Source organism: Ursus arctos, unplaced genomic scaffold (genome assembly GCF_023065955.2).
Source record: "Ursus arctos isolate Adak ecotype North America unplaced genomic scaffold, UrsArc2.0 scaffold_12, whole genome shotgun sequence".
Lineage (NCBI taxonomy): Eukaryota > Metazoa > Chordata > Mammalia > Carnivora > Ursidae > Ursus > Ursus arctos.
Window position 1 is genome coordinate 23,787,156 of NW_026622786.1, and position 72,089 is coordinate 23,859,244.

The 72,089-nt window shown below is 38.9% G+C and overlaps 1 long non-coding RNA gene and 1 other non-coding gene across 3 annotated transcripts; one reads left to right on the plus strand and one right to left on the minus strand.

The window, feature by feature from the left end:
- Positions 1-494: 494 nt before the first annotated feature.
- LOC123000974 (uncharacterized) lies at positions 495-46,048 on the plus strand. 2 transcript variants are annotated; one of them, XR_006409386.3, is made up of 3 exons: positions 495-1,109; positions 20,879-20,981; positions 40,827-46,048. It is a non-coding gene; the product is annotated as an uncharacterized LOC123000974 (long non-coding RNA). The 2 variants fall into 2 exon arrangements; XR_008958767.1 differs by lacking the exons at positions 495-1,109; positions 20,879-20,981 and adding an exon at positions 35,062-35,120.
- On the minus strand, positions 36,852-36,957 carry LOC113254853 (U6 spliceosomal RNA). The gene has a single exon (XR_003315976.1). It is a non-coding gene; the product is annotated as a U6 spliceosomal RNA (small nuclear RNA).
- Positions 46,049-72,089: the final 26,041 nt, after the last annotated feature.

Here is a 72,089-nt window from a genome sequence, read left to right on the forward strand (position 1 = left end):
TCTTTTCTTTCTTGGCATTACTAACATCCATATTACTAAGGACTATACGATGCTATTTAATTCATTACTACTTGTTTTTCTTTCACGGCTCTGGCTGTGGTCTTTTCTTCTTAAGGATCATGCCTTACAGCACATTTGTGCCATCTTAAGTATTCCAGGTGGTGCTGGGCAAAGAGCCTGTGCTCAGTAAACAACCATTAATTTCACTTTTTATTGGAAGGTGATTAAAATAATGTTCTTCCGCTGGAATGTATCAAAAGGACAGCTCATGAGATGTCAGTGATAGCTCTGGACTGGGTCTGGAGAGATGATCCCTGAGCTTAATGAGGACCAAAAGGGATTCTGGCTACACATCACATGTGCACAGGATATGTAAGGAGACCGGTGAACGTTCAGTAAAAGAATCTGGTTTAAACAAACCAAATGATCACACACCCTCTGCTCGGCCCCTGCGTATTGCTGGTCTAAAGCCAGAGGTGTGTGGCTGGAGAGGTGGGGAAGGCTCAGATGTCTGACTGTACGGTAGGCACCATTAACAGGCTCTCTCTTTTCCAACAGCTGCCAGGTTTCTAGCAGGCCAAGGGCAGGGCCTGGTCTAGAATAGAAAGCTGACAGACAACAGAACACCGTGCCTCAGCAGGACTGAGAGAATGGAAAAACTGATCCACAGGAGGTCCACCCTGCCAGTTCAGCGGCCGTGGGAGGAAGTGCTCTCAAAAATATGGTGTGTGGAGGCTGGCAGACCAGCGCGGGAAGACATGCCCAAGCTTGCAAGCTGCCTATCGGAGACAGGGTGGATTCCGCGTGGCTAAATCATAGCTTTTCAGAAGGTATGGTACGTCCTAACTACCTTCTGAGTCACCGCCAATCTTTCAGTATGCTGGACTGACACTGTTTAGGCAGAGACCGAAGACATGGCGCACACGTGGTCATGGACTGGCTTACAGCTTCCACTTCCACAAATACATCACGAGATATCCTGCTGTACGCTAACTTTTCTATCCTCAGTGGACCCTAGTGCAAATGGTGAACTCCATGAATGCAAATGGATTGTCAAAGTTAAGCACTTAAAGTTTCACAGACTTCTACTCACTTCCATCACTGAACAGGTGAGTGGATTGTGGCAACATTTCTAGTGCTTCTGCTTTAGTTTCATAGGTGACAAACTCAGTGACAGATCTGTAAATGACCATAGCTCACGGTGGCTATCCTATGGAAAGGGCTGGTCTGTTTCTTCTTGATTGGGAAGAAATCAACCTGTTTAACCAGATGACTTCATCCTTCTTCCAGTGACAGGGAGCAAATACAACAGAAGACTAACAAATGCAAGAATGATGCCAGTTTCCCCTGAAGGAAGTTCTGGGGAAGAGAGGGGGATAATATTGTGGGAGGGACAGGTTATGACTTGCTTGGAAGACATGAAATAAAATTGTGATTAACACTCAGAGTAATTTTTTAACCTGAGGCCTCAAGTAGTTGGTTCAAAAGAAAACAAATTCACTGATGCAAAACAGAGATTATTGCCTTTTAGATGAGAGAGAAAATGGAGCCATTGTGATTTGGAAATAGCCAACACAGTGTTTTTTCTGCCTGATTCATGAAAATCTCTCTCTCATAGTATCTCACTGACCATTTTATGGGGAAAAAAAGAGGAAAGGACCTTCAATTTTATTCTGTAGGAACAGAAATATGCCTTCTCTCACCTCAGTTCTGTCAAACATACGCAGAGGCTGTAGACACAGAGCTGCCACTGAGTGATTAGGAAACCTTTATGGATAAACCTGACTGAGAAAGGGAGACCAATTTTCGATAATACAGTGGGGCAGATTCTTTTTCTTCACCATTGGCTTTAAGTTCCCCTGTCTTTCTAATGTCAGATCTGTGATCAGAGCACACCCGAAAAGTCTTTGTAAGGAAAATGCTACACTCTGACTTGTCACATGTATAGATCAAGTGAAATGGCAGCGGCGCGGAAGAAAATTCAGTCCCTTTCTGTGAACAGGAGACTTTGATAAACTCTGAGACGGCTAGAAGTGTTACCTTTTACTTAAGTGACTTCTTAAATGAGCTGAGACACTTAGACCAGTTCCTGCCAGTGGGGTGGCAGGAAAGCTGACACTTTAGGGAGACTTGGATGGTTTTGAAATGATTGTTCAGAACTTGAGAAATTTGTATGAATGTCCTGAAATATCATGGCGTGAATATCTGTGTCAGGAGTACTTCTTGAATTCAAATGGCCATTTTGGCAAGTAGTTCAGGAGTAGAGAGTAAAGTCAGTTTAGGAGTAGAGAGTAGATAGAATTAGGACGCAGAAGTAATAATCTTGAAGTATCGGCGAATGACATTTGGGTGAGACATGGAACCCTGAAGGAAGAAGACTTATTCTCTGCATCTGGAGAAAACCAGAACAAAACAAAACATTCAGCTACTTACGTCAAATTTAATTTCAGAGAGATTACAATTTGAATGTAAAAAAACCCCATAATGATAGTTGAAGATTTAAGCAAGAATTTCATAATCTAGGAATAGGGAAGGCTTTCTAAAAATGACATCTGGGGCCAACATCTAAAGAAAAAAATTGCAGGTTGGGTGCGTGAAAATAGTTCCACGATAGAAAGCTCTGTACACGGGCACCTGGGTGGCCCAGTCGGTTAAGTGTCTGACTCTTGGTTTTGGCTCAGTCATGATCTCAGTGCCCTGACATTGAGCCCCAGGTCAGGCTCCGTGCTCAGCACAGAGTCTGCTTGAGATTCTCCAACTTTCCCTCTCCATCTGCCTCTCCCCACCTCAAATAAATAAATAAATAAAAATTAAAAAAAAAAAAGAAAGTACTATAAACAAATCTGAACAACAGATAAAAAGGACTAAGTTTTCTTATATAAGAGGTATAATAAAAGAGGTATAAAATCAATAAGGAAATACTGGACACTTCTGGAGAAAAACAGAAGAAACAATACACATGGCCATCACACATATGAAATAAAGTTTAAACTCATCAATGATGAAATAAATGTAAATTAAAAGAATGATTACCATTTTATAATGGAAAATATTTTAGAATTGGTAATAATCAATGTTTACCAAAACTGAGGCTAGGGGCTCTCTCAATACTCTGTAGGAGGGAATATACAGTGGTACAAATTGTATGAAGAACAATCTTGCCACCATTGTTTCAAAATGTAAAATACATGTACTTTGTGGCCTTGTATTTCTACTTTAAGAAATTATTTAAGGACATAATCACAAAGAAGCAAAGGCATGTATGTAAGACGCTCATTGCTACTTTATTTAACATAACAACAAATGGAAACTACCTAATATTTCACAGACCAATGCTGACTAGTTTAAAAAAGTTAAAGCAGGGGCGCCTGGGTGGCTCAGTCATTGAGCGTCTGTCTTCAGTTCCGGTCCTGATCCCAGGGTCCTGGGTTCGAGCTTCGTGTTGGGCTCCCTGCTGGGTGAGCCTGCTTCTCCCTCTCCCTCTGCCCGCTCCCCCTGCTTGTGCTCTCTCTCTGTCAAATAAATAAAAATAAAATCCTTAAAAATAAAATAAAATAGAGCAAAACAATGAACTACTCTAAAGTATAATGTAAACATAAATTTATTCATATGAAGACGTATCTACGATATATTTGGTGAAAAAAGAACACAGAACAACACCTATAGTATAATGTAATAATTTGACTAGGAATACTCAGTTATGCACACAAGTTTAAATAGGATTTTTCCCAGCGTTTTATTATGAAAATTTCAAACATACAGAAGAGTGAAAGCGTGAGAAGCACGCATATATTTTCCACCTGGATTCAATAATTGCTAACATTTTGCCATACTTATTTCTCTGTTTCTCTGAACACACACACACACACACACACACACACACACACACACACACACACATCCTGGATTCGTGAATGTTCTCTAATAATTTATTAGGCCCCAGATTCTGCCTGAAGACTTCCATCCCTCTAAAGGCAAACCATTCTATTTTTGATTGTGTTCTCTAAGGAAGTTTTCCCCTCATTTGCATTAAAATCTGCATTTCAGAGGGGGATATTACCACTATAGTTCGGCTATCACTTTGTCTCAGGTAGGAGAGTGGTGAAATACAGAAATTTAATCATTTAAGTTAAATCAGGACTATCTCATTTCTAGCTTTTATATTAGAAAAAGTAGCGATAATAACATCTTTGGCAGATTTGCCTAAAAGGAAAGTCTGAGTCAGATTTTAGAAAGAGAAATTCCTCTTAATCTGTCTTTCTTGCTCTGGACCTGAGCGGGGAAGGGAAAGAGCACCCCTTCAAGCAGATGTCTTCACCTGTGGAACAGCTTTCCCTCAGACGGTCTTGGCCAGCTCCCACTGAGCAAAACCACTGTGCTCTGGGACTGTTCCAATCTGTCAGGGAGGCAGATGCTAGATAAGAAGATGCTGACAGGCCTTCTGGTGTCCTTCCAAGCTCCCCTTCAGAGTTCAACTCCTTCGTCCTGATCTCTTCATCTCCACTAACCCTCCCCTCCCAACAGGGCTGGGCAGGGATTGTGCTTTTACCTCTCTCCCCTGCTTAGTAAAGCGCCTCAGTGTGGATTACTGCAACTAATGTAACCTAACCTTCATAGAGTGTGTAAGTGTGTGAGAGTTGGGGAGGGAGGGGGCTTTCAGAAAGTGGGGAGACTGGATGACCGCCTCCTACAAACTCCTCAGGTTTGGTCTTGGTCTCCTCCCTTGTCCCTTTCCCTAGTTCCTTAGCCCCCCTTTCCACTTTCTTCCTGCTTCTGTGTCCATGCTATGTTCCTCTCCTCACTGGGACTTTCTCTTGGGATTTCTCCTTTGTTACAGATGTCATATGTTTCAATTCCTCGGGGGGCTGATAATTCAATTGTGAAATCAGATTTCCTTCTTCAGAGTTGTCTGTTAGGTTCTCTCACAATCAGTTCTTCTTAGGTCTGGCTTACCTCAAAATGTTCCAGTGGGGCAGAAGGGTCATAAATCTCTCTCAGCAGTGGTGCTTGGACTCATGCTTAATGCATATTAAAGGTCTGGACAGAGGTTCAGGCACCAGGTTGAATGCCAGACTTCCTGCTCATTATTACGGATCTTCCATGTTAGCTTTAGGATCGGCCTCCAGAGATTAGGTTTTGAGTTAACTTAAGGGTCAAGTCCCATGGACTGGCTATAGTTTGAGTTTAAAATGGACATAAGTAGGGGAAGGCATTCGGCTTTTATTCAAAGTTCATTATAATCTTAGGTTGTTAAAGGTTGATATATTTAAGAAACTGGAAAATTGTCATTTCATTTGCCATGATTTCCTTGTACTGTTATGATACATCTACTCTCCCCTGTCTTCCAAAGTATGTCAGAATTTGTGGAAGCTCCAGAGATTCTTGTCAGTGTCATCATGTATTTACTTTATGGGTTATTCAAGGTTAGAATTAGTACACGCTAAATTCAGTTGAATTTCTCTACAAAAATATCAAAATGAAAAAAATATAAAGGTATTGGATCACTGAAAAGGAAATGAAATAATAAAATTAGAGAATGTTTGTTACATCTGCCAAAGTAGCAAATGAACAAATTCCTGGAAGATTCAAAGCTTTAAAAAGATTTATACTGCAATATTATCTGGCACCTAAATATGTACCAAAACATTTCAGCTGGAGCAATGTACTAGAGTGATTAATGAATTACATATAAACTACATCAAAGCTAGGATAAAAAGTAATTTTAGACATTATAGCATTTATACTATGTTTTTAAATGAGTGGTTAAAAGATCACTTAATGCTGAGGCAGAATGAACATTTGACAACCTCTCAAGGCCTAGTCTGGTATTTTATTTCTAGAATTCTTACATATTATATTTAGATTTTTTGTAGATTTTATTGGTGACTGTCTCAGCACCAGACATTATATCCATATCAGATGCAATGAAGATATCTATATATGAACTAAAAAAATAATCTGTTCTGATTAGCAGAATATTTTAGCAAAAATATTTCACATTTATCAAAGAAGATAACCCTGGTTAAATTTCCAAAAAATCAGTGCTAGGTAAATCAGCTTCGTGTTGAGCACCCAGTACATACACAACAGCACGTTACACATTAGGGAGACTATAAAGATGCATAATTACCTCTACATAGTCTATTATTGGTGTACAGATCGCATATGTATGAGATACAAATAATCAGTTGTGAAAGATAAACAACAATACAGGACAATATATAATGAGTAGCAAGTGGAAGATGTCACTCATAAGTATAGTACTAGGAGCAGAGGATGGTTTCTTGAGCTGTGAAGATGATAGAACATTTTCCAGAGGAGGGAAACCTTGGGAAAATTAAGGAGTGTTTTTACTGAGAATGGGTATGCCGATATACCACAGATCTCCCAATTTAAGGAAAAGAGAGAAAACATTTTAAAAATTAAAAAAAAAATTTTATTTGCTTACAGAACTTGTTTAAATGAGGATCCACCCAGAGCAAGGTGACATGAATTTTGTCCCAATTGGCCACTTCGCCCTTCATAATGCAAGATGCTGTTGTAGGCTACTGTAACTGCATCATGTGTTGTAAATTACTCTGGGATTTCGAAATTGTCTGGTTGCATTTCTACATAGCTGCTGTGTTTTCCCTAGGTGGTGTTGACTCAGTGATTTATATTCTTATATACACATTTCTTTTTTCTTTTTTTTTTTTCTGATACTTAACTAAGGCTGACCTCACTGGTTGAGTATTTCTTTGTAGAATTCTTGAACAGTGTTGCCCACACAAATCAAAATTCAGAAGAGTTTACAGAGGAAAATTAAATACTGAGAATTTTAGGCATGTTCTATACAAATATTTGACTCTACGTAATCTTCACCTAATATGTCTGATTGGTGTTTACAAAATTATATTAACATTTATTTTCTACCTCATTGCAGTTTATCAAACCATTGTAGACTTCAAGGTTTATGTTTACCCAATCAATTTTGCCCAAACCATCTTATATCAGGACCTTTTCCAGGTAACAATTAACCCTACCATCCAGAAGCAAGGTCTTTTGAGATTGCAGGTGTAAATCTTTCAGTTTTATTTCATACTTCAATAATAGCTATAATTTGGCCAAATAGTCCCAAGTAATTTCATCCAAACGAGTGGTCTCCAGGAGAGAGAAAGTACATTTACCAGCTGAGACTTTGTAAGAAACTATGGAATAATTCTACAACTGCCCTTCGGAGATGCAAAAAAATACACGAATGAGACAAAATAGTAGCGATATCTAGTTGGAGACAAATACAAGGCAGAAATACTCTTCTAACGTGGTGACTACAGGAACATTCCTTAAAAGGTAGGTTGGGAAATAAATTGCTAGACTTAAATGCAAGGCCTGCCTGGTGTGGAGAGCCTTATTTACGGAATTCTCTTTGTGACTGATGGAAGGCTTTGTATATATGGAAAGGGAATGGGATCTGGAATTCGACCGACCAAGGCTCAAATCCAGTCTCCGTGCTTTAGGAACTCTATGACCTGAGCGTCTTCGTCTCTTGGTGCCTCTGTTTCTCCATCTGTAAAATGAAGGCATCACAACTCATCCTTGAAGGAAGTCGTGGGGCTTTCACATCTGTGTGAAGAGCCCAGAAAAATGCTCTGTAAATGTCAGTGCCCCACTTGCCCTTCCCCACATGGGGCAAATGCTCCATCTAACAACAGCATGATCAACCACTGTCTACACACTTTGAAAATCCTTAGATAGATTCAAAAATAAAAGAAAGCTAGAGGAAAGATTTTTACAAATCTGCACAGAGAGAAGGCAAAAGAAGTCAGGTGAGATATGACTTTTATTTCAAAAAGAAAGCTTGGATGGAAATGAAGGAAACTCAAGGTGGTACTGAAAGAACAGAGGGCTGATTGTTAGAGTAATTAGTGGCAAAACTTAAATGTCAAGTTGTTTTTGGATCCCCAAATTACCACAATAAACCCGGGTGTGGTTTCTCCCTGTGGGTGGCAGCTGGCCAGCTCCCGAGTGCAGATATGTACGTGTCCTAGAGATAGGATATGACACCACCCGTGCTACTTAGGACCCAGGGCTTGAGGCGGGCTGATGGACCCATAATGCCCATCAAAAGTGGTCCTATATGTGAATTAAGAAAGCCCTGGATGTTTTGAGGAGACTGCCAATATAATCCTGGTTACAGTGGGATTCTCTAAAAAATATTTCCTCACCTGCTGTCCCCTTCTTGGAAGTTTTGCTGTCAGGCATTTGTTTCTTCGGGTGAAGGTGTTATCATTTTCAGATGTTCTCTTTTGAAATGAAAGAATCTGCAAGAGGTTTTAATGCAACGAATTTTTGTCGTATTCCTTCACTTAGTCTTACTTAGTAGGTGGTAGGAAACCAACCTGAACCTGAGCTTTGCTCCTTCCAGGACTCAGGCATGCTGGGTATGTCTGGGGAGATGTCCAGGCAGCTCACAGAACTGTTTATACAAGCCGAGCATGTCTGGGTGGAAACTTCGTTCTAAAAGCAAAAAGAGCCAGACCCCATGCTTGGCTGAGTCATAAGGTCTTAGACATTGAAGGGGAAAAATGATTTCGAACATGAAAGTGTAATGTTGGTCTTTTGACAGGGAGAGAGAATAAGTAAAAAATAGAAAAATTCCTTTCACTAAAAATAGAAATGGTGAAGTTTGAGAAACCCCTGTGAGGATCCCCACCTTTAGAGAGTAACCCAAGTCGGAGAGAGGCATTACCCTCATCGTTCTGTAGATCACCTTGGAGGCCCTGGTTCCCTGTGGATCCGTGGCCTTGGCTGGGTGGGACGTGCACAGACTTTGGGGGCTAGATGTTCTATGTTAAGAGGTGGGGGAAACTGTGAGATCGTCTCAGGTTGCAGATGGAAAATGTATGTATATGATCAGATCTGATAGCATATAAATAAGGAAAGAGAAAACAAACGCCTACGTTTTTAAGTTCGATTATGTTTCTATGCCCCGAGTGGTGGGGAGATGAAGACTTCGGGGAAACAGTGATTCAGAGTGAAAACAGCTGGGGAAAGAGGGCCCTCATTCCGTGTGGATCAATTTTGGTCAGGGAGTGATGCATTAATGGGGAAAAAAACCTAGCTTATCAAAGATATAGAAAAAATTCTAATGGAAAAATCTATTTAGAAACATCTGTCAAAATCTTGTCAGAAATTTTACCAAAAAGAAAATTAAATAAATAAAAGCATTTAGTAGATTCATGTACCTTGAGAGTGATCTCTTTGCTCTAAGAATTACTTGATTCAATTATATAATGAATGTAAATTTATGCTTTTTTAATTAGGCGTTTTTAATTTTTGAAAATGAAGTCAGGTTTTTACAAAGTTGGGCTCAGTGTTCTGTAAAGGTTATATTCTCATCATTGGCACTGTCTATCTGGTGGCAGTAATTTGAAGGATGAGGTAAAATTCCTGGCTGGGATTTATGAAGTCAAAACAGGAATTGTTTCAAATTACTCAAGCGCTCAACTGATGTGACGGGGGTAGAAGAAAAACTGTAAGTCGTGTTAGCCATTAAGGTATCAGTGTTTTTTAAAATAGCTTTGAATAGGATCCTAGGGGTTGGATTTGATGGGAAAGAGAAAGAAGTTTGCTAGAAGAAGTAGAAAGGACATGGTGGGAATGTGGACAAGACGTGTGTGTTTGGGAACTTTGGGGAGAGTGAGATGATGTGGCTGGGAGGAATGTTCCTGCGGGCAGGGAACCAGGGAAGGGGGGGTGACAGTGGTGGCATCTCCTTTAATACCCAGCGTGGACACACCCCTTAGAGACACACACGGGGTTTCCTAGGAGATTCATGTGGCAACTTTTAAAATAATGTCTTGACAGTTAGTGTCCTACTTCTTAGAAACTCAAGCACTTTACCAAACATTGCACGTAGCACTCAATTATAACGATTACATTTCCAAGAAACCAGTGCAGGTTTCAAGAGTTTTGAAACTGGTGACTTTAGTGATTCTCTCTCTCTCCCTCCATTCAATGCAACAAACATTAGTGAGCATTATTATGTGCCAGGCACTGTGCTGGCCCCTGGCATAAGAAGATTAAATAATAAATGAATGCTCGAAGAATGATTTAGGTGGATGGGTGTGTGGGTAAGGGCTTGGGTAGAGACACATGACGGTACGGGGCTTTGTTGAAGAGAAAATAAATGTCAGATAAGAAAGAGAGGAAGAATAGTTCAGATAGAGTCATCGCTTCTTCAGGAAATAGTGGGTAATTTGGTAGGATTTGAATATAGGACGCGGGAAGGCATCTAGTGGGAAAGTAAATATAATTTTGGCTATTACTGAACAGTTTCTTATATGTAAAACTAGGTTAATATCAGATTGCCATGCCTTCAGTGTTATACTAAGAGATTTATACTTTGTGATTGGAGTAAGAGTGATTCCCTGTGCTAGAACTGTGAAGGAGTTTGCAAGGCTGTAGCCGTGTAATCACGGCTATAATCATTGAGTATTTTGTGTCACGCATTGGGCTAACTATGTTAAACATTATCTCATTTATTAGGTCAGAGTTTATTATACTAGTATGATGGGATGTGATAAGGGACTTGATTAGATTTTTAGCAATGGGTATAGAAAGGGGCAACAATTTATAGAGTGTGGGGAAAGTATTTTGGAACCTTAATCATTCATTCATTTTCTCACTTATTCATTCATTCAACAAACATTTATTTATTTATTTATTTATTTATTTATTTATTTATTTATTTATTTTTAAAGATTTTATTTATTTATTCGACAGAAATAGAGACAGCAGTGAGAGAGGGAACACAAGCAGGGGGAGTGGGAGAGGAAGAAGCAGGCTCATAGCGGAAGAGCCTGATGTGGGGCTCGATCCCAGATCGCCGGGATCACGCCCTGAGCCAAAGGCAGACGCTTAACCGCTGTGCCACCCAGGCGCCCCTCAACAAACATTTATTAAAGCACTTACTCTTTGCCAGGCTCTGGGCTAGAAGCGAGGTGTACATGGTATGAGCTTACTATGTCCCAGGAGCTATTCCAAGTGCTGTGCGGGAAGGTGTCTTATTATTATCATTATTACAGATGAGAAAATAAAAACACAGAGAAATCCAATAACTTGTCCAAGGCCGGAGAGCTACCATGTGGGGTCTGATCCACCACCTGGTTCCAGAGTTTCATCCTTTAACCCTCCACATGATGTCCCACAGGTAGATAGACTTCTGACCTCAAACATGTCATTTTTTAGTTGGGTGAAGGCCAATGGGAGCAAATAACTGAAATGCTCCAAGAGTATAATTCTAGTCCATAAAGTGCCATGGCTTATTTCTAGTTTTAGGCTACTATGAATAAAACTGCTATAAACATTCTTGTACAGGTTTCTATGTGCACCTAAATCTGCCTCCCTGGGTTAAATGCCTGAGTGCAACTGCTGGCAGATAGCGTGGTAGCTGTGCTTCGTTTTGAAGAAACTGGTAGAGTGTTTTCTAGAGCAGTTGTATCATTCTACAGCCCAAGTAGCAAAGTGTGAATGATCCAGCTTCTCTGTACCTTGCTGCCTTTTGGGATTGTCACATTTTTTTGTTTTAGTCGATCTGATAGGTGTGTGATGATACGTCCCTGTGGTTTCAATTTGTACTTCTCGAGTGGCGAATGGCGTCCACCATCCTTGCATGTGCCTATTTGTCTTCTGTAGATCCTCTCCCGTGAAATGTCTCTTCATCTTTTGCTCACTTACTAATTGGATTTTTTTCCTGTTGAGTTTTGAGAATTCTTTATATATTCTAGTTACTACTACCAGTCCTCTGTTGGCTACGTGGTTTGCAAATATTTTCTTCTAGTCTATAGCTTGCAGTAACAAGGTCTTTAGAAACAAGTCCATAGTAACAAGGACTTTCATAGAGCAAAAGGTTTAATTTTGATAAAGTCTAACCTATCCGTTTTTTGTTTGGTACCAAGCCTGACACTGCGTCTCGTCCTTGGTTCTGAGGATTTTCTCATACATGCCCTTCTAAAAGTTTTATAGTTCTATGTTTTTTATTTAAGTCTTTTTATGAAGTCCTATTTAAGTCTATTTATGTTAATTTTCATATAAGGTAAGGCTTAGGATCAAGTTTTGGGTTTTTTTTTTCCTGTTCTTTCTTTTCTTCTTTTTTCTTTTGTTTTACCTAGGGATATCCAATTGCTTCAGCACAATTTATTGAAAAGATGATCTTTCCTCCACTGAATTGTTTTTCTAGCTTTGTCAAAAATCAGTTGGGCATATTTGTGTGTGTCTGTTTTTTGGTTCTCTATTATGTTGCTTTGTGCTTATCCCTTTGTGTGTCTGTGTGCTTATCCCTCCAACGTTACCACATAGTCTTGATTACTACAGTTATAAGTCTTGAATTCAGGTAGACTGCTTCCTCTTTATTATTTATTTATTTAAAGATTTATTTATTTATTTGAGAGGGGGAGAGAGAGCACATGTGAGTGGGTAGAGGGGCAAAGGGAGGAGGAAAGAAGCAGACTCCCTGCTGAGTGTGGAGCCAGATGGACCTGGGGCTCCAACCCATGGCCCGGAGATCATGACCTGAGCCAAAACAAGAGTCGGATGCTCAACTGACTGAGCCACCCAGGCGCCCCCTCCCTCTTTATTTTTTAAAAGTTGTTTTAACCATTCCAGTTCCTTTGTCTTTCCATATAAATTTTAGAACAACCTTGTCTATATCTATAAGAAATCTTACTGAATTTTGATAGGAATTATGTTAAATCTTGTATATCAATTTGGGGCGAAGTAACACTGTTTATGCCTAGTGTTCCAATCTGTGAATATGTTGTGTCTCTTCATTTAATGGATTTTCTTTGATTTCTTTCATAAGTGTTTTATACTTCTCAACATGTAAGTCCTGTCCTTGTTTTGCTAGATTTACATCTAGTATTTTATTTTTTTGAGCAATTGTAAATGGTATTGCATTTTCAATTTCAGCATTTATTTGTTCATGGATAGCATATAGAAATATAATTGATTTTTCTATGTTTATGTGCTATGACCTTGCTGAACTCATTTATTTGCACTAGGACGTACTAGGGGTTCTTTCGTAAATTCCTTAGGACTTTCTACATAGACAATCATGTCATCTGCAAATAGAAGCTGTTTTATTTTTTCATTTCCAATCTCTTTGCCTTTCCCCTTCCCTTTCTTTCCTTATTGTACTAGCTAGAACTTCCAGAACTATAGTGGTGAGAGAGGTATCCTTGCCTTGTTCTTGACCTAGGTGGTGGGGATGGGTATGTGTAAATTCAGTCTTTCACATTATCTGTAGTTGTTCGTAGATTTTAAAAATCAAACTGAGGAAGTTCCGCTCTATTCCTAGTTTTCTGAGAGTTTTTAAAAATCATGAATGAATAGTGATTTTTTTCAAATGCGTTTTCTGCATCAATTGATATGATCAAATGTGTTCTCTTCTTTAGCCTGTTAACATGATGGGTTATAGTGATTGGTTTTTAAATATTGAACCAGCCTTTCATCCCCAGAATGAACCTCACTTGGTCACGGTGTATGATTCTTTTTGTATTTTATTGAATTCTATTGGGTAATAGTTTATTAAGGATTTGTGTATCTATGCTCATGAAGAATGTTGGTCTGTAGTTTTCTTTTTTCTAATGTCTTTGTTATATAATATTAACTTCACCAAAATATTAACTATCCCCTATTCTAGTTTTTGGACGGGATTGTGCAGAATTAGTGTTTGTTTTGTAAAGTTTGGTAGAATTCTCCAGTGAAAACACCTCTACCTTGAGATTTCTTGTTTGGTAGGTTTAAGTTGGTGAATTAAATTTCCTTAATAGTTATAGGTATATTCAAATTATCTATTTCATATGAGTTAAATTGTGGTAGCTTGAGGAATTGGCTCATTTCACCTACTTTGTCAAATTTATGTATGTAGGATTATTCGCAGTTTCCCCCCATTTTCCTTTGGTGTCTGCAGGCTCTGTAGTAAGATACTCCACATCATTACTGCTATTGTGCTGGTATGGCTTTTTTCTTGCACTTTGTCAGTGAGGCTTACCAGCGGCTTGTCGATTTTATTGATCTTTGGAAAAATAGCTCTTTGCTTCATTGATTTTTCCTGTTTTCCTGCCTTTAATTTCAATGATTTCTGCTCTTATCTTTATTATTTCTTTCCTTCTGCTTACTTTGGGTTTGGTTTGCTCTTCTTTTTCTAGGTTCTTGAAGTAGAGATTAGCTTATTGATGTGAAACTTTTCTTCTTTTCTAACATACGCATTTCATACTATAAAGTTCCCACTCAGCCCTCTATCAGCTATGGCCCACAAATTCTGATTTGTTGCATTTTTGTTTTCATTTAGTTCAACGAAATTTTCTTTTAGTTGAAGACTTCCTTTTTCACCTATGAATTATTATGTTGTTTACTTTCCAAGTTTGTATATTTTTCTGTTATGTTTCTCTTACTGATTTTGAATTTGTTGTGGTTGGAGAATACACACTGGATGATTTCAATTTTTTACAATTTGTTGAGATTTTTTTGACACTTCTGATACCAAATAGGTAATTCCCTGTACCTCCCCCTTCCTCCCAACACCCACCAATTTTCCAAATTTCTAGACACTAACTGCATATCTTATAATTTAATTTAGTTCTGCCACTAACTAATCACAGGCTTAAGGACTCAGTCCCACAAGACTGTCCTTGCTTCAGACACTGTTGCAAGTAATGGGTCTCCAGGGCACCCATAGTTTGGTCCAACCTGGCTACAAAGTTGAAGTTTGCCACAAACCTCCCTCAGATTTGATAATTTGCCAAAACAGCTAAAAAACTCAGGGAAACATTTGCTTATGCTTACTAGTTTATTATACACAAATCAATAGCCAGATGAAGAAACATAAAGAGCAAGGTCCAGAAGGATCCTGAGTACAGAATCTTCTGTCTCCATGAAGTTGAGGCATACCACCCTTTTGGCATGTAGATGTTTTCACCAACCTGGAAACTCTCTGTACCCTGCAGTTTAGGAATTTTTGTGGAAACTGCATCGTGTAGGCATGATTAATTACTAACTCAATCTCCAGAACTTCTTCTTTCTCTAAAGAACGGGTGTGGGGCTGAAAGTTCCAAGCTCTTTTTTTCCCCCAAAAGATTTATTTTTTGTTTGGGAGAGAGAGAGAGAGAGCATGTGAGCAAACAGGGGGAGGGGCAGAGGGAGAGGGAGAGGGGACAGAATCTCAAGAAGACTCTCCACTGAGCGAGGAGCCTGATGCAGGGCCCAAAGTGGGCCCATCATACAACACTGAGATCATGACCTAAGCAGAAATCGAGAGCTGGGCGTTCAGCTGACTGAGTCACCCAGGCATCCTGGAAATTTCCAAGCTCTTAATCATGCCTTGGTCTTTCTGATAACCAGCCCGCATCCTAAAACTATTCAGGAGCCCACTAAGAGTTGCCTCACTTGAACAGAAGAAATGAAGGGGAAATCAAGACATTCTCAGATGAAAGAACACTAAGAGAATTGTCATTAATAGGCCTACTCTAAAAGAATGGCATTACCATTTTTTTTTAATCACCCAGGAAATTCCAAAGAATTTAAGAACTCTGTGTCAGGAACTGAAGTAAAAACTCAAATATTAAGGAAAAAAAATGCTCCTAACATTCATATCACTTAGGAAATTGCAAGGGTTTTAGGAGCCCTGTATCAGGGACCAGGAGCAGAGATAAATATACATTTCCTCTAATGTCACACTTGCCTATATGGTGTAATTTGAAGTTAATATGCTGATAATGAGGGTTATAGACATGAGGTAAGGAGGAAAAAAGAAAATGACAATGGCTTGGATTAATCACCATAGAATATATTAAAACAGGACAAAATAAAAAGAAAAGTGGGGACCCACTTATGGTTCAGCATCAGAAATTTTTGGTCACAAAAATCTATAAAGCTTTTTTTCCATTCTGTGCTCCCTCACACTCACCCCACCCCACCCCCAATTTTTTACTTTCAGAGAGGCAAGGACGGAATCCGGGTTCACATAGCTCATGAATGGTGAAAACTGACTCAAATCAAGGTCTGTCTGTCTCCAAAGTTTATGCTAAAGCCTATGTAGGTTAAAGAACTGAGCGGTTGGTATTGGATACATGGCTCCCTTAGAGGTGAACATGGCAGCATTTAAGAGGAAAAAGATGATATGGGTGTAGATGTGAGCATTAGGGGAGATGGAAAAGGAGAAAAGAAGTCAGAGGTTAGTTTTGTTAATCTGTATTGCCAGTCGCTAATTTTTCTGTGTGAAAGGTTTATTTCCTTTATAATGACAATAATACCTACATTATAGGATTTTTATAAGGATAATGTAGAAAAATAACTGTAAAGCATTTAAGGTAGTGTACAAACACTCATATATGTTCAAATTTAATACTATTTAATGTCTTTGAACATGATTGCTATAAGTTTCCTATTCAATAAAAGTGAGGCAAATTAGAATCCTAGCAAATGAGTATTTTCTAATAAGTGAAGTTCCTTAAGGTAGAACTAGAAAAAAAATGTCGCATTCACTTTTGTATGCATTAAACCTTTGGAAGAATAAACAGGATATTTACAATGGTGGTTCTCTGTTGCAGGGTGGGGTGCAGTGGGCTGCTTTGGTCTGGTTGTAGAACTAGGCAGATGAGTTGGAGGGAGACCTTTTGCTAGTATTATTTTATAATTTAAAAAATCCGATCCTTGCGAATATATTAATTATCCAATTTTATGAAAGGAAAAAAAGTAGAATTGGCAATCTTAAGAATTTACCCATTCTTTTCTCCAGAAGTGTTTGGGCTGTTGGTGCCTGTCCATTAACCAGGGAAGCTGTAGAGAGCTATTCCTTCCATGAGTGAGTGGCAGAATTTGATGGCCTCTGTCGTCCCTGTTGTGTGATTCCTGAAATGTGAGTGGATTCTCTACTCTCCCAGCCTTTATTCAGGAAATATACACTAAGTATACGCTGTAGTGAGTCTGTTTATCTAGTGAAATCCAACAAATACTGTTTCTAATTGCATGCTTTGTCTACTTTGTATGTTGACTAGATCATCTTTGTCAACTAAGAAGGCTTTGCATTAGAGGAGGGATTCTGCTACAACTAAAATCACAGAACTAACATTGAGAACATTGTCCTGCCAATGTCTAAGGGCCGATATAGTCCCTTGATTGATGGGAGCAGAGTGACCTATTGACCCACATTGGCATTATCCAAGGGCCAAGGCTATCAGTCAGTTCTCCTTTCATAAAGGAGACAGGGTGCCCAATATCCTTGTTCATCTAATAGTTTCATGTTTATGTGTGGAAAGAATCTGAACCGGGCTGCTTATCTTTCTTAGCTTGACTTTTGTTCTGACTTGTGAACCCTGTTTAGATTCTAGTTCTAGTGTTGTTGACCTCTTGTCTGCTGGCCCTGACATGAACCATGTTCTGTGGCTAGATTTAATATTTGCTTTGTCTCTGTTCAGAATTATATTTTCTTTCCTCTTTAATCTCTGACGGGCCTTCAAAAATTCTTTTGAACTTTCCAAAGAGAACACTTCTTGAAATCACTGTTATCATGGAGTTGCCTCTATAATTATTTTGGCATTAAATTTCATTCTCTCTACAACAATAGCATTACCACATGATATAAAGGGACCCCTTGTTATTGTCATCCAGTCCATCCCGTATTGTGGAGTCTCGTGACCTTTCCAGTGTGTTGGAATTGTAAAGAAATTGTAATCGTGTGCTATTTTTTGAGCATAATTCATCCAGCTTGATAAAATAAAGCAAAAATATGCAGAAGCACTGTGGATTTTCCTTCCTCAAATCAATTTTCCTTTCTCTCAGTTAAGTCTGGAAAACGAATATTACTGAGATGATATTGGAAAAAAATTTACCAATACTGACGTTATCTGACTAGTGCGTGGGTAGTCAATGACTCACCTTTTAGAAGTAAATGGATCCTTTCAGGTAACTTTGGCACCAAGCAGTATGCCAGAGATACTCACTCTTAAATGACTTAGGCAGTTTATGATCAGATTTCCCTCAACTTCAAAAGCCAGCACTGCTAGGTGCTGCTAGGTCCGATCAAGCTCATTTCCTGCAATATCGAATAGAGTCCAAGGGAGCCTTCGGTCAGTTGGCTTCCACAGGAGACACCTTCCTATGATGACTCAGAATTGCAAAATTTTTATCAGCAACTTTTAACAGAGGAGTGTTCTGAAATTTGAACACATTTTCATATTAAAAGTCTGCTCTTACAACTACAAATTTCCCCAGGGACTGACTTTTTATTCCCAATTGATTACTTAGTGCCGCATCACTGCACAAAAATTCCCCAGAGTTCAGTTACCTCTTGGTCACATTTAGTTTGATAAGACTATTTAACCGAGGAGTGTACCAAATATTTGCTGTGTCTTGTTCCTTGAAACTTAAGTTATATTTGAAAGTTTACCTAAAGTAATTGTAGGATACTTTTTGGTGGATTTTTGAAAGCTAGTAAGCATCATATTTATAAGCACTAAAACACAAAAATATAAAAAACAAGTATATAAAACCATTTCTATCACTGAAAAGGTAAGACATTAATAATAACTGTCATACATTTCAATACCTATTTATTTCAGTTAAATAAGTAAGAAGAATAACTTTCACAGTGGGCTTCTGATTTTAGGCAATGACAATTAGGCTAGTTATAAAATTTTGGGGCCTTGACTGACAATTCTATCATTTTATTTTAGCATTGACTATTGCAAAAGATATTGCTGAAACTAGCTGATTTTAACTGTTTTGAAAGACACTTGCTAAGAAACTATGGAATTCCTACTTTTTTGCCCCACTAGCTGTCTGTTCTTCTGGGTTTCAGTTATAAGTAGTTAGACTTTCTCACTATAATATCTCCTATATCTCTTACTCTCTTTTCTGTATTTCTTCTACTTTTATTTCTCCATGTTTCATTTTGATGATTTTATTCAAAGTTTGCTTTTAGTTCACTATTTCTGTCCTCAGCTGTGCATAAGTTAATTTTAGAGTCAGCCACTGAGTTTCTAATATCAGTTGTATTTTTCATGTCCAGAATTTCCATTTGGTTTTATTTTGTAGTTTCCATATTTTTGTTAAAATTCTTCATGGTTTTTTTTTTTTTTCTGTTTTAGGCATATTAATGAAGGCTTAGAGTTTGTGTATAAAATTTTCATCATCTGGATCTCCTAAATCTGTTTTCTCTTATTTCTTTTGGTTTTTAATTGCATTGTCTTGTTACCTTTGATCGTGCTGAACAATGTATAATGAAAACTATAAAATTAATTCGAAGCATATGATAGTGTTATCCCAAGCCTTACTAATTGTATTTTTTTTTTTTTTTGGCAAGAGTCTAGAGCATTAGCCATCCCAGATCAAGTCATTCTAATTTTAGAAATTAATATGATATGAAGTTATGTTTCAGTCCCTGCAAAGGTTGAACTATTTCTGGTTTATCCTTCTTCCTAGACTCAGCCCTTTGGGATTATAACCCAAAGTATAGAGTATTTCACCAGAGAAAATTTGTTCCTTTAGCCTATAAGGTTTCCAGAATCTCTGCTCAGCATCTCAGTGTCTTTCCTAAAAGAAGCAGAAGTCTCCAGAAAAAAAGTGGTCCTGCATGCAGGGCTTACTTCTCTGCGTTCCTTTCTCTTCCATGATCAGTTTGTATTTATAGACAATGTTGATGAACTAAAAGTAAAATCATGTCTTTCTAAGCCTTAGTCAAATCATTTCCCCATCCCACCTTCTCAAGAGCTTACTTTTCAGAAACTTATGACGAAACTTTAAAAATCCATTCCGGGTCTGTGTCATTCTTTGACCACATAATTACCTTGCCTTGACAGATGTACAGGAGCTGTGTGATCTATACGTGGCCTCTTTCTTGACCTTGTTGACATTTATCAGAAAAAATATTTGAATGAAGTTTCTGCCAAGGGATTTAGGAAGATTTAAAAAAAAATTGTGGGAGGAGAAAGTTTAGTTTTATTGATTTTTATTTTTTCAGTCTACAAAATTGGATGAATTAATAATTTTATCATCAATTTACCTTGTTTTGAATAAACTAATGTAGGTCACAGAAGTGGACACATTAGGTAAACATTTGACCTCTTGACATGAAGAAAAATAACAAAGTGCTGAAAAAGACTAGATATAGATTCAGAGGCTCCGCGTTCAAGGGCTTGGTTACTCATTATTTATGTGGCCTTGGGAAAATCATTTACTCTCTTCAGACCTTAGTTTTCTCATTTATAAAATATAGAGATTAAACTTGAGCCAATAATTTTTCTTAACAGTGCAATCCTTTTTTCCCCCCAAGGACAACATAGAAATTCAAAATTAAAAACAAACAAAAGAACCTAAAAACCAGAGCTAAATTGGATGTAGCATTGTGTGTAGTGTGTGTGTGTGTGTGTGTGTGTGTGTGTCATGGGTTAGAGCAGTTGTAGATTTGCCCTACCTTTGCCTTTGGGATGGCCCCTAGGGCAACTCTAGAAGCTCCGGGACTCTGCGGAGTAAATTGTCCGGAGGTGTGTTCTAAGTCTTCGGAACGCAGTCTAAGACTGATGTTACATGCATATCAGGACGTTGGTGCGACCAGGGGTTGAAGGTTATTTCTGTCAGAGCATTTCTTGAAAGGAAATATTTCCAAGTGATTTCTGCTCTTGCTCTTTTCATAAACCTGTAACTATTTCTGGCAACAACTCAGCAATGAGGTTGGAAGTGACTGCCATAGAACCTGAAAAGAGAGAAAATTCACACTGAGGACCAAAAGGAATGAAGGAAAGGAAGAACAAATGAAGGGGACGAGGATTCAGTGAAGGATATTTTCTGAGATGACTTTTCCAGAGAGTAATTTAAAATGTTGGCCTTTCTTCTAATTCAGGAGCAACTGTCCTAATGGCATGAAGCTGGTGATGCATTTCTAGAAAGCACATCATAAGCAACTCATTGTTCTTGCCTGCTTGACCTTGACCATCCCGATGCCGGTAATTACCCTGTTTACTATTATCTAAAAGGAAAAATGCTGTGTGAAACGTCTTGTCTATTGTTATTTGAACATTTGGAAAAGTCATGGAAGAAAAATAAAAGGCTGATTAATCTGATCAGTAGAGAGCAAGTGGAGAGAGCTTCAATATTAGATTGTTTTTTATGATACAGGTAATTTTGACCTAAGTATGTTTGTTAGGTTGTGTTGAATTAGTGGGTGGGCAAACAACAACAACAAATGGTAAATATTGTGATTGCAGCTAAACAGGGTGGTACTAAGCATGTCTGCCACCTGTTGATAGTGACAGATTTCTTTGACCTGGCTAGATTTCAGAAGACTGAAACAGAGGATGACTGGTTTCTCCAAAGCAAGCTTTTTCTAGAATATCTGAAGGAGATTGATTGAATGTTGCTGAATGTTTAATAATCTCAGAGGGGTCTAGAAATGGAAAATAAAAAAACTATGAAAATTTGGCATCTAAATACTGGGTCAGAACTAGATAGAAGTGGAAAAAAGAGTGTACCTTGATATATACTCTTTTCTTTTGTCTTATGTTAAGGAAATAAACAATATGTGTGATGCAGGTCCAGCTAGGGTTCTATAAACATACACATAATTTTATAGCTTTTCAGCAGGTTAGGAGGGATTTCTTCATTACATCTGTCTATCTATCTATCTATCTATCTATCTATCTATCTATCATCTATCTATCATCTATCTATCTATCTATCTATCTATCTATCTATCTATCTATCATCTCATCATCTATCTTTTTTCCCACAAGTCTATCAAATCTGGAACCTGGAAGAATATAGAGCTTTTCTTTATAACTTTCTTGACCAGGTGATGCTAATACTGCAAAGTATCTCCTTCCTAGCAGACAGTGACCTTACTCTGCCCTGGCACTCAATTTATTGAAACACCTTGATCATTACTTTCAAAGCCTTTTAGGGAAAGAAGATATAAAACTGGTTCCACATGAAGCACAGGGTTTTGTTTTTGTCTTTGCTTTTTAAAAAAAAATTTTTTTATTTATTTATTTTGGGGGGGCAGAGGGAGAGGGAGAGAGAATCTCAAGCAGACTCCCCACTGAGCGTGGAGCCAGATGCAGGGCTCAATCTCATGATTCCCAAGATCATGACCTGAGCTGAAATGAAGAGTCACGTGCTTAACTGACTGGGCCACCCAGGTGTCCCTGTTTTTGTTTTCTGTAAGGAGGATAAATTTCTCTGTTGCTAACCTAATAGGGAATTTGGCTTTCATGTATTTGTCAAGCTTAATTCTCTTTCTGCAAGAGAACTCACCTATGGCGTCCCTGTGGATGGAATTTTAAACCTGGTGGTATGAGCATAGCAATTTATATCCATGGCTGGATGGGGCTGAGGAAAGAGGTCCACTGAGGGGATTTTGACAAATTGAAAACTAGCTTTTAGTTTGTATGTTGAAAGAATTCTAAGAGCAAGACATTATGCCTTGAAAAGAGTTAGGAGATAATGTTCAAAGCTTTCTTCCAGTATATTTTTCACAAAGATTTGTGATTTTGAAAGATGACCGGAGTTGAGTGGCCTTTTTGTAGACTGAAGAATTCAAACAGTCCAGCCCCTCTGTTTAATAGATCACCAGACTCATTAGTGTGTTGAGGAATGACAAAATTGTCCTATGCCCAAAAGTAATTAGGGCCTGAAATGATCTTTGTAGTGAAGCCCAAATTAAAATTTAGCTCTAATTTTCATGAAATCCACTGGCTGATCTAGTATTATTCCCTTCATGACATTGCTGAAGCCAATACTCTATAAGAACATGATAATGAAATATTGAGAATGAATTCTGATTTTACTTACTCATTTATTTGGCTACCTAATGATTCTCTAAAAGAAGATAATGTGAGTGAACCTTATTTTATACAATTCGAAAGGTATTTGGTAATATACCTCAAAAATATATTAAATACATTTTAAATGCACTTTGGAAAATATTTATTTATAAGACTGTTAATCTTTTGTAAATTAAATGTTTCAGAAACATTACTCATGATTATTGTATTTGTAAGTTTAATTTTTCTATTTCTTAAATTTTCTTAAACTTGGACATCTCTGCCTCTTGATGTGAGGGTAGGTGGGAAGGGAATATTAGGTAAAAGAAAGATAAAGAGTTGGCTAAAAGGGGAAGAAGGTAAAATCCTGCCTGGAGGCAGAATTCTTCATCGTAGCCATTTGGGAAAAAGGAAGAGCGTAGCTCACGTAGCTCACGATGAGGCTGATGACGGCGAGCCAACTTCAAGGTATGGCACGGGAAGAGAGCAAACAACACTAAGACGAACCTTTTCTATTGTGTACGAGGGAGAGTGAGATTATTAACTGTGTCTATCTCGTGAGTCAGGTTCCATCCTTGTAAGTGTAAGCAAAACAAGCCTACTTGTAACACACAATTAACATCCCCCTCCTAGTGCCATAACCAGTCATTGCCGATGGCATCTTAGAGTAAGTGTTTATCTTTAAAGAGCTCAAAGCACTTCATAGACACTTTCTCTGTTTCTTTAGCACTCTTATCCTTCCAGATAAGCCCATATTACATCTCCACCTCCTCAGCCCACAATGAAGTTGCTGACTGATAGACTCAATGTATGAAGATGCCCGGCCCTGCCAGATGCTGGATTTGGAGCTTACAGGAGATGCTTTTGGGTTTTCTGTTGGGATCTCCCTAACCATTTTTTCATAGCCCCTCTGAATTCACACATGCCATCTGCCAAGGTCTATGTTTGAGCACACGCTTGCAAAGGCTCATGTCAGCTGTACTTTTAAGATCAGTTAGCATGTGATACTCCTCCCCATCCTCATCTGCTCCCTTCCCGCTCTCATTACCTCCCTGGAAGGCAGCAAGAATGTCTCCTTCACTGGAAGGAACCTGAAATCCCAGAGAGTATTTGCCACATCTTCCGGTCATTCAGTAATGGTAAAAGAAGAACTGTGGTTTCAACCTCTGTCCTCCTCACAAGTCCTAAACGTGGAATCACTTCACTTCCTTATAAATGATTACTTTTCAGTAGGAGCAGAATATATATATTTTTTGAAGAGGCTAAGGAAGCATGAAATACTGAAATGAACAAGGTTCAGAAGTCTAATAGTTGAGTTATCACCCAGCACTTGCTGGTTGGTTGACTTTGTGCTGTAGTTGCCTAATCTATGAATTAGGATGATAAAGCCTAGCTCACAGGGGAAGGGAGAGCATTGCAAGAGTGGCGAATAGTGGAAGTGCTCTGTAGACCACAAAGATTCACAAAATTGTTAGTTACTTGGAAGCTTGATTTTAAGGATGTACGTTTTCATAAAAATCCAGAAAATTAAGGATTTTCTGGTAACATTAGATGGCTGGGAAGTTGAGCACTTTTTACCATTTGACTTTGGAGCAGGGAAAGGCCAAGAAAAATGGAAAAAAAATCTGCTTCACCCTACTACGCTTTTAGGAGATTGTGGTTGACACCATCAAAAGTTTATACTACAGAAAAATGCTAGTTTACTAGCAGCTCCTGTTGATCTTGCTGCATTTTATTCTTACGTGGATCTGAGGAAGTTAAAAGCAGTGATAACATTAAAGGTCAGAGGAATTATTGCTACAGTGTTCAGGCCAAATTTCTGATAGAGTTTTCCAAAAATGTGTAAGGAATCATTCTTAAGGGCCTGTCTCAATGAATTGTTCTTTATTTGCAATGTAGAACTTTGTAAATATTTAACTTCCTTCCGAGTTTGGAATGTGCAAATGTGATTTATTATTTCTAATGATTGGAAAGAGGCTTGGTATCTGCAAACAAAAGGTATGAGTTGAAAGAGAATGCATAATACAATGCATTTCTTTGTTAAGTAGTGGCAGAACAACATCCAAAAAGAAAAAGTGAGTGATTCTCAAGACGACTTGTCCCTTAGCAAGCTTAGGAGGTGGTGTTTAAAGTAACAATAGCTCTTCTTCACTGAGCACTTATGTGCAAGGCTCTACTTGGGCTAACTGCTTTATGTGTGTGTTCTGCTTTCTGCAACAGAACACTGACTGATAGAGGTTGCAAACTGGATTGTGTTGGGAATGTTATTTACCTATCTTGGTATGTTACAATGTCAGTTATTTCTAAAATTCTTTTTAATGATAATTCAAAAGATCCTTGAAAAAGAAAAAGAGAGAGACAAACAAATAAATGCACAAATAAGAGAGAGAGAAGGATTAGAGGGGGCGGAGAGTGAGAGACAAGAAGAAGACGGAAGAGGAGGAGGAGGAGGAGTGGGAGAAAGAGAAAGAAGATGGAGGAGATTGAGACAGATTAGTTGTGAGATTCAGGCCTTTGTGGGGAAACATGACTCATGACACATAACAAAAACACAACTTCGTTATTGTCTTCCTCAGCTTTATTTCAGACATTCAATGAGAGTAATTATCTCTTGCTGGTGAATCAGGACTTGGGTAGGTTCCATAACTTTTCTTTTCTTACTTGGTTGTTAACACATCCTACCATCTCTTTTAAGAAACAAACCTAGTCTCGATAAACAAATCAGAGTTGCCAAGTCTAAGATGTTACTACACAATGAACTTGATTCAGTATCAGATGTTTTCCCTTTTTCCAACTCAGGCCTTCTTCTAGTATCATGATGGAAGAGACATTGTTGGCTTCTGTCTTCCTATGCTTTGTGCTTTCCTCCTCCTTCACACTCTTCTCTTTTCAGTTTTTGAGCTTGTTCTTTACTGAGGTTTGGGAGGGCAGGTGGAAGGGGATAGAAAAGGTCATAGACTGGCTCTTCCGGGCTGAGTACTTTTCAAATGTGATTTTTCTCTCTGCTGGGCATTTTTGTGGGTTTTTATGGGCTTCTCATCCCTGGAGACCTCTCACATTTAGGTTTGTTGACCCTCTCAGGTCTAGCTTTATATTGCATGGTCACTTTGGTGACTCCGTTCCACAGTCCCTAGGAATCAAGGGTCTTCTAGCTTCTTGTTCCTGGAATTTCTTTGCTTGTCCAGGTGTCCCTCCCTCACTGATGCCATGGTAGCTCCGTCTACCAGGGGACTTGCATCTCATCCACCAGAAACATTCATACATGCCTTGTTCCAGCAAAAATTTGAGAGAGTAGCTCCATGCCGACAGGGCCACCCTGCCATAGGTCATTTTGGCTAGTTGAGGTTTGAGTCAAGCTTCAGTCTTCTGTGCCCATCAACTGCGAGGGAAAATCTAGTTGTTCAACTAGGTGTCATGGGAATTCCATTACTATGCTGGAGAGACATGAGGTAGTGCTAGACCACTTCTCTGTCCCAAGTACGTGGGAGAAAGCTCAAAGCACACTTATTCTGAAGAAGTCTCTTCCCAAATGTTTTCCCATTTTCATTCCTCTCTCCCTTTCTCCTTCTTATTTTTTTAATTAAATTTAATTTTTTTACAGAATTTATTTATTTATTTGACAGAGAGAAACAGCGAGAGAGGGAACACAAGCAAGGGGAGTGGGAGAGGGAGAAGCAGGCTTCCCGCCAAGCAGGGAGCCTGATGCGGTGCTCGATCCCAGGACCCTGGGATCATGACCTGAGCCAAAGGCAGACGCTTAATGGCTGAGCCACCCAGGCACCCCTTCTCCTTTTTATATTCTCAAGGTGACTGAGGTGGATCCATGACTTGGGAAACTACTTTAACTTTTCCATAGGGACAAATTCTGTGTATGGTGACCTGTCTCACACTCAGTTTGGCATCTGATACAGATCATACTGATGGCTCAGTAGAAATCAAGGCAGGAGAAATCCCCCTCTAACTGCATTAGTAATGACCTTCTCTGCAGTTCAAACAAGCATGATAAGGAAATAAGCAAATTAAGTAATTCTAATGGTTTTATTAATTCTAATCTCAGAGCTGAATACAGTTCTAGATACAAAAAAAGTACCCAGCAAATGTTTGCTTGCAGAGGGCAGGGAAGGAGAAAAGGCAGACAAGTCACCTTTTATAATCTGATAAATGTACCCATATTCCAAAGCCCTGATTTTTCCCCTTTAGCTTCTGCTAGCTTTGACCTTGATCTTGCTGTTAGCCCCAACAGTCATGGTTACTCTGCTTGCGTCTGCCATCTTTCCTTTTGATAACCGAGCATCTGAATTCGGTCATCTCTCTGAGTTCGCATTTGCTACAAAACCTGATTTTGGTGTAAGCTTACACTCCTTTGATGATGAATCTTGACCTACTTTATTTTTATTAATTTATCAATTATTGAGAATCTACTGTAAGTCAGGCTTTAAGTAAGCACTGAGAATACAAAGCTTAAAAGGATCTAGTCTTCATATATTAACACAATACCTGATGCTCATGGTAGTCACTAAGTTCTTTATGGGGATTACCTCATTTTATACTTACAATAACCCTGTAAATAGATATTGTTTCTCTCAGTTCCATTTTACAGATGACAAAACAAGACACAGAAGGCTACATAAATTGCTCAGACTCCCATAGGAGTAAGATGGGGTTGGCAGTCTCATTTTTTTTTTTTTTCAAGTAGGCTCCTTTGCCTGGCATGGAGCCTAATGTAGGGCTTGAACTCATGACTCTGAGATCAAGACTTGAGCTAAGATCAAGGGTCACTTAACCAACTGAGCCATCCAGGCATGGTAGTCTCATCTTTAACCAATATGCTATGCAACTTCATCTACTTGGTTCTGCCTGATGTATTGAATGGCTTCTGTCTGCTTCTAGGGTAGAGCTAGTGGGTTAGTAGTGGGGCTGGAACTGGGGCTGTGATGGGAATGAAACTCCTAATGAAAATTATGGCGATGCAACATTGTGTGAGGATAAAGGCCATTGGTTAAAGTCATGGCTTCAATATTTATTAGCTGTGTGTCCTCCTTCATGTTTATTATAAGTAAAGCACAAGCCTTAATTTTCTAACCTGTAAAATAAGGATAATAATGATATCCACTCAGGGTTGTAGGGAAGGTAAAACAGAATTTAACAAAGTAGGTGACACTCAGGAGGCATTCAATAATTTATAGCTACTAATTTTTGAACTAAACATATTTTTAAGATACATCGAAAATATTCAAGGTTGAGCTTTGTTCTGGAAAGTCCAAGGCTTTGCTCTTTATAGGACATCTGAAATGAGAAACTTTTATTATTTCTATTTTAGAGAAGAAGAAAATGATGTGAAAAAACTGCCGGAGACCTGATTAAGATTGTCTAAGAAGTTGGTCTTTAGAAACAAGATTTTGTGCCTCTCTGTTCTTTCTCCATTTGTGGTGTGCATAGCTCAATGAAAAGCAAGTTTTCAGCATTTGTGTTTCTTCTCCCAGAAAGGTTTTTTACTTTGAATTGCATCGCACTAGAAGACCTGTGCAATTTACGTATTTTCTACCTAGTCTGTGATTATAAAATGGCAAGACTGCTGCATAGGGAGGCCCCTCCCATGTGGGGGATCACAGGCACGTTGGTGAAGGGTAATGGCCTCTGCAAAGATGTGCAAGACACGCGTGGGGGTGAGGGGGAGCTCACAGGAGTAGACCTTCCTTAAATTCCTAAGAGTCAGTAAGGTAGTGGGTTAATGGCTGACACACAACCTTGTTTCAGCTATGAATAAAGCCCATGTTAGAGACTGAGGGTCTATGTGGAGTTGGGTTTGGCAGTTGGTGATGCTGTCATAGTTTAGCATTTGATCTTTGGATAAAAATTGACTAAGTAGAAGATTATGTCATCAAAATGAACGGAATGCATTGTGATACTGGAGGACACATAAAATATGCAAAATCAGGGGCGCCTGGGTGGCTCAGTCATTAAGTGTCTGCTTTCTGCTCAGGTCATGATCCCAGGGTCCTGGGATGGAGCCCCGAGTCAGGCTCCCTGCTCAGCGGGAAGCCTGCTTCTCTCTCTTCCTCTGCTTGTGTTCCCTCTCTCGCTGTGTCTCTCTCTGTCAAATAAATAAAAATAATTTAAAAAAATCTTTAAAAAATATGCAAAATCATTCTCACAAAAGGAAATAAAGCACATTACATCTCTTTGGGGTTATATGAACTCCAAAACAAAATCCACAGATTTGAATTTAAAATTATTTTCTTTACATTAAAATCTTTTGTAGGGCACAGGTTTTAACTTTAGAAAGAAAAAAATCATCCTCTAAAATGTGAGGCAAATCTTCATTTCTTAGATCCCTACTGTTCTCCTTAGTTTATTTTGAAAGGTCCATAGCGAGTAAATCCTCAGACATGAAAATGCCCTTTAGCTGTATGTCATGGTTTCTACTATGAGTTTCCCAGGAAGCCCTCTGCATCTCAAGATATTCTTGTGAAAGCACAGTGGAGAGTTGTCTCTTCAACCTTCTCCTCTGTAGTTGAACAAGAGAAAATTCAGTAGGGGGAGAACTTTTCCATCTATCTATACATAAGAAGGTAGCGAGGGAAACAGTGACAGAGAGAAAGAGGACAGGCAGCCTTAGAGAATGGAAATAAGAGGGAGGCATTCCGAGCAAACCACTTAACAGCGTCTGTGTGGCCCAAATGTGAAACCGCATGCAGATCTATTCTCAAGCAAATGAAGTAATTTTCCACGCCAGCTTATAGAAAAGAGCTGGATTCGTCCATCAGACTAAACTGTAGTTTCCGGGAAGGTTCAAACTGTTCATTTTGACTATCGTATTGGTAACATCTAGCTTAGAGTTTGGCTTATGAGAAATGAACAATAATATTTGTTAAATGCATAAATATGAGTGAGCAAATTTCTCCCTCCTCACGTTACTTTTGTTATAAGAAGCTGAAATATTTTGAATTTAAATACAAGTGTGCTTCTCTTAGTTTAGGGCAGACCGTGCAATCTCTACGTTTTACAATTGTTGAGCGTTACAGACCACTTTAGCAAAAATATTCCTTGGAAAAGGTATCTAAACAATAACAATCTTTATTGTAACCAATGAATCTGAAAAACATTTTAACTAATTTAAGTAGTGACAAGTTCATACTAGCATGTGTGTGAAAGGATGTAGGCCTAACTGGATCTGAACATTCCTTGGGAGGAAACTCACCTGCTGGGGTTGATTAGACAAGGCCATTTGAAGCAGGATTACAAAGGTTATATTAGTCTGTTCAGACTGCCATAACAAAATACCAGAGACTGGGAGACTTAAACAACAGAAGTGTATTTTATCACAGTTTTGGAGGCTGGAAGTCCAAGATCAGGATGCTGGCTTGATTGGGTTCCAACGGGAGCTCTTTCTGGCTTGTGGATCGAGCCTTTTGCAGTATCTTCACACAGCAGAGCAAGAGAGAGACAGCAAGCTCTCTGGTGTCTCTTCTTATAAGGGCACTAATCTCACCGCAAAGGCCCCATCCTTATGACCTCATCTGAACCTAATATTTTGCAAAGGCCCCATCTCCAAATAACATCACATTGGGGGTTAGGACTTTGACATATGCATTTTGGCAGGACACGACTTAGTCTGTAGCATTTAAAGCTGAGCTGGTTGGACTTACCTTGAATTGTCTGTAGTTTCTTAAGCAGCTGAGCAACAGAGTAAGACCAAAGTCTATGTTTCAGGAGGATAACCCAGAGTAAGAAGGACTGAAGAATCATTATGACTAGCGATGTGGAAAGACGTGAGTTATGGACAGAGGAGTTGGCTGTAAATAGGATGTCATGGATTTAGAATAAGGTGCTGGCAGTGGGATCCTGGAGAAAAACAAAAATCAAAGATTCATGAAAAATGAAGAATCAACAAGTTTGGTCAACCACTTAGACATGGGAGATGAAGGAGAGGGAGGCATTAAAGTGTCTCTGAGATTTTGAGCCTGTGTAATACAAAGAATAGTGGTGCTGTCAATAGATCCAGGGAACTTCCCAATTTTTGATGTGCAGAATGAAGGGTTGAAGGAATCACCCGTTTTCCCAGCTAGATGGCACCTGTGTATGTGTGCATCTACGTGTGTATACCCATCTAAGTAACACCATGAACTCTGAGGCAGCTGAAGTCATTTTAATATGAAGCACTGGCTGGAAAAAGTGAGTCATAAATTAATGAACTCAATACAATATATATTAATTGAGCACTCTCTCTGAACAATGGGAGATCCATAGATGAATAGTCCTTGCCATCTATCAGCTTATAATCTAGTGAGGGGGTCATGGACTTAAATAATGTTAGTCTAAAATAGACTGGGATATTTTATTATGGCAGAGAAAATGTCTTCCATTAAAGGTAAACATTCTAGGGGGAGGGAGGTTGAGTTAGTACTTGGAAAAACTTCTACTTGGAGAGATTAGAGCTTGATCTGGTTTTTGAAAAATGGTTGGACTCAACAGAAATGAAGAGATTATTTCAGAAAGAAGGTATCCCATGAGCAAAGATCCTGAGGTGAGAAAAGGCAGAAGAGCAAGGTTGAGAAGGAAGAGCAGAAAATCCCAATGTAAGTGTAAAAGAGGTGGAAGTATGTGGCAGAGGAAAGCATTTGCCATAAAGATCACGTGGGGGCAATATTACTCCCAAGGGAGGAAAAATGGTTTTTACTTTTTTTTTTTTTTTTAAGATTTATTTATTTTTTTTGACAGAGACAGAGTGAGCGCACACGGGGTAGGGGCAGAAGGAGAGGGAGAGAGACACTTAAACAGACTCTGCACTGAGCGTAGATCCCAACATAGGGCTTAACCTCATGACCCCGAGATCACAACCTGAGCCGAAGCCACAGGTCTAACACTAAACTGACTGTACCACCCAGCTGCCCTGGTTCTGGCTTTTTAAATGTACAAAGTACAGATTTATGTACAATAAATAAGTAGGCATACAGTATATCTGTGGTGTTGAAATTGTGTGTAAGTGATGAGAAAAAGATTATTTAAAACTTCCTTAAGTTGAGAAACACTGCTATAGATGAATTTTGGCAAAACAGTGAATTTTATGAAGCCCCCAGAAGAGAGTAATTTTCCTTACCCGAGTTCTAGTTCTGGTCCATTTCATGGAGACAGGGCACTGAACAGAGGTGAGTGTAGGTAATTTGAGTAAAATTAGTCTACAAACTCAAATTGGTTAATGTGATTTTGGAAACTATATGAGAGTTAAATTATGCAGAAGTTGTTTTTTCCCTGACTCATGGATAGAATGACTTCCAAAGTAATTTTACCTTTCTCTTGGATTTTGGCGAGTTGGCATTATAAGGCACATGATTTGCAGGATGCTTTCAGAGCCCATTACTGTCATTAAATAACGAGCATTCTTCAATCTCACCAATTCCATTAAGAGTGACATCATCACTTTCTGAACCCAAAGACATAGACCTGCCCTTTGTCACATTGCAGAACAGTTGGGTGGTAGGTCTAAGACTGAAGGTCATTATTTTTATTCTAGGAGATGCTGTCAGTTTACTCTAAGCATTTTATTAGCAAGTATTTATGAAAACACACAATGTATAATTATTATAAGTGCCAGGCCCCATGGGACAAAAGACTTAGAAGATTAGAAGCCACATTTACTGGTCAAATAGAGAGTTGGAGAAACAGTGTAGAAACTCATGAGAACTTATGTTAGAATGAATTCATGTAGAGATCTGATAATCCAGCTTTGGTAAATAAACAAATAAATAAATAAACCCTTTAGCCTTTTTACAATGTGTGTCTTCTTTGGAATAGTAATACATGTTCAGTACCAAACTTCACAAAACTAATCAGGAGTCACACAGAAATAAGGAGGAAGCATGATAAAGACAATTTACATTAACTTTGGAAAACCAGAATCTACTGTAATTCAGGAGGAAAAAAATAAAATCAATAATGGTTGCAATAGGAATGTGTGAGAGATTACATTGCTATTGATCAATATCCACTTCCCCACCCTACTGAAGATTGGCTTGGCCATGTGACTTGCTTTGGCCAGTGAAGATGAATGGAAGTGACATGTGTCACACCCAGGTAGAAGCTTCCAGAGCAGGTTCATACTTTTTTTTTTTTTTAAGATTTTATTTATTTATTCGACAGAGATAGAGACAGCCAGCGAGAGAGGGAACACAAGCAGGGGGAGTGGGAGAGGAAGAAGCAGGCTCATAGCAGAAGAGCCTGATGTGGGGCTCGATCCCATCATGCCGGGATCACGCCCTGAGCCGAAGGCAGACGCTTAACCGCTGTGCCACCCAGGCTCCCCAATAGCTAATATTTTAAAAGTACTTACTCTTGTAAGAATTTCCTAAGTATTATCTTAGGATAATAATAGGTTGTTGTGAGGATTTAACCACAACAACCCTAAACAGTAGGTACTATTATTATCCTGACTTATCCATATAGGAAACTGAGGCACAGAGAGGATAAAGTCATACAGTCGTACAGAGAATGGCAGAGGATGGATTTAAGAAGCTGGAAAGTTGGAACCAGGAGCCAGGAAGCAATTTTCAGTCTGTTACCGATGAGTGGTGCAAATTCGAGCAATTTTCTATCTCTGGATTTCAGTTTTTCATGTTTCCAATTAAAAGGGTTGACTAGGGGAGTCTCCCAGCTGTAAAACTCTATGAATCTCTGCACCATCAAATAACTACGTTTAAATCACCTCATGCGTTATGAGAAAGAGCTGTGTCATATTAGAAAGGCTACAAGTTTTGGTGTGGCCAAAGCTGTGAGGTCTGGCAAGTCTCTTAACCTTCCTGAACCTGTTTCTCATGGTTAAATTTTTAGCAATACCTATCTCAGAAATTTGTGGTCATGTCTAAATGAGATACTATATTTTGGGGTTCTTTGGTAATAGTAAAGAACAATATAAATAAAAAATTATCACTGTATAAAAAACACATCCATTCTGTTATTGAGCCATTCATTCATTCATCCACCTAGCCATTCATCCATTAAATATTTATTAAATGCCATTCACAAGGGTGAAGAGTAGGGTTCCTTTCCTATAAGGAGCTCATAGTGTAAGTTGGAGACAGGAGAGGGGCTATATCATCAAGGGTCTTAGACACCGTGTTAAGGAGGTCAGATTTTATCCCGTAGGAGGTGGGAATCCAGGGAAGAATTTTAAGGAGAGGGAGGTGACTAAAGCTGCACTAAAACTATGATTAATCTAGCAGCGCTGTGGGGGATGGGGAGGAGGGAATGAGACAAAATTAGTGGCAGTGGGGCAGCCCTTCTCCTAGTTGCCTTCTTAGACCTCAGGCCATGAGTAGTCCTGAAACTGCAGCCATGGGACACCCGGGGGTCTGCGTGGGTACCAGGGTGCAGAGAGAAAGGGATGATAGGGACATGAATCCATCAATTATGCTGGCAAGGCTCACTCAGACACAACCTAAATTGTCTTTTTACTGGGGATTCACCCACACAACTCTACCCTGTCCAGTGTCCTGCATTAAGCTGGTAGCCAGGGAAGCACTGGGGAAACTAGAACTATAACAGGTGGGTATATAAAGTTGATCTTACTTTGATCATTACATTCAGTCTGGCTTCCCTTTAAACCAAATTTTCTATAAGTTTTCTAAAACTTATAGAAAAATTGTCATACTTGTGTTATTCCTTTGTTCTGTTCTTTGTTTTCTGGTAGAAGTGTCAGAAGGTGGGAAAGCCAGAGGTGGAGATAAGCCAAAAATTCTTTAATTAATTCCTAATCCTACCCTTCCATTGACCATAATAAATAAAGACAGATATTTAAGTGTATAATATTTATAGATCTTTCCATATGTATAAATATATATGCATACATCTTTCAACAAATATAAATTGAAATTAGTACTTGTATTCAAAATTTGTATAAATAAATACAGAATATCATAGAATATCAAACAGGTGCCAACTCTGGAACCAGGTTGTCTGGTTTCAAATCCTGGCTCATCTTGAAGGCTGTGCAACCCTGGATAAGTCATCTAACTTCTCTGTGTCTCTGTTTCTTCAATTATAAAATGGAGGAAATTATGTTCCTACCAGTTAAAAATGTTCCGAAGGGTTCCATGAATATAAAGGGCTCAGAACAGCGTCTGGACCAAAGTAAGAACCTAATTAATGTTAATTTTTTATCCATTGTGTTAGTCATGATTACTATTCACACCAAGTGTGCCTCCTCACAGGCCTTTCTAAAGATAGAAGTATCAAATTTAAATGTAAGGCAAGCAAGAAATGTGCTCTTACTCAGCACAGAGGCAAATGTAGCCAGAGAACGGTGAGACGGACTCTCAGAACAGGGAGGTAAGTCCAGCTCCTTTCGGAGACTCCTTGTTAATTACAGCTTCCGCTTCTCGGATATTCACATTCTTCTCTAGCAGAACTGATTTTGGCGTCATCTGGTCCCTGTTCCCCATCCTCTCCTTGGTGTCATTGGCCCTGAGCCTGACCCCCACTGACTTATAGATGTACCAGCACAGAGCTTCTGCTTTCCAAGTGTTAGAATTTCTGGGTGCTCACCATAGGCTAAATGTCATATGCGGGACGTATCTGAGTGGTCTAAAATAGAGCTGTGTCTGAGATGACGCCAATTCTTCTTGCACCAGAAATATTTACTAATCTCTTTGCAGGTACTTTCAAACTAACTTCCTAGTAGAAGAGCAATAATCTGTATCACCACACTCTAACTTTACTCTGGATTGCTAGGTCTTTGAACTTAGAGGATGATTTTTTATTAAAACTAGGAATTGCTATACAGATATGGCAGGGATTCCCTCTACTTAGTTCACAAAATACAAAAAAGTGAAGCAACGGAAGACACTGCCTGGTAAATTCGATTTTTAAAAACTTAAAAAATTACCATGAAAAAGAAATGGTGATTATGCAACAGATGGAGGTGTTAGCTATGCTATGGTGGTTATCCTTTTGCAATGTACAACTGTATGAAACCAACATGTTGTACCCCTTAAGTGAAACTTACACAGTGCTGTGTGTCAATTATATCTCAATAAGGCTGGGAGAAAAAAAACGTAAAAAAAAAAACCCTCATAATGTCAAAAATCACAGGCAATACTAAAGCGTAAATGACAATTTGGAAAACTTTATGAGTTATGACAACGGGGAAATGAATGTCCTTAAGGTGTAAAAAATGCTGACAAATCAATAAGGAAAATACTAAAAATTGAGCAAGCATAAGAAATTTGTGGCAGAAGTAATTAAAATCAATAAACACGATAAATTTTCAATTCACTAGTGATCATATAAACATGAAATGATAAAATGATACTCTTTTTTTACCTACAAAATTGGTAATAATTCATGATTAATATAGGTAATTAGGACAAAGCTACCATAAAAATTGTCTCTTGCGTTGTCTAAACAGTACGATACTGCAGGAACAGAAGCTGACAGGATGTTAGCAAGGGCTAGCCAAGGCCTGAGAAGAATCCATACCTTTGATCTGGTGATTTCAGTTCTAGAAATCTCCTCCGTGTAATTACGGATTCATAAAAAGATTTTTGTACAAAGATGTTTACTACAGTCTTGGTTATGATAGCAAATAAACCCAGCAACATCAATAACAACAAAAGAGCAAAACAAGACAAAAACAAAACAACCTGAAAATGAGTATTTTTAATGAGTTAAAGGTGGAGAATAATTTCACAAATTATGGTTCACTCATATGGCAGAATTATTACCCACCATATTTTTTTTAAAGTTTTTATTTAAACTCCACCTAGTGTAGAATTAATTTCAGATGTGCAATTTAGTGATTCAAAACTTTCATACATCACCCGGTGCTCATCGCAAGTGCCGTCCTTAATCCCCATCCCTACTTCACCCATCCCTGCCCCACCCCCGCCCCGCCCACCTCCCCTCTGGTAACCATCAGTTTGTTCTTTACAGTTAAGAGTGTTTCTTGGTTTGCCTCTCTCTCTCTCTCTTTTCCCCCTTTGCTCTTTTGCTTTGTTTATTAAATTCCACATATGAGTAAAATCACATGGTATTTATATTTCTCTTTCTTTCAACCTGGGCAAAAATATGGAACCTTCATGAATTTGTGTGTCATCCTTACACAGGGGCCATGCTAATCTTCTCCATATTGCTCCAGTTTTAGTATATGGGCTGCCAAAGTGAGCACTACCCACCGTATTTTTTTAAAATAGAGACTTTATTATTTTTTTTAAAGATTTCACTTATTTATTTGAGAGAGAGAGAGAGAGAGAAAGAGAGCCCACGTGGGGGGGAGGGGCAGAGGGAGTGGAAGAGAGAGAATCTCAAGCAGACTCCCTGTTGAGCCCAGACCCCTACTAGGGGCTTGATCTCACAACCCTGAGATCACCACCTGGGCTGAAATCAAGAGTCTGGTACTTAATGGACTGAGGCACCCAGGCACCCCTGATCATATTTTTAGTGCATCCATTATTAGCCATGTTTGGAAATAATTTTTAATAACATGAAATACACATGCACATATATACATGCATATGATACATATTATATATCATAGACATTATATCAAACTGTTATTAACCATGTTTTGGAAGAAATTTTATTAACTTAGGGATATATAGATACATATGTCATAATATACAAGTATGTATGTATCATACAAGTAAGTATAATAATACATAATTACATCCTAATAAAATACTGCCTACATTTTAAAAAGTAAATCTACACAAACGCATATACACAGACCATAGAAAAAGACTAGAAGGAAATAAATGAAAACCTTAACTGCATGTTATTGCTGTTTGATAGAAATGATGGGACTAAAAGAAAAAATAGCGTGAGCAGTCCTATTATAGAGATGTGAGTTATGCAGCAGTTTTGCATACTTCTCAACTTGAGCCTCACTACAGTCCTAGGGGTAAGTGCAGGCAGGTGTCATTTTCCCTTTTTATAGAGAAAGGTGCTGAGGCTCAGGGAGGTGCTTGGTTTAATCAAGGTCAAAGGCAGAGCTGAAATTTGAACATGGGTCATTTGACGCCTATCTGGAGCTGCTTTCATTTCACGAAACTAAGTTGACTCTTTAAGATCATGTGGCTAGAAAATCTATAGCTATAGGGAGGCCAGGAAATGGTGAGAACCTACAGTTATAATTCTTGAAAGTTTCACAGCTGTTAATAAATAGGAAAAGTCCACTGAGATTCTAAGTAGTAAATGCAAACGAAAGTTTCTGCAGGGTTAAAGGAAATTATTTGTTATTCACAGTATCTTAGCACACTGGCTAAATTGAAGAGCCTTTGTCGTGAGTCATCCCTGAGACTTTTGAGGGAAAGTAAGTGCGTATTATCTCAGTCTACACAAAAGGAGACAAACTCATAAAGAAGGGAAGAATACACCTGACACACGCACACACACACGGAGACAATAGACAAGAGTAAGGTAAATTTCACATTCTCGGCTTCTGTGTCATGAACAGGCTTCATGGGTAGTCTTGTTCACAGGTGAGTATGAGCAAATGCACTGCTCCGTGAGGTGCATACCTCTCTACTTTAGCTTGTTTCCCTTCATATTCCATTTCGTGTTCTGAAATAAAAACTTGAGCATTCTTAGCGAAGAATTCTGGAATTAGAAAAATGAGCATTGGAGTAATTTGATGCTTATCAAAAAGCCACAACATGTAACCTTTACTCCTCCTTCATTTGAAAAAAAACAAAATCCAAACACTATACTGTGATTGGTACAGGAAGTCCCTGTGGGTAACTCCTCGGTGCCAGTTATTTTTATCTTTCCATATCATGTTTCTATTTCATCAGTAAGTGCTCATTTGTAGAAGTTGCTTCTTCCTCTTAAGGACCTACTATTTCATTCAAGCTGTCAAAGTTTTCCCTCAGTGTTCTGTTTGTCTGGCTAGAGTGCTTTGCCTTCTGAATTTTCTAAATATTTTTCTTAATCCAGCAAATCATTTTGCATAGAGATCTATGCATTGTTCCTAAAATGTAAAATACTATGTTAATTTATTTTATGCTTGATTCTACCTTTGTCCTATGGCATACTGGAAAGCATTCTGTACAAAGAAGACACTAGTAACTATTAACAGCTGATTGGGAAATATTATGACTCATACATATTTAGAATACTGCCTAGTACCAGTATATTTTGGCAATCATTTTTTACATTACAAAAAAAAGAATGTTTTGTCAAGTTCTTTTTTTTTTTTTTAAGTTCCGATAGGTCTTATCAACTTAGAAATCATAACCTAATGCCCCAGAAGTAGGTTTGTTCATGTCTGGTTACACATTTCCTGGACGTCTCAACCTCATATCTTATCATTTAACCTCCCACATTTGGACTCTTAACAAATGAGAACAAATTGTTGATGGGGTTAGATTACTGTACATAAAAATATGCTAGGTGACAAAAGGGCAACAAAAACATATACTCAGGACTGTAAAGTAAGACCAATGGTTGGTTATGTCTGGAGAATGTAGGTGCATTAGTTTAGGCATTTTGAAAAGTTCTGGGGCCTTAATATAATGTACTTAGGGAAGGAAACTAAACATACTTATCTGATCTTAAATAGCAGTATAAACCAAACAATAATCAAGGGAGTATAAAGCATGTCCAAACACGTTCTGGAGGGGACCTTAGTTTAGATTGGGGAAATGGTCTTCTGTGGAGTCACCAAGAAGGTTTGGATGGAAAGTTGGTAAGAATGATTGTGGCATAGTGGGTAATAATGTCAACTTTAGATCAAGACAGGCCTGGGTTTGAATTTTGGCTTTGAGATCTTGAGCAAGTTATTTTACTTCTCTGAGCTTTGGTTGTCTTCTGTTAAACTGGCTTCATAAAACTTTGTAGATGTGCTGGAAAAATTCAATAAAATGAAGTATGTAAAGCATTCAGCTTAGTTCCTGGTGCACAGTGAATGCTGAATAATGGTAGCTGTTATTAATTAAGTTGGAGCTTGAATGATAGGTTGTATTCCATGGTGGGAGTTGGGATTGAGGGAGTAGGAGAGACAGGAGAGAAAAATAAAGACAGAAGATCTTGCTGGTGGGGCAAAGGCATGAACAAGGATGAGAAGGCCTAAATATGCAGATAAATTTAAGAAGAATGTAAAGGGACTGCACCGAGGATTTTGGGGGCCGAGGGTGTTACACTCTTTGTCTTGAACCAGGCAATTCGCTTCAGTTCACAAACCATTTGACCCTAGCAGGTGGCTTGCCATCTTCCTTTTGGAAGCCGAGATGCTGGTTTTCGGCAAGGTGAACAACCTATATTTATTTGGTTTCTTGCTTCACAGCACCGTGGAGTGTCTTACACATTATCTAGTTCTTTTATGACACACCTGTGAGGTGGGAAGAGCTGTGGATAAAACTGCCTGATGTGAACTGAATGGTCCACAGCAGGTAATTAGGCTGCGGAGATGGGCCTGGCTCCAGGTTTTCTTCTTCCCAGAGCCTCCCTGTAAAAGCTCATGTGGCCGATCATGGCGTTTCTCATTACACATCTGCTCTGGGGGAGAGAGGAAGGAAGAGCACTGAGCACTGTCAGGAGTCAAGCAAGAGGCTTCCAAGTCTTCTGCATATGAGTCATGCAAACAGTTTTGCTTTACATGTAGGGAATATGGACCTGGAATTTTGAAAACACGTGCTCATAACTTCCACGATGCAAGGTGACAATAAGCACGTGCTTCCTTGTGTTTGCAAAAAGGTTCATCCCACTTCTAAAATGTTTATTTTTACGATAGCTTTCCTGTTTGACTTGTGCTTTTCTTTGCACAGATCACAGTTGTTTCTCCTTTTTCTCTGATGAATGAGTAGGTGAGCAGAGATGGCAAACATCTTACGAAGCCAGGTAAATTTTGGAGACCATTTGTATTCACCAAAGTCATAAAGCCAAGGCAGAAATGACCTCACTGGGTTTTCCTCATTGTTCTGGGAGCAGCGAAAGGAGAACACTGGCTGAAGGAGATGCTGTCATGCGGAATTACAGAGGTGAAGGACTTGCGTGGCAAGGATGCTCAGGGACCATCTAACTGGTGTTTTCTTTTTACAGAAGAGAGCTGAAGCCAAGAGAATTCACGTCAGTGATTCCCAGCCTTGATTGCTATTGGCATCACCTGTGGAGACTTAAAAACAACTTCTCTCTGGGCTCCATCTTCAGGGTCTCTAATGGAGCTGGTTTGGGGTGTGGTTAGAACACCTAGAGTTTCCAAACCTCCCCAGGTGATCTTCTGTGCAGCCCCAGACTGAAAGCCATGTTATTCCATGAAATGTACATGTACTAATGAACTACCATACTCTCAGTAACATGTCAACATGAGCAGCCAAGATATGTTCATAGGAGCCCAAACTGCTAAGTCTGGTGATTTCCTCAAGCCTCCAAACTTCCTTCTGCAAATTCTTTTGTTCATCTTTCTGTTTGCACTTCTTTCACAGCCGTGTCATGTTGTCTGTTGTCTCTAAACTAGCAAAATCAAGTCATCAGAAAAGGAGTCAATAAAGGCATCATTCTGAGGTGTAGCTGATGAATCTGCAATACCACCCCTAGCTGTGTTGGTATTTTAACCAAAACCCATTGACACTGCTAGGAAAAAGCCTTCATAATAACCTTGCAATAATAACCCGGAGACAGTTACTTACTGTCTATGAAGAGACAGTCAGGTTTGCTCTGCTGGATCATCCGGGAGAGCCTCAAGGTCTCCAGATGTGAACAGGTGGTTATGGAAGCTTCTCGGGCCATTGCATCTGAGAACGAAAGGATTGTCACTTCAGTTGCAAAGACCAGGATTCTTTCTTTGCAGTTTGGATGTTTTATCCCTACTCCCAACCCTTCTAAACATGAGAGGGCCTGAAATCCGAGTATTTTTCCTGGAACAAAACTGAAGGATGCCTGGCTGTGCCTGGCCAAAGTGCGCCTCTTCTTGGGGTCTGAAAATCTGGAAAACTGCAGATTTCTGCTGGCCCCATACCTCTACCTGAACCAAGAAATCTGCTTTGGGCCTCCACTGTGTGTTGTTTGTAGTGCTTGTCTTTAGCCCTCCCTGATTCTGTCTTGTCATAAGGTTGCATTTAGTAAGTAGGCAATTACGAGAGCTATTTTGAGTACATATTTCTCCTATAAATCCTCACAGAAAAAGTCTAGATACCAAGGTATTCATTGATTGAATTTTTACTGTCATTGTATTGTTGATTTTCTTCTCTAGAATAATAGCATTTGAGTCTTCCTATAGTAGGATTCTAGCTTTGTGTGGAATTATCTACTGGAAATATGCCTTATTTTAAAAAGATTTATTTATTTATTTATTTGAGGAGTGGTGGGGCAGAGAGAGAGGGAAAGAAGCAGACACCCGGCTGAGTGTAGAGCCCGACTGAGGGCTTGATCCCAGAAACCTGAAATCATGACCTGAGCAGAAATCAAGCGTCAGATGCGTAATCGACTGAACCACCCAGGTGCCCCTGGAAATATACTTTATTGTGTTACAGTTTGTAAGGTATGGAAAGAGAGGAGAGAAGGGAATATAAAAGAACAAAGAAATGATTCGTGAAGGCTTAACTCTGTATTTAAGAATTTATGCTTGACTTTAAATTTTGGCCATGATTAATTAGCCTGTATCAGAGTTCTCCTCCCACCAAAATGTATATCAGTGTGGAAAAATATATAAGACAATTATTTGCAGGAAATGGGCAGCAACCAATGCAAGGCTGAGGTCTCAGAGCTAAGGGAAACACAGGAGCTAGATCCTGTATTCACCCTGGTTTCTCCCTGAGTGCAATTTCCACACCACTCTGTGGGGGAATAGAGCCCAAGCAAAAAACAGCAGTTTTGCTATCAGAGGAAACAGACTGGTGTTTGGAGCTACCATAGTGACTGGGATTTGAGGGGTGTGGTATTAGACAGAAGAGAGCTACAGAGGACCCTCAAAAATCTACACAAAAATTCACATCGGGTCCTTGGCTGACTCATAAAGCAGCACATGCACAGAACGAGATTTCAAGAGATGGAACAGAGAAAAAATGCAGGGAGGCTGAAATATAATCAGGAATTTTAGTTTTCACAACTCTGAGGAGTCATTCATGTTTGGGTCCAGCGAGTGAATGCCCTGGGCTTGTTGTTATCATTGAAATACCACATCCTAGAAGTTAGGAGAATGCTAGGAATATGGTGGGAGTAAGGGCTGGACTCCAGGAGAAAGGGCAAAAGTGAAAGAGACCCACCCGAACGCAGATGAACATCAAACGTGGCAGGATGAGGGTGTTCCTCTAGCAACTTAATTGTCTGCAGATAAAAACTTAGTGCTCTTTAGAAGATAACATACTGCAGAGCACCTGTGATGTCTCACTTATAACATCCAGCATACAATACAAAAGTATTAGGCATGCAATGAAGCAGGAAAAGTGACTAATAATTAAGAGATAAGATGGAAAAAAAGGACCTAGATATGATACAAATATGGAACATGGTTAGCAAGGAGTTCAAAATAACCATGATTCCGATGTTAAAAAATAAAGGAAAAGATGGTCAAAATGAATAAAAAGATGGAATATTTCAACAGACAATTGGAATTTATTAAAAGAATCTGATAGAGATCTGGGTCTGCAAAGTACGTTATTTCAAATTAAGGTCTTTATGCCTGACATATGACTAATTAGTCTAGATTCTCATAGTAATTGTATCTATCTGCCGCATAGATTAAAATCCGTGATGTGAATAGAGAAAACAATAGGTGTAGGCTGATTAATGACAATGAAATAAAGAGACTGGGGTTGCAGAAACAAAAGAGAAAATTCTTTTGTGAACTGTGCTAGATTTTGACCAATGAGACGAGACAACTATAACACATGATGTTCAAATGACCAGAAATACGTATGTAGTCCATGCCTTAGTTTTTAGGGCTGCTGAGACAAAGTGACACGCACGAGGTGGCTTATGCAACAGAAACCACATGATACTTTTCCTGTCTGTGTGTGTGTGTCTAGGGCCAAAATTCTTCCCAAATTAATTGTAATTAAGTTGCTGTTGCTTTCAACCCAAAAACCTAATAATTGAAATAATTGGAACAAGATGGAAGCCTTTGAGACTTCAGCATACTTGGAAATGATCAGAATGGAGCAAAACTTGGAGTTCCAGATGGACACACCACCTGTTTCCCTGGCAGAAGAAGAAAGAGCAAGGAGTCTGGAATGAACTGTAGGAAAAGAATGGTGGAATTGAGAGGAAGATTGATTTTTGGGGGACAATCATATAGGAGAGTTAAGAGTCTAGTTATTGGACTGGACCCTAAACTAAGGACATTCTAAGATCTACCTCTATATGTAAATTCTTTAACTTGGTCACATGAAAGAGCTATTATTGCATGTTGGTTTCTATGGTCATTTGATGCTCTCTATGTTTATACAGGTATTTCTCACCTGCCTTGTAAGTCAGCTCTATCCCCCCCCCCCCCGCCGCTTTTTTAAAGATTTATTTAGTTATTTGAGAGAGAGAGACAGAGAGATGGAGAGGGGACAGGCAGAGGGAGAGAGAGAATCTCAAGCAGACTCCTCACACTGAGCATGGAACCCGGTGGGGGGCTTGAGGCGGGGCTCAATCCCACGACCCTGAGATCATGCCTGAGCCAAAACCTAGAGTGGGACTCTCAACGGACAGAGCCACCCAGGCACCCCAGCTCTATTTCCTTTTTAAATCATATTTTCTGAAGTAACAACATGCCTGGAAGGTGATGTTCACACCCACATCCCGGCCCCATAACTATAACTCGGTCTCTAGATCTTCTATACTGGAAAATACCTCAGTGCAAGTGAAACTCGTATTCTTTACAAAAAAAAACCCTTGGATTTTCTTTAAACTCTCTCTGTAGTGAGGAATAACCCTTGCCCCAGAGAGGTCTGCCCTCTGCCCTCAGCTTCTGGGAGGTAATCTCTAATACCTGATAGGGAGTCTTTGTGGGACAGGAGTTATGGGATTTCAGAGTGTTCATAGCCTCTGAATTTCCAGATAGTTTGACAGAATTTCTGGATAGTCTAATAATGTTATTCATGGTAGGAACTCTGAGTCACACAGCATCAGCTTGATCCCAGACTACCTGGAGACTGAGGTCAGCCACAGGGGCAGTCAACCATAGAGCCTGAATAAAGACTCTGGATGCCAAGGCTTGGGTGAGCTTCCCTGGTTTGGCGATACTCCATATATATCGTCATATATTGCTGCTGGAAAAGTAATGCTGCGCGTGGCTCCTTGGGAAGAGGACAACTTGAAGCTCTGTGTTTGGAACTTTCCTAGATTTTGCCCTATGTGCCTCTCTTGGCTGAATTTAATCTGTATCTTGTAACCTAACCTAATCTGTATCTTTTTTTTTTTTTAAGATTTAATTTATTTATTTTTGTGTGTGTGAGAGAGAGAGCACAGGCAGGGGGAGCATCAGGCAGAGGGAGAAACAGGCTCCCTGCTGAGCTAGGACCCCGATTCAGGACTCGATCCCAGGACCCTGGGATCATGACCTGAGCCGAAGGCAGACACTTAACTGAACGGACCTCCCAGACGTCCTTAACCTAATCTGTACCTTAAACCATAATCATGAAGATAAGGGCTTCCAGTGAGTTCTGTGAGTTTTTCTAGTGAATTATTGAAACTAAGTGTGGTCTTAAGGACCCTTGAGTTTGCAATTGGTCAGAAGTAAGGGTTTTTGGTGGACTGCCTTCTCACTTCACATGCTTTAAAAAAAGTAAGTAATTTATAAATGGTATTTCTGTAATTTCTACTAGTGACAATTCACCTGTGAAGAACTGCTAATTTAAGCCACTGGCTTGAAGATAATGCTAGTAGTTGTGCGTTTTAAGGAAGAGGATTTGCGGTTTACAGTAACTGGCAATTCCTCTAAGTACTGAGGTATTCATTCGGTCAACAAATATTTGCTGAACACCTTACTATATGCCTTAAAGACATAGTCCCTTACATAGAGATAATTCCTAGATTTTAAAGAAACTTGGACAATAAAGGCTAATGGAGAAATCTGATTCAAATGAACAAGGATTAGTTTGCTAACATTGACAGATACGTCAAGGCCATCAAGTCCATTTTGTTGTGGTGGTTAAAATTGTGATATTCGGAACCAAGGAAGCCTGGGCTGACTAACGTGATTTTTCAGTATGCATACTGTGATATTCATTGCAATTTTTTCCTCTTCCTCACTTTTCTCATCTGTAAGATGGAAATAATATCTACTAGTTGTGAAGCTAAGGTGGGACGATATATTAAAAGATCAGTCACAAAATCAATACGTGTTCTATTATTATTATTATTATTTTTAAAGATTTTATTTATTTATTTGACAGAGATAGCCAGCAAGAGAGGGAACACAAGCAGGGGGAGTGGGAGAGGAAGAACCTGGCTCATAGCGGAGGAGCCTGATGTGGGGCTCGATCCCATAATGCCGGGATCACGCCCTGAGCCGAAGGCAGGCGCTTAACCGCTGTGCCACCCAGGCGCCCCTATTATTATTATTGTTAATACATGTATTTTTTAATGAACCATTTAAAAAAATGAGCGTGAGGGGCTGTTGCTTCCCAGCGTACCTACATTTATATTCGTGGCCACTTAGCTCCTTGGTCCCCCGAGCTACTATGACACCAAGGGGACAGCAGTGCAGGTCCAGTTTTGAACTGTCTAGTGTAGCAGAAAAGCAAGCGAACAGGTTAGGGATTTATTTAGAAGCAGTCACTTCAATTACAGCTGCTTTCGCTGCCTTTTGTTTTGGCTGTTGTGTGTTCAGGGGTACAAAGCCCCAGAGAAAGTGAGATTGGATTTTGTGATCTCATGGCTTTTAGGCAGGGGAAGGATTGCGAAGCAGCTGGTGAGAGTCAAATATTCATTAGTTTAGTCTGTAGCAACAGTCACGTGCTTAGATGGTTTCTCAGCTGGGGCAGCTCAAGCTCTGGCCCCCCCCCAGACATTTTAATTGTACAGAATATATTGAACGGGCGGGACTACGCAGAGCTTTGGTAAATTGTTTATTTCTGAGATTTTCTTCATTCTCATGAAAATGGGTAATAGATGTTAGTCTACCCGATTAAATTTATGGGACAGAGAGAAGTGACAACATTAACATTAAAAGCTAATATTTTATAAAATTAGAATACTTTTCCTTGAGTACATTAAAAAAAAAAGAGGGCATGTGTTCCAATATGGAACCTTCTGTCTTTGAACAATCCAGTCATTTTGGCTTAGTGCACTAATCTCTTCCAGGTAATTATACCTTGCGCTGACATCACACCCCGGGCTCTTCCCTCTTATTCTCAAAGTGAACGGATCCTGGTGGCTGGAAGAGTAGATTATATTTTGCTCATTTTAAGTCAATTACTCAAAGTCACAAGGCTAGACCATGACAGAGCTCAAAGATTTCGTGTTAGTTTCCTCTTCCACAGACCCGCAGTCCCCAGACTGTAGCTTGCAGTAGAGTCGCGTGGGAAGCTTGTTGCAAATGCACACGCCTGGGTGTGAGACGCAGACGTGCTGATTCACAATGTCTGGTAGAGAAACCCGAAGTCTGCATTTTTAACAACCACACTCGGTAATCCTGAAATGGGTGATTGTAGCAGCACAGCAGAGGGACCACATAGAAGTCTTCCGGTTGCAAAAGCTACGGGTTATCTCCGCGTCCCGTCAGCAACGTGTGCGATGGAGCTGGGCCGTTTCCCGGGCACGGAAGAAAACAGAGCCGGTCTCTGTAAAAGGAAAGTGATGTTTTCTTTTTCTCTGCCTTGCTCATGCCACTGCGAGAAGAGATTTTCATCTAACACTGGAGAATTTTAGGTTGAAGCTAGGCTTTACCCTTGGGATCCCCAGGAGTGCCTTGCATTTGTGGTGTTCATACTGCAGGAGGGAGTGAACATGAATAGCACAGAAGCAAACCAAAGCTTCAACCACGGACTGTTCCTCTTTCTGGACAATCCGCGGATGCCCTCTGTAGCCACCGATGCAATGCCATGGCCTGATCTTATTCCTGCTTTGTGTCTGGTCCCATCATCTCCTTCAAACCTCTGCAAGTAGTTCCCAGCAAACAGACAACACGCTAACCTTTCTGAAGACCCACTGCTCCTTCCCAGAAATTCGGAAGCAAGCCATCTCATGAGAATGTGAAATTACTTCCAGGGTCATTCTGGTCGTCAGTCTCCAGGGGACAGCAGTTTCTGCAGCAATTTGACACTCCTACTTTGTGCTAAAGTGGGAAGCTGCCACCTTTCTTTATATTAAGGAAAATTCAGCCTTTGGCAGGAGCTTATGCGGTCTTCTTTTTAACCTCCTGCTTTTCTGGTCCTAATGGGAAATGCTTGCTTTTTCACTGTGCAAGTGCTAGATATATAGCGTCAGAATAAACCCCATGTTCTGTGGGACTCCCAGGAACTATAATTGTGTCACAGAAATAACAAAGCATGCTAATGAAGCAGGTTTTATTTCCATCGGTAAACAGTCTGCATACATGTAAATTTCCTGTAAACTAACAAAGATGATACATTAGGAAATTTCTTAGCAATTTCAGAATCATGTGATTGTGTTTAATCTTCTCATTAGGAAAATGATGGGGGTTAGAAGGGATGAGGGGTTAGCAAACCTATTCTGTAAAATACTTTAGGCTTTGCAGGCCATATAGTCTCTTTTATAATTACCCAGGACGCTGTTGAAGCAAGAAAGCAGCCATAGACAAAACATAAATGAATGGGCATGGCTTTGTTCCACTAACTCTTTATTTACAAGAACAGGTGGGGGACTGTGTCTGTCCTGTAGGCAATAGCTTGCTGACTCCTGGATTTAGTGGTCTTTCCTACCTCCCTAATTTTGTAATTCTGTTCAAGCAAATTGCAATCCAACTGTCACTTGGTTACTCTCTGATTAAGATCTATAATGCTATCCATTTCTAATTTTATCTGTCAAAGACTACTGGAATTAGAAATAATATTAATATTTATTTAAAAACTCTTGTGCTATATTCAAATATTTTTCAAATGGCAATTAATTGAATTCTCTCAAACCTAAAAAAATGGCACAGTTGTTGTGATCTGCATTTATAGATTTGGGAAACTGAGGCCAAGAGAAATAATAAGGGAATTATTGTATATGCCCACAGTAAATGGTGCACTTGGGAATCAAGTTCAGGTGTGTTTGCTTTTAGAACCTGATTCATAAACACCACACTCTAGACTGCTTTACATGGAGGTAGAATATTTTTATATCCCGAAGAGTTAGCATGTGTGCTAATCCCTAACGGGGGAATGAGCGTAGAGCAGGAATGAGGGAAAGGGGAGAATACAGGGAGATGGCAGCCATGGAAACGAGGGGTTTGAATAGGTGGGTCTATAATGTCAAACATGACAGAAGCTGAGGCAGAGAACTGAGAAGAAATGACTGGATTTGAAAACAAAAAAGTGTCTGATGACTCTCAGATCCCCAATGAGTGGGGACAGGGGCCAGGTTACAACAGGAATAATATGGGAAAATAAATGTTGTTCTAGAAACTTGGCAATATAGTGGAGAGAAATGAGGTGTTGCATCCAACTCCCCCCATCTTTTCATTCTCTCTCCACGGGGCACTTCAAGAAAACCAGCTAAGATATACATATCCTTTCATAGGTTGATCCTTCCGTAGCTTGGCAAGCTTGCCTGGAGTTAAACCTCAAGATTTACTCCTACAGAGTGCGGGAACTCATTCATCAGTCCCTGCACCAGTCAGTGAGTGACAGCCAGGCACTAAGGCTTCCTTCCTGGTGGTTGGGAATATTATGGCAGAATCCCTGGGCTCCTTATTCTTTACTTTCAGAGCAAGAAGAAATTAAGAGGCCAGCTTGTTGGGACGTGAGTTCACTGTGTTGTACAGATCTAAGAAATGTTGGAGTGACTGCTGTTCCCGAAATCATAGGTGGTAGTGGAAAAACAAGCCAAGTTTTCTTGATTTCGCTTTTCTCATAAAATAGGAGAAATGGATCAATTTGGGCAGAGTTCAAAGCTCTCTTTCTATCACTAAGGAGAAATAACTCCAAGGGCCAGAAAAATAAGACAGTGTGTTTATCAATTCCTAAATTAGAAAAATATCACTGGCTGAAGTTCCAAGCTATATTGTTGCTCACTACAGCCATCTGATTGGGCCGGGACCTGGTGCTATCTCAGAAGAGAGGTGGCCTCCTTTGCCAAAATCTTTAAATTGAACAACTGCTTTTGAAACAGATTGTCTATGGGGGCACCTGGGTGGCTAAGTCGGTTAAGCGTTTGATTTTTAATTTCAGCTGGGGTCATGACCTTGGGATCGGGAGATGGGGTCCTGCATCCAACTCCGTGTTCAGCATGGAGCCTGTTGAGATTCTCTCTCTCTCCCTCTTCTTCTGCCCCTTCCCACTCCCACTCTTTTTCTCTCTCTCTCAAGTAAATAAATAAAGCTTAAAAAAAAAACCCAGATTGTCTATAACGCCAAACTTAAAACAACTCATTTCGATCATCGTGTGAAACACTTTAAGATGAAATACATAAATATCTTGGGTGATCCAATGCGGAAGTCTGAGTGCAGGTCAAAGTTCTTCCATGACACTGAGAGATGTTTAAAAACAGTACTTGAAAACAGAGGAAACTATAGGTTGTTCGTATTAACCCTAGTGATATCATGAATAATGGGCATTGACCAATAACTAATCTCAAACCTTAGTTAACCATTATACAAGGTTCAGTTACCGAGAAAAGCAAACATTCTATCAGAGTGGCTAAAAAATTGCAAATTCATATAATTCCACATATAAAAATGTATTTTTCCATTTTTGACTATGGAGATTTGTGACCTGCTCAAAAAATTGTTATTAGAAACAAAGAGGTAGGGCAAACGATCCGAATACTTTGTTCACTAAGTCGTGTAACAGGCTTGGCTACAATAACATGTAATGTAATTCAATGATTTAATGAACACATTGGTGGTATGCATTTTTGGTTTTTGGTATTTTAGGGGATATGATAGCTTTCATGTGCCCTTAATTATAATTTTTATTGTACTTATTTCTCAATCTTTAAAAAGGAATTAAGAAACATTTTTTTCAGTTGTGTAGTAGGTCATAATTAGTTCATTATGGAAGAATCGGAGTATAATTATTAATTCAACTTTCTGTTCCTTTTATTTATCTTTACAATATTTATTCAGTTTTGAGTTCAAAAGACCTTTAACTAGTTCTACTGCTAACTCTAAGTGCCCGTAGTTCCTTTTTCTTAGAACAGACTACTAAGGGGCGCCTGGGTAGCCCAGTTGTTAGGGGGCTGCCTTCGGCTCAGGACGTGATCCCGGCGTTCCGGAATCGAGTCCCACATCGAGTCCCACATCGGGCTCCTTGGCTGGGAGCCTGCTTCTTCCTCTCCCACTCCCCCTGCTTGTGTTCCCTCTCTGGCTGGCTGTCTCTCTGTCACATAAATAAATAAAAAATCTTAAAAAAAAAGAAAAAGCAATGCAGACTAAGATATTTATCATAGTGGGTTCAAAGGTTGTCTGATTAGATTCTCCTGATTTTCTCCACACGTCATTCTTTATCTGATGAGTGAAGACCTTTATTTTTAGGAAACGTCGGCTTAGTATGCAGTGTCCGAGACAGTGCCCACCAAACACATAGCAGGCGCCTCGTAAATGATTTTGCATTTGTATTCTTTTCAATAGTCTTTTTTGTTTTTTTTTGGCTTTAACTTCATTTTTTTTTCAAGTTAAATCTAGTTTGACACAATTTTGTAGACAACCGAGATTCCTATGCTGCTTACTAGTTGCACTTAGGTATTTGCCTACTTTGCTTGTTGACATTGGGATTGACTATAGAAGTGAGCAACTCACCCAGTAGGTTCATAAGATGCTTATTATCGTTATGGCTCCATGGAAAGAAATGAAATCAAACAAACTCTAAAACCCGCAGCCTGGCCCGCGTACATCTCTGGAAGAAGAAAGTATTTCTGTTATTTTATTTCGATTCTTAGGGTAAAACTGACTTTTGGAGAATCTGTTTACAGTTCTTTTTAAGATAAGTCATGAAAACTTAGACTGTAAATGTTGACTTATAATTGCTACCTACTAGCAATTTCTCTCATATTGAGACAGTTTCATTTGTACTAAATGTATGAAATTGATAATTATATTCATGGATATTTAATTAATTAAAAAACTGATTACTGAAGCTTTCCTATTTATCTTGAAAAACAGAAATTTATTCCAAATATTTAAATGTGTTGAAACATGAATCTTCTCAGGCTGTTGCTGGGATATTGCAGACAAAATAATACTGCTACTTTCTTGAAAAATCTTGTTCTTGCTATAAGAGCAATCAAACAGACTTGCCAGAAGAAATAAAATATTTAGAATCATCTTATATTGAAATAAGTCTTCTATAGTTACAACTAAAATTAAATTATAAGTCACCAAGACTATACTTATCATAGCAAACATTGAATAATGTATAGAATTGTCAAATTAATATGCTGTACACCTAAAAATAATATAACAATTGTATGTCAATTATTCTTCAATAAAAAAGAAATTTAAAAATTATAAGTCACCAAATCCAAGTATGTTTTTTATCGTAAAGTTTAAACTCCAGATTTTGAATTATGTTGAGAATTATCATAGAAGGAAGCAGAACTTTATTTCTAAAAATATCAAATATAGTACTTTTTTTTTATTATGTTCAGTTAGCCAGCATATAGTACATCATAAGTTTTTGATGTAGTGTTCAAGATATAGTACCTTTTTTTGGGGGGGGGAGTTAAAGTTCTCAAAATTAAAAGTTTATAAAAAAGAATTTCTCATCATTAATATTTAAGAATTCCTGTGTCTTATTTTGTTCATGTATTAAAATTGCTTATCATTCACTTTGTTATAGTGATAAAAGATAAAAGGGCAATTTTAAACATGATTGATAGCAATATTCACTTGATAGAGACAATTTATGTTGACATCACTAAAAATTAAGTATCCTTCTGAACATAATTTCTGAACTGTTAGAATGTCGTTCTTTATTTAGTACTTATTATGAGATGAATGTGTCTCTCCCTGCCAACCCCCAAATTTATATGGCGAAGTCCTAACCCCTTGTGCCTCAGAACGTGCATGTATTTGGAGATAGGGTCTTTCAAGAGATAATGAAAATGGGGTCTTTAGGGTCAGCCCTAATCCAATATGACTCGTGTCCTTATAAGAAGAGGAAATGAAGAAATAAACACGCACAGAGAAAAAGCCATGTGGGGACACAGGGAGACAATGGCCATGTACAAGCCAAAGAGAGAGAGGGGCCTCTGAAGAAACCAACCCCGCCAGCACCTTGATTTTGGACTTAGCTTCCAGAACTGTGAGAAAATAAATCTCTGTTGATTAAACCACCCAGTCTGTGGTACTTGGTTACGGCCGCCTAGGAAGGGGGTAGGATACAGCTGTAACTATGGAAATTCCAAGACAAATATCTTCACTTTTTTGAGAGGTTTTATGACTTTCAGCCTTGGTGGTTGTAAATCTTATCTTAGTCAGCTTCTTTATATCCTCTGACTCCCTGTTAGGTAGACAGAGGGGGAGTGCTGCAATGGATGGTGAGAATTTGATGTGTTCCAGAGCATCTGAGCTCAGAATCTATCGTCTTTCTAGCTCCACGTGTTTGTGTACGAAAGAAGTCAGACATGCACACATGCGTGTGTGCATGTATATGAGGGGGGGTGTGTGGGTTTGTGTTTTGAGGCGGTGCTAGAGTGCACTGGTTAGCAGCACAGACTCTGGAAACGGGCGGAGTCAAACTTTCTGCTCCCCATTTACTAACTGTGGTCTTGGGCAAGTTCTCCCACCTCTCAGGTCTTCACATTCCTTATCTGTTAAGTGGGATCAGCAACAGTCCCTAACCACAGGGTCGTTGTGAGAATGAGCATAGAGCCTGACACCTAGTAAGTGCTGGGTACTTGTTATCTACTATTACATGCTTTTTTTTGCAGGTGGCTTCAAGTGGAACAAAATTTTAGTCCCCATGATTAGTGAGAAATGAAATATATAGTAAGTTAAAATGTCTATTTTGTTAAATTAGAGAAGAATACACTTCTTTCTTGACTTCATCCATTTTTTCATACATTTAAATAAATCTTGATTTGAATCTTGCTTTCTTCAGCCACCAGCTTGCATGATTTTGCTCAGCTTACCTGATCTCTCAGCTCACAAGCTTGTTTCCTCAACTGTAAAATAAGGGTAATGACTTTTACTTTAGAGAGTTACTGGGGATTCATGAAACGGAAGCACGGATTTGAAGAACCCTTCATGGTCCCTGGAAAGGTATACATACTAAACATCTGTTGCCTTCTCTTCCATCCTTAATGTTCCCTAAATCTCAATATGATGTTAAGGTTATACACTCCAAGAAGGGAATCAAGGTGGGAGAAGTGGGAAGGCGCTTAGAGGTGAAACTTAACTGCTCAGGAACAAGAGGGGTTCAGGGGGGCTGGATCGAAGAGAGGACTACCAATTCCCCATCTCCTCCTCTTTCCACATCAGTAAGTTGTCCTCCTAACAAACACTGCTTCTCTCTCCTCCCTCCCACACGAGGGAGAATAGCATTTAATACACAATCAGTGATTTTAATACGCAATCAGGTAGAGATTGGCTGAGGAAACCAGATCATGGTGAGGACTTGGCAAGGGTGTTACTGTGTTTCCCATTCTTACAAATGTGAACATGTTCTATGTTTCATGGGATTAGGGCCATCAGCCTTTTGGAAGTCGATGCCTTATGTGACAGTACCTCCCTTGCCCTTTGAACCTCTTCTTTACGGCCTTCGATTTGCTGCTCTTTCCCTACCGTCCCTTACTTATTAATTCATGGCTCCTACAGCCAACTGAGGGAAAAATGCATCTAGCTCACTTTTCTCTCTGAATCCAGAACTGACACGTCCCCTCTGCCGCCTTTGGCACAGTGGCTGATTTGCTGTGGACTTCCTTTTGCCCGTACAATTTATTAGCCAGTTAATTCTCATTTTAATCTCTTTAGGACCCTAACACGTTGCAGAGAAGTAAGTCAATTGATAAGATCAGGAATTTTTAAGCAATGTAAATCCAGTCCACACAAATTCCAGCCCTTTTTCAAGGGAATACAAAACTCTAGTAAGGCTGAAAATGTCTTGAGAAAAAAGCTTGAAAGTTTTACAAGAGTCCAGACGGTGGCAGCAGAGGATGCGTGAGAAAAGCTTGGGAACGATACAGGCTGAAAAACATGCTCCAGATCTGTTGCAAGTAGTTGTAAAACTGCTAATTACTGATGACAATTAAAATAAGGAAGCTGGTTAAGGAACTGCACTTTAGCACTAGAGATGCCTGACTTTGACTCACTGGCATTGTCAATTTGGGCAAGCCAATTAACTTTTCTAAGTCTTGTTTCCTCATTCGTAAAGTGGGGATAATAGTAGTTACAGGATTGCTTTGGGATTAAGAGAGATAATGTATATAAGAGGTTTAGCCTATGCCTAGAAAATTGCAAGTACTTACAGAGAGGGAGAAAGAGGGAAAGAGAGATGAGGAGGGGGAGAATTATGTAAAAAAATTAGCATCATATTTCATAATAAAGTTTCTATAACATATTCTAAACCAGAGTGGTACTACAAGGGAAAGGGAAACAGTCAGCTCTTGGGTGCAGGTAAAAAGGAGATGCATTTCTTGTGGAGTATTTTATTTTATTTTATTTTATTTAGCTTTTTATTTTAAATCCAGTATAGTGATCACAGTGTTCTATCAGTTTCAGGTGTACAATATAGTGATTCAACAATTCCTCACATCACTACTCCGTGCTCAGCACATAGAGAGTTTAAAAACAGTAACAATACCAACTCAAATCAGTCTACTCTCCCCAGTAAAGCATGCTCCTTCTCAAACAGTTAAAAAAATCAGTCTACTTGTAAAAAAATCACTACACACCAGGGGGGCCTGGATGGCAGAGTCGGTTAAGCGTCTGACTCTGGATTTCGGCTCGGGTCATGATCTCAGGATCCTGAGATCGAGGGCTGCAATGGGATCTGTTCTCAGCGGGGAGTCTGCTTGCGATTCTCTCCCTCTCCCTCTGCCCCTCCCTTGCTTGTGTGTGCGTGCTCTCTCTCGAATGAATTAATCTTAAAAAAAATTACTATGCACCAGCGATTCTAAATCATGCCAGTGATAAAAATATTCTTTTTTTTTTGGTAGGCAATGTCTACTTTTATTTTTTTAAGATTTATTTAAATTCCAGGTGACATATAGTGTAATATTAGTTTCAAGTGTACAGTACAGTGATTCTACAGTTCCATACATCACCCTGTGCTCATCAGGACACATGCTTTCCTCAATCCCCGCCCCCTATTTTGCCTATAATTCTACCCACCTCCCTTGCGGTAACCATCAGTTTGTTCTTTATAGTTAAGGGTCTGTTTCTTGGTTTGCTTCTTTCTCTCTCTTTCCCTTTTTTCTCGTTTGTTTTCTTTCTTAAATTCCACATGTGAGTGAAATCACATGGTATTTGTTGTTCTCTGACTTATTTCACTTAGCATAATGCTCTCTAACTCCTTCCATATTGTTGCAAATGGCAAGATTCCATTCTTTTTTACAGCCAAGGAATATTCCATTATATATATAATAATATAATATATATTATAATGTATATATTATTCTTCTTTTTAAAGATACAACTTTTATTATTTTAGAACAAGCAATGGGAACATAATATAACACTTAAAAGTAAGCATTTGCAATTTCAACGTAGTTCAGTTGATTTCTTATATATCCAGATGTATTCTCACATAGGCCAGCACAATTTGACTAAAGTTAACTTCAATAAAATGACAACTTAATCTGTCCTGAAATAATTGCTGGTTTAAACCCGGAATGTCTCTTTCATGCAAGTACAAAGTCAATACCACATCTTCATTATCCATTCGTCGATCAATGGACACTTGGGCTGTTTCCATAGTTTGGCTACTGTAGATAATGCTGCTTTAAACATTGGGGTGCATGTATTCCTTTGAATTGGTATTTTTGAATTCTCATGGTAAATACCTAGTAATGCAATTGCTGGATCATAGGGTAGTTCTATTTTTACTATTTGAGGAAGCTCCATACTGTTTTCCAGAGTGGCTGCACCAGTTCGCATTCCCACCAACAGCGCAAGAGGGTTCCCCTTTCTTTGCACCCTTGCCAGCGTTTGTTGTTTTGTTGTTGTTGTTGTTGTTGGTTTTAGTCTAAAATACTTTTTTATGGAAACTCCTCTAATCGAATTTTTTAAAAGACCCTTTATCTTCTGGCCTTGACCTGCCTGCCTTCTACACTTATCTCTCACTGACTCATTCTTTCCAGTCCAATTGGACTAATTGTTCAATGGAGATACTCTGCACATTCCTGCCTCCATTTTGTTTGTACCCTCCCCATCATTTGAAATGACTTGTTCCCTTCTTTTCATTTACCTAGATCTTATTTTTATTTCATGGGCTCAGGAGAAGGCTACATTTCCCAGGAAGCTTTTCCCATCTGCTGGATCCTACAGGGATCCCTCCCTTCTTGTGTATGAAGCTATTTTGGCATGCAGCACCCGATGTCTTGTATTGTAATATTTTGCCCCTCCTCCCAGTGTAAAGGAGGGGCTCATTCATGAAGCTCGTGCTCATTTCCACACTCTAGGCCAGCTTTAGGTTTTGCTATTGTCTGTACACTTGATGCTTACAACGGTGCTTGGAGTTCTGGCTTTTCTATTTCACTAAATAAACACAACGGGTGGGTATCTTTTATTTTGAACTTCTTCTGAGAGACGTATATGTTAATTGAAACAGTGTACATAATGTAATGCCAACGAACAGCAGACATTTAAGAAATAAGACATATGATTCTATTGGGGTTTGGAAGCAAGTGCCCGAGGCCTCCCAGAACTGAGATGAGTCTGGAAGGCCCCATGTATGAACTCTAAATTCCAGATTCCCCTGAAGAACTTTTTCCGCCATGTTCTGTGAGAGCTGGAATAATTTCATCTTTTCTTTACTGGTGCAGCATCTAACACAAGTTTTAGCATGTCCACTCTTGTGGGTTGCATAAAAAATACTGGGTCTTTGAACTTGCAACTTAACCTTGCATCTATATTCTAACCAGCTTCTGTGAACACTACGCTACCAACGCTTACCTTGACACCCCAAGAGATAAATAATTTTTATCAGGGTATATCAGTAAATGAACTACTTAAAATGAATCGAGGAGATCATTAGAAAAAATGTAAAATGTCAGTGTAAAATGTCTCTCTTCACATCTTCATATTCAATATGTTAGTCTTTTACCCTGAGGTCCTTCGTGAAAAACTTGACCAGATCTGGGATCACAGGCTCAGTATTCAGAAACTGAGAAATCTCAAAAGTTCAGAGACTCTGACAGGTGCTCTGGAAGAAGGAAGCATTTCTGGGCTGAGGTGGCTTCTGCTCAGAAGACATTCTGGACAGATGGTTTGTGTTCACTTCCCTTAGGCTCTAGTGAAGTTGGACCTGTGTGCTCAGTCTCTCGTCACTTGAGGTGGGAAGGTGAGGAGAACCCAATCTTATCTTATCAGTGATGAGAAATCACTATCTTAGTTGTTCTGGGAGCAAACCAAAGTTTGTCATTACCAAAGGTACAAAGAAAATGTAGTAAGGGAGAACATGGCGGAAATCTGTAGCTGTTTGAAAGACTTTTATATAAAAAATGACTTAGACTTATTCTGTATAAACCCAAGGAATAAAATGAGGAACAATGGTAATGGACTTCAGTTCAAAATAAATAGGAGAAACTTTTTAACAATCAGTTGTCCTCATATAGGATGGAGTGTGGTGTTGATAACTGTGTTTCCTATGATGTGAGATATTCAGATAGTGAGAATTCTGTGGGATGTTCAAGTGTCAATGAATATGAATAAATGAATTCTAATTCTTCTCCTTATCTGTAGTCTATAGTTTTGTGATTCTCCCATTTCTTTTCCCAAAACTGTTGATTAGCCAGTTAGAATTTTTCTAGCATGTCAAATTCAAATGAATCAACCTAAAGAGTGAATTTTTTTTTCCTTTTTCTCTTTCCTACTCTCATTATTATTGTACACTCTGGTCTTATCTTCTAACTTTGACCAGATAAGGATATGGAAGGAACAAGCCTCCAAGTATAAAGTATATGGTATTAAAATATTCAGCATATAAATAAAAAATCACCTGGGATTTTGGAAGACTATGCACAGAATTTCACTTTTTTAAATTTAAGCTTAGAGAGAAATGCAGTCTTATAATGAAGTCTTAGGTGGCGAGTGAAATGAACAATCAGGAATTTGGCTCTCCTGTTGTGCTTCCCTCTCCAAAGCTTTATTCATATATTGAACAATTCTCTTCCCCAGCCTACACAGTCCCAAGGGAGGAATTTAATGAAAAATTGGTGGGAGGTACAAGTGCTCTGTCTATTCTGCCTTCTATTCAAGGGGCAAAAGAAAATTGCAAGCTTCTTTGGGTGTCTGAGTCACATATTTTATGCAGGTGCCATATTCACTTTTTCCTGCATGACAAGAAAAAAAAAAATAGACTCCCCCTTCTTTTTAAAGTGGAATTTGTAGGCTTTGCAGTGAGGTGGTTTGAAGATCCTCAGAGGAAGGTAGTGCAAAGCCTTTCATATGTTATTCAAACCACTGGTTCTGAGGAAGAATGAAGTGTAATTGTATTAGACTGTGTCCAATCAGGAAATGGAAATTGTTGACATATATTTTACTTTCTATATACTATAAGCACACAATTTACTGCTATAATATTTGCCTTAGGAAGACAATTTTAGAATTACTAAAAATAAAAAAAAGAATTTTGTGTTCATCTTAATTTATCCCATTTTCAATATTCTTCATTTCTTTGTATAATTCCAGGTTTTTGTGTGGCATTATATTCATTTTTCCTGAAGAACTTTCTTTAGCATTTCATTATAGTATTACCTATTACTAGTCTCTAATGATAATTTATCTGTTTTTGCTTTTCTGAAAAAGTCCTTATTTCTCCTTCAGTTTTGAAAGGTATTTTAATTAGGTATAGGATCTCAGGTTGACAGGATTTTTGTTTATTTCCTTTTAAGACTTTAAAGATATCATTCCATTGTTTGCTGGCTTGCATGGTTTCTGGCGTGAAGTTTGCTGTAATTCTTACCTTTATTCTTGTGTATGTAGTATGTCTTCTTTCTTTGCATTCCTTCAGATTTTCTCTTTATAATTGGTTTTCTATAGTTTTAATATAATATTTATTTATTTCTATCTCTCCCTCTGTGTGTGTGTATGTGTGTGTCTGTGTGTGTGGTTTGGGTATTTCACTAATTTTGGAAAATTCACAATCATAATTCTTTCAAATAGCTCTTTCCCCTGTTCTCTCTGTTCTTTCTGGGTTTCCAGTTACATGTATGTTAGATTGATTTTGTCCCACTGCTTTTGGATGCTCCGTTCCTTTTTTTCTCTTTCTGTTTCAGTTTGGCTGATTTTTTTTTCCAGTTTGGCTAATTTCTACTGACCTTTAAATTTCATGGCTTCTTTCCTCAGTCATGTTGAATCCACCAATGAATTTGTTGAAGGAATTCTCATCTGTTATTATATTTTTCATTTATAACATTCCCTTTTAATTTTTCTTATAGTTTTTATCTCTGCTGAAATTCCCACGCATGAATGCATGTTGTCCATCTTTCCCATTAGAGTCTTTAGTATTTTAATCACAGTTATTTTAAATTCCATGTGTAATACTTAGACATCTGGGTCATATCTGAGTTTGGTTTTATTGATTGCTTGTCTCTTGACATTTTTTAAAAATCGCATCTTTATGTGTCTTATAGATTTCTTCATGTATGATCTTAATCTTGTATAGGAATGCAGTGACAGAGGTAAACAGAACCTGGTAATAGGTACCTGGAAATTGTTACATCTCTCACATTGCTCGATCTTTTGCATGGGAGTTGAGTCAATCTAATCAGAAATTAAGCTGGGTTTGGCTTTTGTTGTAGTTATAGTTACCATGTGTGCATATTTCTTAGTGCATTTGCATATTCCAATTTAGAGTCTTTCTACCAGCAATCATTCTCCAGTAGTCTAGCTACTCATTCTACTGTGTTCAATTGTATTTAATAATAGATCATATTTAACTGTCTTAGGTCTGTTATCTGTGGTAGTTTACTGAACTCAGTGTATGTTTGTGCATTTTTTTTCTAACTGATGGAAAAAACCAAATTCTTGAGAGCTACGCCTGAAATGCGGAAGCAGAAATTTGGTTGCATACCCTCACCCCTATGCCTCTTTTATCAGTCCTGGGGAACCATGGGCACTTTTACCCCACACTCTTCCTCTTCAGGTCACAGTCATGTTGGTTTCTTCTTGGCTTCTTCATCTCAACCTAAGGTGGCAGAATGCCTTTGTTTCCTTCTTATTTAATAAACTGATTGCTCCTTCTTGTGGAGACATTAACAAAAAGTTTTTCCAGAGGTTTCAGGGCGGCTCAGTTAGTTGAGAGTCTGCCTTCAGCTCAGGTCACGATCCCAGGGTCCTGGGAACAAGTCCCACGTTGGGCCCCCTGCTCAGCAGGAGTCTGCTTCTTCCTCTGCCTCTGCCTCTCCTCCACTAGTGCTTTCTCTCTCTCTCTCTCTCTCTCTCTCTCTCTCTCTCTCAAATAAGTAAATAAATTTTAAAAAAAGTCATTCCAATTTCCAGAACCTGTACACCCTTTCCATTTACCAAAGACCAAATATACTCCCTCTTTTGGAGAATTTAATCGATCTATTTTCCTTATAAGAACAGCTAGTAGTACAATATTTTAAAGTTTCATGTATTTCTGAAAATAGAAGTTAGTGAGGTAGGTAGAGGTATAAATGCCCTCATCCAATATTGAGAGATAAGCAAGCATCCTGATGTCCAGGGACTCTGAAACAAAGCCTTGGCCATTTCCAGTGTCAATGCTTAATAGAGTCAAATGTGAGCAATTGTCCATTTTCCTATTACGTTTCCATGTTCACAGAGAGATGCCAGGATTAACGCTATTCTATCCACGGTGCTCAGTACCAAAGAGAAACATCTTTACTTTTGAGTAAAAACAATCAAAGAAGAAAAGTATTGGCTTTGGAAGTTGTAGGAAAATCTTGATTTGGTGTTCTTTTTTTTCATGTGGATCAAAGTATATGTACAAGTGTGCGTACAACAAGTAGTTTTTCTTTTTTTGAACCTCACCATCAATTTCCTTCTTTGATCATATTTCTTATCTTTTGTCTCTTTCATCAAAGGCATTTCTATTAGTAAAGGCTATTATCTCCTTTTTTCTTCTTAAGGCAGTCTGATAGCAATCTCTAATATCCCCTGAATAAATTTCTTTCAAGACAAAGATCAGTACAGGCAACTATCCTCTTGCTTAACCAAAATTCATGATTTCATTTTTGCTTGGGCAGCTGAACTCCATTAGTAAGGGTTTCATGTTTTGTACCCAGACCATAAAGAGGGTATAAAGCATTTGTTCTTATTTAGAGTAGGGTGGTCAAGAAGGGGCCTTGGGGCACCTGGGTGGCTCAGTTCGTTGAGCATCTGACTCTTGGTTTCGGCTCAGGTTGTTATTGTTGATATCGGGATTGTAAGATTGAGCCCCATGTTGAGCTCCTCACTGGGTGTGGAACCTGTTTAGGATTCTCTCTCTCCCCCTCTCCCCCTACCCACCCCCCCACTAGACTGATTTCTCTTTCTCTCTCTCTCCCCTCAATAAATAAATAAATAAAATCTTAAAAAAAAAAAGAATGGGCCTTAAGATAGTATAGATGCCTTTCTAATCATTGCTTTAAGAAATAAACACCTTAGATAAAGCCAGGGATAAAGAAATTCTTCTGGACAATTAATTATCCTACAAATGGATCTGTGCATTCATCATTTCCCTTTCTAAAAAATATTTCAAGCATTATTCCTTGGGCTTCTGTCCCCTATTTTTATCTTATAGCATTCAAAGCTTTTAATTTCTGGGCCTCCGTGTATTATCCCATGAAACAGGGTCAAGAGAAGCATCAGCTAATAGTGGCTAAAGCAATAGAGATATTTTTTTTTTCTTTCTTGCATTTGAGAAGTTTGGAGGAGACAGCATAAGGCCAACATGGTATTATGTAGTGTCAGGGAAGAATGTAGGCTTCTGTCTCCTTTGCTACCTTTCTTGTGCACAGTCACTATTCCCATGTTTACTGGGTGGTCCAGTGAAGCTCCATTCTAGTCAGAAAATATAAAGGGATGACCAGGGCAAGTATTCTCTCCTCAAGAATACTTACGGGAAGATGCCTTATATTACTTCCATATTCATGTAGGCCTGCTCCCAGTCACACAGCCATACTTAGGTGCAAACCGAGTTGGGAAATGTCTACATTCTGAGCTGCTGTATGCCTAGCTAAAATTTGGGGTTCCTGGCACTAAAGAAAAAAGGAAGGATAATTTTGGCAAACAGCCATTGGTGTCTGGCACATACCGCATTGATATGCACATTTCTAAGAAACGTATCACAGAAGCCAGTCAAATTTGAAACTGAGCATCCCATTGATTTGACCAGGATAATTCATAAGTTCAGTTGCATACCATTCATGTGCTGGGACAACCTGTGCACCACAACAGTTTTGAATTTAATTCTATTCTAACACTTTAATATAATTAAAATTAATTCATAGCCGGTTTTGATACAAGCCCAGAATCATTTACTTATAAAAGTGAACATGAAAAATATGCAAGTTACTGACTAGCAATACATTAATGTGTCTCAGTGAATTCTACAACAGTTCCAGTACGTGCGTTCACATTGTTAGATGTATTAACCTTGCATCCCCTGCTTGACCTCTCGGCTTTAGGTTCTGTGGGGCTTGTATCCATTCTAGCACCGAGAGTTAAAAATACTCAGTAATCTGTAATAATCAAAAGCATCGAAAAGATTTTTTTCATACTCAAATTAAAATATTGAAGGAAATATTTCATTGAGGACTGTTATCCAATTAAAATTATTAACATGACTCTGTATCCCCAAGTTGACTTGCATGATTCCACAACTTTGTTTTCTTGTTAACAAAATACATGCCAGTTTTAAATATAGCTGTTCAAGAGGAATCAGATAAAAATTAACCCTCCAGTTTGAAGGAAAATTTTAATTTCTATGTAAATTTAATGCAGTGCCTTATACCGATATACATGCAGTTAGTTTGTTAGATTATAAAAGTCTTTCTCCTCACCTCCTTCGCTCTCAAACTACTGACTCTTTTCTCTTCTTTCCCCTTAGAGAAAGACTCTCTGAACTAGTATTCTGTATTTTAGGTCTTCAATTACTCTCCTCCCACTCTCTCTTGAGTCCAATTCAACTAAGTTTTTTCTCCATCCTTATACTCAAACTCAATCAATGATTTCTAGGTTTCTAAAACCAATGGTCATTTCACAGCACTCATCTGATTAACATATCTGCAACATTGGTACCATTGATCACTCCCTCCTTCCAGAAGATCCTTTTTCTCCTCGCCTCCAGGATGCTGCACTCTTCTGTTTCTTTCCCTTATCTCAGTTCCTTTTGCTGGTTCTTCCTCATCTTCCCATAGAAGTGCTCTAGAGCTCACAAGTGAGCTTTCTTGTCTCTCTGCACTTATGGTCGTCACAGGTCTCATGGTTTTAAAAACAATCTGTGTACTGATGACTTAACAATTTAGAATTATATCCTGGATATTTCCCCTAAATCCAGGCTTGTATTTCTAACTCCCTACTTGACATTTCAACTTAAAAAAAACTAATTATCATTTTAAATGTAACATGTCCTAAGCTGAGCACCTGACCTTTGCCCCAAAGCTTCCATAGTTTTCTTGACCTCAATCAATGGTATCTCCGTCATTGCTGTTGCTACAGCCCAAAGCCTTGGAGTCTTTCTTGAAGTTGTTTATATAATCATTCAGCATTACCCCTTAGCATTATCTCCAAGGAATATCCAGAATCTGACCATTTCTCACCATCTCCACTGTGGTCATTATAAACCACATCACCAACTGCCTGGGGATTATCGCAATAGCTTCTTAACTGTCCTCTACTCTTGTTCCCTTCTCACTCTTTGTTTCTTCTTAGCAGTTTTGCCATTCCTATGCTCAGAACCTGCCAGTAGCTTCCCATTTTTACAAGTGATAGCTGAAGTCACTTTGAGATTCCCATCTCCCAAACTCTTTCTGCCCCTGGTCATCGGGCTCCTGATTTAGTTCTGTAGATGGGGTGAGAGAGAAATGAGCTCCTTTTGCAGCTTCCCTCACTGGGTGGAGGAAGTTGGGTTCTCACTTACACACTCACCATCTCCCTTGCAAGATAAATCACAGGCCGAGGAAGATCTTGGCCCTAAGCCATAACCTTGGGAGATGGGTAACACAAGTAAAGTAAAACTGTTCTTACCCGCTTTAATGCATCCAAACTTTATTTTTTTGCTCCAACAGAGTGCTGGAACTTCTCCTCTGGAAATCTGGACTTCCACAAATGCTCTCTCATCCATGAGTAATTGCTTAAGTCAGTGTTCTCCAGAGGCTCCCGGACTGTGGGCCGAGAGAGACTGGAGCAAATTCATTGCTGTTGCAGTCCACAGATGGGACAGAGGTCTCTCTGCCTGATACACGGATGGGTGAGACTCCTTCCAAGTCCCATGGTGTGTGGTGCTGGATCCCACAGCATCCTCAAAGGCACTTTTGTTTGTGGATGGATGCCAAATTTTTGTTGTTGGGAATGCGGCAAAAAATGAGGGGCACCTTATGTCTCCATGATGTTGACATCACTTCTAACTGTAATCTTGTATTTTAGCACCGCTACTTCTGTGGTTCTCTTCTTGTCTCCAGTGTTTTTCTTCAAAACCACCTGGGGGAAGAAATATTTCTCATACTTCTCAGTTGGACCAGGATAAAACCATAAGAGGGTATTAAAGAAAGAAAGATTAACCCCTCCAAATTGAGTTAAATATAAACAAAACACTGACTCACTAAAATTATTGGTAAGAGACTTGTGCTTCAAAATGAGTGCTTTAATGAGTCAGAAGGAAATAAAACTGACTAGATGAATTATCTATTACAGAGAAGATGTTTCACTTGACCCAGTTTAGAGTAAATGACCCTAATTGCCTCTTTGAATGTGGAAAGGGCCCATTGTCAGATAGTGGCTCCCAGTTGTAAATGGGTAAACTTTCAATGAAGGAATTGTTAGTTAAGGAAGTCTCCATGGTGAGGAAAGGTTGAGCTCCAAGTAGGACGTGTTCTGACAAAGAATTCATATGGGAAAGCATTCTGGGTAGAAGTAAATGGGGTGTGTGAAAGTTGAAGGTGAGGCCACAAAGGCCACGCATAGGAGGTAGAAACTACTTTTGCGTGACTACAACGGTATGGCTGAGTGCAAAACCTGTAATATGCAAAAAGCTAGCAATTGTCTGAAATATTGTGACTCAATCAGCAGTTTTATCCTGATCCTATAAGAATTTCTGAGAAAGTAAGTAGTTATATTGCTAGAATGAGGAAGGATTGGATGGGCCCTCAGTCCTAGTTCTCCCACTAACTGGCTGAGTTCTTGGGTCATGCAGTTTCCTCACCCATAAAATACAGGAATAACTGTGAAGTTCCTTTCAGCTTAAAAAACCCTATAAATCAACAATGAATAGAGTACAAAACCTGAGGTGTAAGAAATACCATGTAGCCTTTTTTTCTGGATAAAATCAAATCTGGTTTCTTTATTCCACAAATAATCATTACATGACTATTATATGCCAGACATGTGCTCAATTCTGGGGATATTCTTGGTAAGGAAGGCAGACAAGGTCTTGCCCTCCTAGAACTTTTTCTTGCTCTCATTTTCTAAGGATGAATTCTAATATCACTCCTTTTTCATAGGTCCTGCCCTATCTCTTGGGTTATTTCAAACCTTGTGATTTGCACAGTCCAGGAAAAATAAGAGCAATCCCTGGCTTTCTGATCTATGACCATCATGATTGCTATTGCTTTTTGTCTGATTCCATAAGATATTTTTGAAAGTGTCTGGTTCTGCAGGTAGCATCTGTTCTCAAGAACTAACTGTTGTCCCAGGAACTTTTGCCTGAGCTCTATTTGCCTCCATTCCCATGGGAACTCATGTAGCTGTCAGCGACTTAGATCCTGGCCTTTTTATGGTGCTATGAATAAGTATCCCAGTGTATGCCACTCCACAGAACTCCATCTTCACCAACTCCCCAGTCTCTGGCAATCAAGCTACCACGAGGCTTTGAACTACTACCCTGCTCAATGCTCAAGGCCACAGCTTCCACCATGTCCTATTTTGGGCAATGAAGTCCTTAGCTTTTTCAAGCCTAAGGCTTCCAACCAGCGAGCCAAGGATTAAGTTTCACTCACAGATGGGTTTGTTCTCCAATTTGCTGAAGTCTCCACCACTCCCTTTTGTTCCCAACAATGAAACTGAGCACCTGTGTCTTCATTCTTTCCCTGTTGCCTCTCTTACATGGTTAAAGGTACAACCGCTAGAACCAGATTGCCCCAAGTCTGAATCTAAGCTCCACCACTCACTAGCTGTATGGCTTCGTCATGTTATGTAACCTTTCTGCATTTCAGGTTTTCATCTTAAATTGCTCATAAATAAAAGACACCTGTCTCATAAGTGTATGTGTTACACTTACAACCATAAATAGTACATAATCAGTGCTCTGTAGATGTTATTATTTTATTTGTTATTACTTATTATTTATTATTATTGTTTTATTATTACTGGCCTGGCTTCTGTAGGCATTTGAACAAGATCAATGGATTAGATCTTTTAACATAAAGGCCGCAGTGGAAGATTTCTTCAAAGTAGTTCTATTCTCAACCATGGCCTATCAACATTTTTGGCCTCTAATAAAACAAAAAATGTTCATCTCCTTGGCAGTGAACAAAAAGGTCTAATGGACTTTTATTTTTAGGGGTAAGGGATGTATGGAGAATTATCTTTCATTCCTTTGGTATTAGATTACTAATATTTTTTAAATCACCCTATCACATTTTAACAGGCCAAAAAACATTTGCCAATTTCTAACTCCGAAGTTTGTACAGATTTTCTCACTCTGTTCCATATTTCAGTATGGCCAGGAAGATGTTTCTACTGTATTGAGAAATTGGCTACATTTTCCTCCCCATCTGCTTTCTATCACTTGTGGCTTTTTATTTCATATCACTTACAACTCAAGGTAATTTGAGTTGCTTCTTAAAGTCTCAGACTTAACTTGTTAGCTTGTCAGTCACCCCTTTTCTGTGGTGAATCAAAAATATTTTTCACTTGGTGAGTTAATATGGATATTTCATTCCATTGAACCATTTCAAGTTTCTAACATTAAATTGTTGATGTCTTGGGGTTCTTTGTACCTGCTTAATTTTGATACGTGACATTTACGTTGCTTTGAAAGTCAAACTTCTAATGGGGAAGAATGTATTTTAATGTACATATTGGCATGTTTCATAGGTTCAAAAGAGCTTTCTTTTATGTGCAGAAAATGAAAATAAATGATCTTCCGACAGCCTGTCAGCCCGAGTTTGATCAGCTATGTCTGACCATGTCCCTTAGGTGGAAATGGCAGCCAAGAGCAGCTGGGTTTTTATTTCTTGTTCGGTTGTTCTGTACATGTTTAAAGGGAACTGTGGTTGTGGATCTGGAAAAAGAGTGCACGTAGAGACCAGGAGGCCTAATTTCAGAAACTGCCTGAACGATGCTGTGATGGAACGGGCAGACCATAATCTTGCTTCTTATTTACCCTCTTGGGTAAATAAACCCCTGCCCTTACCTGGGGAGGTAGGAAGGGCCTTTCTCTAAGACTTCACACTCACACCTTTCCCCATATGCTGGTCCTGCAGCTCACTTTAGAAATGTGGAGACCTGGGGTGGGAGTGCAGGTGGTATTGAAGAATTCAGGGGAAGAGGACTTTTTTTTTTTTTTTAATGTTTCATGTTGCAAACTTCAGTGAGATATACTTGTCATTGTGGTGGTTGTAGTTGTTGAGGAGCCAGGTACAGAGACTGAGAAGAACAAAAGAAAAGAAAAAAAAATACTGCGTTCTAAGAATTGTATTTAATACTTTGCAGGTATTGTCTCTTTTTACCTCATGATAATTCTATAAAATAAGAACCAATTTTATGCCCATTTAAAAGGTGAGAGAAGTAAAGGCCCACTTGTTCTGAGGCTTTACTATGTTACAGAAAATTTTATTTTATTGATTATTTATGATAGATTTATAGACCATATAAAGTTGCTGAACTATTTAAAGAGAGATGTTTTGTTTGCATTTGTTTTGTTTTGTTTTCTTTTGGTCAGGGCTAGCTGTATTTCTTTCTTATTTTTTTTTATCAGAAAATTCAAGAAATTCTTATTTTGTTTTGTTTTATTGAAGTATAATTGACAGACAACATTCTATTGTTGCAGGTGTACAACAGAGTGATTCAGCATTTACATACATTACATTACAAAATGATCACCTGGAAACCATACGAAGTTATTACAATGTTATTTACTATATTCCTTATGTTGCACTTTATATCCCCATGACTTATGTATTTCATAACTGGAAGTTTGCACTGCTTAATCCCCTCTACCTTTTTTTTCAAAGATTTATTTATTTGAAAGAGAGACAGAGAGTGAAAGAGAGCAGGAGGAGGGGTAGAGGGAGAGGGAGAGAATCCTCAAGCAGACTCCCCACTGAGCATGGAGACCAATGCAGGGCTTGACCCCAGGACCCTGAGATCATAACCTGAGCCAAAATCAAGAGTCAGATGCTTAACCAACTGAACCACCCAGGCTTCCCTTCCCTTTACCTTTTTGGTCCATCCTCCCACTCCCTTTTCCTCTGGAAAACACCAGTTTGTTCTCTATATTTATGAGGCTGTTTCTGTTTTATTTGTTTTGTTTTTTAGATTCCTCATAAGTAGAATCACATGATATTTGTCTTTCTCTGTTTGACTTATTTCACTTAGTATAATGCCCTCTCGGTCCATCCATGTTGGTGCGAATGGCAAGATTTCATTGTTTTTATGACATAGTAATATTCCATTGTATATATATACACCATATTTTTATCCGTTCATTTATTGATGGACACTTAGGTTGCTTTCATATCTTGGCTATTGTAAATACTGCTGCAATGAACATACAGGTGCATGTATTTTTTTGAATTAGTGTTGTTATTTTTTTTGGATAAATATTCAGTGCAATTGCTGGATTGTATGGTAGTTATTTATTTATTTTTTAAATATTTTATTTATTAATTTGACAGAGAAAGAGAGAAAGCACAAGCAGGGAGAGTGGCAGGCAGAGGGAGAAGCAGGCTCCCTGCTGAGCAGGGAGCCCGATGTGGGGTTCGATCCGAGGACCCTGGGATCATGAGCTGAGCCAAAGGCAGGCGCTTAACTGACTGAGCCAGCCAGGTGCCCCTCGTATGGTAGTTTTATTTTTAATTTTTTGAGGCCCCTTTATAGTGGCTGCACTAATTTGCATTCCCACCAACTGCAGGGGGGCTCTCTTTTTTCCACCTCCTCACCAACACTTGTCTGTTTGATAGTAGTCATTCTGACAGATGTGAGGTGATATTTCATTGTGGTTTTGATTTGCATTTTTTTGATGGTTAGTGATGTTGAGCATCTTTTTATGTCTTCCATGTCTCCAAATGCAAATAAAAAAGTTCTCCCTGTTTGTGATTAAAAATTATGGTAATATTGATGAATATATTGCTAGTCAGACTTCGGTGAATTGTCTTCTTCAGGTAGTTGGGATTTACTTTGAGAAGTCATGGAGAAATGAGCGAGCAAAGAAAATTGCTCTCCAAATTTCACAATGAAGTTAGGCCTATGGAACATTGGAACATTTCCTAAGATTCAACAACTATTCCAGGACCCAATTAGCTACTCTTGTGACCTGACTATTTGTCCTCCACTCAGAAATGGGCATCTGTGAATTCTTGCTGTGGGCATCCTGGTGTAGTTATGACCTGTAGAGAGAGGTCACATGATAAAAACATGAGCACTTCAATAGAAGACGTTACCTGCAATTGTTTCCCTCACAGGGCAGTGGTGGGGGAAGGACATGGTATGTTCTTAGATACTTCCCAATACAGCTCAAGTTTCCAAAACAAATATACAGCTGTATGTACAGCTATATTTACTGTAATAGCTGTAAAATATAGAAATGACATACAATTTTGCACTAAAATCATTACAATTTGGATTGTCAAGAAATGGTACAGTTTCAACTTCAAGTTGAAAATAGCGATTGAGGTTATTCAAAGGCTTAGGGATTTTTCTAAAACTTAGATTATTTCTAGGTGTACCCACTACTTTATAAGAATCAAGTGAACCTTCAGCTCTGGCTTTAGCATCAAGTGTCTCATTTAGTCTTTAGGTCTTGCCTATAATGGGCTGAATGTTTATGTTCTCCCAAAACTCATACGTTAAAATCTCAGTCCACAAGGTGTTAAGGTATTAAGAGGTGGGAACTTTAGAAGGTATTAGGTTATGAGAGCAGAACTCAAATGACACTAGTGCCCTTATAAAAGAGGCGAGATCGCTCGTCCCCCCTCCGTGTGAGCTCATAGCTAGAAGGTGCTACAAACCAGAGAGGAACCAGAAATTGGGTTCTCACCAGATATCACATATGCTGGCACCTTTATCTTGGACTGTCCAACCCCCAACTGTAAGAAATAAGTTTCTGTCATTTGTAAGCCACCTAGTCTCTGGTATTGTATTATAACTGCCAAATGGACTAAGACATTGCCCTAGAACTAGTCTTTCCTCCAGCATGATATCTTTGTAGTAATAAGGATAGTGGCTACAGAATAATATTACATAAGTTAACTTAAATTTTCTGAGCCTCACTTTTCCTATGGTATTTAAAATGAGGCTCGTATTTTTTACTTGGTTGTAAAGCAATTATTGTTAAGTGATGAAAAAAGCTTGCAAAATCTATTGTATTTGAACATTCATCAAGCAGTGTCTTGAACAGAGAAGGTGTTAGTTGAATTATATTGGAATGAGTTTAATTTAATTTATGGTGATTAGAGAATGATTTTTCTTCTTTAATCCTCAGATTTGGGATCTCTAGCCATCAGAGCCTCCTGAAAACTTCATTTCGATGAGGTCTAGTTAGGCCTGAGGGAATAGGGAATTCTCAAAAGGGGCGACATAAGCAATCCTCCTTTTCTTACCTGACTTATCAAAGTTCTCTTGAGATGAAAACTGTGGCTCTCAGTAGATTCCTTGCGTTGCCCAGTGTCAACAGCTACCAACAGTGTGTACAAGGGGATTTGCCATTA